The sequence below is a fragment of the Cervus elaphus genome, chromosome 5 (genome assembly GCF_910594005.1).
Source record: "Cervus elaphus chromosome 5, mCerEla1.1, whole genome shotgun sequence".
NCBI lineage: Eukaryota > Metazoa > Chordata > Mammalia > Artiodactyla > Cervidae > Cervus > Cervus elaphus.
Window position 1 is genome coordinate 80,458,177 of NC_057819.1, and position 66,425 is coordinate 80,524,601.

General features: G+C 46.6%; 1 protein-coding gene and 1 pseudogene across 2 annotated transcripts; one reads left to right on the plus strand and one right to left on the minus strand.

The window, feature by feature from the left end:
* Positions 1–24,785: 24,785 nt before the first annotated feature.
* Positions 24,786–56,632, minus strand: C5H17orf67 (chromosome 5 C17orf67 homolog). Of its 2 annotated transcripts, none has more exons than XM_043900866.1 (4): positions 56,504–56,632; positions 55,479–55,579; positions 28,174–28,311; positions 24,786–25,216 (listed from the first exon to the last, which is right to left on the minus strand). In XM_043900866.1, the coding sequence occupies exons 1-3, from the start codon at positions 56,556–56,558 to the stop codon at positions 28,195–28,197; spliced, it is 273 nt and encodes a 90-aa protein (XP_043756801.1). In that variant the 5' UTR covers positions 56,559–56,632; the 3' UTR covers positions 24,786–25,216; positions 28,174–28,194. The 2 variants fall into 2 exon arrangements, with proteins under 2 accessions (XP_043756801.1, XP_043756802.1); XM_043900867.1 differs by lacking the exons at positions 55,479–55,579; positions 56,504–56,632 and adding exons at positions 48,317–48,363; positions 49,428–49,564 and having other exon boundaries at positions 24,786–25,213.
* Positions 35,581–41,008, plus strand: LOC122695660 (annotated as a pseudogene).
* Positions 56,633–66,425: the final 9,793 nt, after the last annotated feature.

Sequence of the window (66,425 nt, forward strand, 5' to 3'; positions counted from 1 at the left end):
GGACGAGAAGCCAGAGCGGGCGTGGTGAGTTAGAGGCGACAAAAGTGGGTCCGCAGGGCGGGAGCGTCAAGTGTACGGGGCTGAAGCTGACTCTGGGGACAGAGGCGGGAAGGTGGGCCAGGAGGGGCCGGGGGCCTGCTGAGGACCGTGGGCTTGAATCTCAGCTTGCAGAGCTGCTGCTGAGAGATCTGAAGCCAGGAGGTGATAAGCTGGCAAGAGAATTCCGAGAACTTATAGGGGCTGAGACATATGGGGTCACTCAGTCCTAATCCGGAGGCTGTGGGAACCTCAAGCTCAAAGTCACTACAAGGCAGCAGTCTGCCTTCCAGCCCACTGGGGAGTGGGTATGAGACCAGACAGAGCCACTCCTGGGGACGAGCCTTGTGATAGAAACGGGCAACAGGGCCCCTGGGAGGCTGCTCTTGTGTCCCCAGGGGTGTGGGAAGGCCACACCTACTCTGTTCTCTAACAGCTCCTCTTGAGGATCTGTCATCAGACCAAAAACAAAGTCTGCAAGATTCGTGGGCTGTCCAGACCTGGCAGAAGGATTCAAACCAATTTTCAAATGTCCTCAGGTCCGCAAAACTTCAGAAGCGCTTTTTTCCCATGTTTTCTGCGCCTCTGCACACCCCACAGCCGCTTCACTCTAAAAGCCACATGGATTTTAAGGGAAACAGGATCATCGTGGTCCTGGCGCCTTCACACTTGAGTCCACAAACTGTCTTGTAAGAGAAAGAGCACTTCCCAGGCACCTTAGTGGGCTCCCTGAGCAGCTTGTTTTGAATCAGGAAATTGGATCTTGCCAGGACTTTATGTTCAAGTTCAATATTAGTGTCAGAACCCACAAAATGTGAGTGAGTTCTAAATTTGGAAAACCATGTCCTTCCACCTCTCCCCCAAAGCATTCCTTCAGCTGCTGGCAAATCCTCTCCTCACTGTGGCTGCCCAGGGTTGGTTCTGAATGACGCACTCGGGATGCGAACACTCGAGATGCTCCCGCAGCTGATCGATAGAGCAATACCCGCTCAGAAAGACCGCCCAGAGGGAATCCGACATCTGACCGGCTTCTGTCTCGGCAGAGCTGCTGGATGGAGTCTTGGTTCTGTTCAGGACATCTGCCCTGACTTGAACTTTGACTCCCTAGCCGCGTCCTTCCTGAACTGTTTACACTGTGAACATAACGCCTAAAAAGATTTATTAAAAAAAAAAAAAAAGAGCTGAGTGTCATTTTTAGAAAGGCAAGACACCCAACACATCCTACTCTGAGTAGATTTCTTTGACGGCTTGTGATGTTGCCTGAATGGTAAATACACCCTCAGACTCCAAGTAAATAGTCCAAGGCATGTAACTTGGGGATAAAAGAGGAAATTTTATACAAGGTGGCCACAGACGCCTTGTCATTTCCCAGAAAATTAGAGGGTCTTCCAGCGCCCTGTAAATTTATCACACGAGTATTCTTCCACGACTTCAGGAACAGATGGGGCCTGTTTTGATAATGTTTCCCAATCCCCATAGATAACACGGAGGGGAGGGGATGGGGGGTGGCTGGGACTGGCTGCCGTTGCCCCCGGAACCAGGGGAAGCTAGCGCTCGGGCCAGCAGGCAGCGGCCCATGGTCTGGGCCTCTGGTCACTTGAAAGACACTTTGTTAGCACCGCGGGCATTTCGCTTCTGAAGGGAGGTAGGAAGGAATCCGGGGGAAAGTTCATCCCTGTATCTGGCAGCCCTTCCCTGAAGCGGCGAGCTAGTAAAGGATGGGCAGAAAGACACTCAACTGCAGAGGAGGGGCTGGGATCCAGAAGAGGCTGCAAGGGGTCTCGAAACACTCTTCTCTGCCTCGAGAGAGGGTCACAGGGATCCTGCAAGCAGAGCGAAACTTCCCAGCTACTGACCAACCAATTTCCCTCCTCTCAGTGGAGAAATACAATCACCTTCCAGGCGGCGAGTGTGGGCTCACTTTAAAAAGTGGTTTCTACCACTAATAATAATAGCTAATATTGACCGAGGGATTCCCAGGTGCCAGGCGCTGGGCTGATCACTTGGCCCGGGGTTCACGCATCCAGGCCTCTCCACTCTGCATGTGAGAGAAGGAAGAGGAGGTGCAGAGAGGTCAAGAGGTCAAGGCCCTGCCCAGCGTCTGCCACAGGGCAGGGCAGGGCTGGGGAAGCGTCCCAGGAGATGCCAGCGGATGCCCCGAAAGTCGCTGGGCTCTCCACGCCCCGGGTTCCTCACCTGTTGTGTGCAGCTGATAACAATAAGATGCAAGTGTTTTCCTTTCTCTTTTTTTTTGTCCTTTCTCTCTCTCTCTTTTTTAAACCAGGCTTGTATGCTTTAGCCCACAATTTCTTTCAGGGTTCTCATCTCCAGATCTTATCACTCATTTGTCCATTCAACATACGGACTGAGTGCTTACCAGTTATGTTACCAGCATCCAGACTTTCGATCCAAACTTTTGTCATTAGCCATGCACGCGTGCCAAGTCACTTCAGTTGTGTCCGACTCTTTGGGACCCTAAGAACTATAGCCCACCAGGCTCCTCTGTCCATAGATGCTCCCAGCAAGAATACTGGAGTTGGTTGCCAAGCCCTCCCCACTGCCTTTTCACACTGAGCTTTTCCGTCATTACCGTGCCTTTAACAAGCATCTCTTTACGCTGCCGTTTTACCAAAACTAACTGTATCTGTCTTGTGCTTTACTCTTCACAGAATCCTGTCCCCAAGACTTACTTGTATGAGATCTTTATGATGACCTAGCCGAGAAATGAGAAACAGATATGATATTTTTATTATTATTATCCTATTAAAGCACAGCCCAGGCATTCCAAGTGAATGCTGGAACCAAGATTCAAGCTCAGCTCTCACGAAGCCTACACCTAAACCCTTTCCGCATAAACGTGACCCACCCTCTGGGCCCCATCGCCCTTTCCTGGGCTGCTTTGGCAAAGGACAGTAGCACAGAGCACCATGGAGCTTGGCAGTTATTCACGTGGCCTCTTGAGCCAGACAGCCTGGGTTCTAAATCCTGCCCCTGCCACGAGTACTAATTGATGACCTTGGGCAATGCCTCTATCTCCTCATGGGTTAAAGGGGGATAATAATACCTTGCCTCATAGGATTGGTGTGAGGATCAATGATTAATATTATTTTTATATTATATAATTAATACATATTATATTATGTTATATAATATATATTATATGTTATAGACTATAATATAATATTAACATATATTCTATATGACTTATATATATATTATAATCGATGGCGTTGGTGGTGGTTGAGTCACTAAGTTATGTCCAACTCTTGCAAGCCCATGGACTGTAGCTCACCAGGCTCCTCTGTCCATGGGATTTCCCAAACAAGAATACTGGAGTTTCCTTCCTGCCATTTCCTTCTCCAATTATAATTGATATGTTATATAATGTTAATGTTTATTATACTGCACATTAATTTAATCTAGAGTACTGGTTAATATAGTATATTAATAGAAAGCTCTTAGGACAATGTCTCCCACTTAACAAATGCCATCTAACTGTTCATTGTTTTAATGTTACTATAGAGGCATCTGAAAGCAAACAGGCTAGGAAGGGAACAGCAGAATAGAGCAAAGAGCTCTAGCTGGGAATCCAGTTCAGTTCAGTCGCTCAGTCGTGTCCAACTCTTTGTGACCCCTGGACTGCAGCACGCCAGGCTTCCCTGTCCATCACCAACTCCTGGAGCTTGCTCAAACTCAAGTCCATTGAGTCAGTGATGCCATCCAACCATCTCACCCTCTGTCGTCCCCTTTTCTTCCTGCCTTTAGTCTTTCCCAGCATCAGAGTCTTTTCCAATGCGTCAGTTATTCTCATAAGTTGGCCAAAGTATTGGAGCTTCAGCTTCAGCATCAGTCCTTCCAATGAATATTCAGGGTTGATTTCCCTCAGGATTAGGGGATCCAGGAGGGGGAAACCTGACCAGATCTGACAGTCAGGAGATGTGGTTCTGCTCTCCAATCTGCCACTTACAACCCCTGCTGCTGGGAACAAACCTGTCAGTCTCCTCCTTTCCAGTTTCATCTGTCTGGGGAGGGAGTTAAACTTCTTTGGGTTGGGGAGGTTTGACAAAGACCCCCAGACTCCCTCATTGGACCCCAAACCTCTGGAGACTCTAATGAGTGCACCAGCCACTGCCCCCACTTTGATTAAGACCAGTGAGAGAAGATGATCTGTTTGTTTCACTTAAAACCAGGCTGACCAACTCATCTCAGTTTCCCCGGGACTTCTCCGTTCTAAAACTGAAAGTACCACATCCAAGAAACACAATCCCAGGAAAATCAGGACAGCTCATCACACTAATTAGGTCAGCCTCTTAAAAAAAAAAAAATCCTATAATCTCATCCATCATTCTCGAAATCTTGCCACATAGGTAGGTTATCACCTTCAGATATTTTGTCGTAACTTTGTTCCAGCTGTGGTGGTTTAATCACTCAATCATGTCCAACTCTCTGCGACCCCGTGGACTGTAGCCCATCAGGCTCCCCTGTCCGTGGGATTCTCCAGGCAAAAATACTGGAGTGGGTAGTCATTTTCTTCTCCAGGGGATCTTCCCCACCCAGGAAATGAACCCAGGTCTCCTGCATTGCAGGTGGATTCTTTACCAACTGAGCTATGAGGGAAGCAACCTGAAATGTCCTCAAATATCCTGGAAATAAGAATAGCTTCTAAACTTATCTTCTGCAGCCTATAGGGCATGGCAAGCAAGAGGAGCACACGTGTTTGGGGCTGGACCCCAAGGAGGAAGAGATTTGCAGGAGTAAGAAACTCCAAGTCCCTGACGGAAGCAGGACAGACCCCACGAATGCACTAGGAGAGCCCTGGCCCCGGGGACTTCACCATGAGGCCTCACTGGAAGGCAGAAAGACGCCAGGGCCTAGCCTCCTGTCTTTCCCCTGGGCCTTTGCAGGGGTTCTGTCCTTGGGCAGAGGGGAGGGTCTAGAGCTAGAGAAATTAGAGTGAAGGGTTTTGATTCACTCCAGGGCCAAGAGCAATGTGCAGATGAGAATCCTGTCTCCAGCATTAATTAGCCCAGCAGATGGGCCCAGAGCCTGTTTTTCCCTCTGACCTAAGCCGCAGCTTATACCCCAGTAGGCCCCCTGCAAACCGAGGTTTTGCAGCAATACAGGAAACCCAGGTTCAATTTCTGGATGGGAAGATCCCCTGGAGAAGGCAATGACTACCCACTCCAGCATTCTTGCCTGGGAAATCCCATGGACAGAGGTGCCTGATGAGCTATGAGGGAAGCCCAAAAAAGGACACATGGCCGAAACCCAGGATCAAACCAGGGACCTCTAGATCTTCAGTCTAAGGCTCTCCCAACTGAGCTGTTTTGGCCACTCCAACTGTGAAATTACTCAAATACACGTATTCTCTGGTGGTCCGGTGGTTGAGAATCTGCCTTTCAATGCAGGGGATGTGGGTTCAGTCCCTGGTCGGGGAACTAAGATCTCACATCTTAGTGGGGTGTAAGCATGCCTGCTGCAACTAAAGAACCTTCACGCCACAACCAGGGAAATCCACATGCTACAATGAAGAGCCCAGGCAGCCACACACACACACACACACACACACACACACACACACACACACACACACACACACACACATTCTTTTACATTGTTACTGCAGCAATCAGGATAAGCCAGCTTAGCTGAAAGTTAGTTGCTCAATCAGGTCCAATTCTTTGCAACCCCATGGACTGTAGTCCACCAGGTTGCTCTGCTCATGGGATTCTCCAGGCAAGAATACTGGAGTGGGTTGCCATTTCCTTCTCCAGGGGATCTTCCCCACCCAGGGATCAAACCTCCTGCATTGCCAGCAGATTCTTTACCGTCTGAACCACCAGGGAGGCCCTGAGGTGACAAATAACCCCACCACGTAGAGAACTGGAAATCCACAGGAATAGCACTAGACTGTGAACATAAACCAGCATTGTGGGCCATAAAAAGTGGGAAAGGGGGATAAAAATCAATGAAAATAAAGCAAATAACACTAACCAGTGGGGTGACTGAAGGTTCTGTCTGGCCCCACATGCCTGCTCACTTTTTGGTAAAAGGAAAGATTAGTAAGTAATTAAAACATCCTGTGATTTTCTTCTTTTCATAAGCAGGCTTGAAAAGAAATGGATCACTCTCTGATTTTATCTTATTTAATAAGATCCCCTGGAGAAGGAAACAGCAACCCCATTCTTGCCTGGAAACGCCCACGGACAGAGGAGCCTGGTGGGCTACAGTCCATGGGGTCGTGAAGAGTTGGACACTACTGAGCAACTTAGCACATACCACGTCGTGTCCATCTACTATCTAAAAGTCATCTCCCACACTACCAGCGGAGGACGTCAAATACACTGGGAATGACAGAGTAAGAGAAAGCCCAGGACTGGATCGTGCGTTAAATGGTCAGCTCTTCCAGAGGTACCCTTACCCCCAGAGCAGCTTTTACCACTCATTAGTCCCAAGTGACAGGCCACCAGCTGAGAGGGGGACCCCTCTCCAGCCTCTCCTTGATCTGGAATCCCGCCTTGCCTAGGGCGAAGTACCACAAGAGACAGACAGAACAAGCACCCAAGAGAGGTCTTTGTTCCAACAAGATCAGGTGGGAAGAATTTCAGCAAAGCAAAGCAGTGGCAAAGGACTTGTGACTTTAAGATCCCAACAAAGTTTAGGCGGGTCCCCGAGAAGATTAAGAAACGACAGTAAATTCTCACCATGTGGTTGAAAGGGCCTATGTTACAGCTATTTCTTCCAAAGGAACACACGCATGCTGTCACTTCAGCTGCTGTCTGACTCTTTGTGACCATATGGACCATAGCCCACCAGGCGCCTCTGTCACGGGATTCCTGGCAAGGATGGGAAGTGAAGTGGGTCCTCCTCCAGAGGATTGTCCTGACCCGGGGATCAAACCCATGTCTCCTATATTGCATGCCAAGTCTTTACCCCTGAGCCAACAGGGAAGCCCTCCAAAGCAACGGTAGTACCAAAAATGGTTTGCCAGCTAAGACTGGTTACCCAGACACATCTCAGACGGAGCTACAGGGGAGCCCCGCCTCACTGTCTGTAGCCTCCCCCACTTCCCTGAGCACCGCTCACTTTCCCCATTCCAGCCCTGACCCACTCACTTGTCTGGGCGACCTCATCCATTCCATGGCTTTAAACCCCACCTACGTGGCCAATGACTCCCAGTCTGTATCACTATCTGCTTGCACTCCAGACTCCAGACCCTACCAGCTCCTCCCCACCTGGATGTCTCAACAGAACCTCACATTCAACGTGTCCAAGTAGAACAGGCAATCTGTTCTGCCCCAAACCTATTTCTCTTCCACCATCCACTCCTTTGCTCAAACTCAAAACCCAGGAGTCCGCTGTGATCCCTCTTTCTCCCCAAACCCAGCCCTATCGATTTTACCACCTAAATGTTTGTAGAAGGGATCTTTTCCATCCCCACCCCTCCCACGCTCCCACAGGCACCCACGTCTCTCCCCCATCCAACTATGGAGTCTTCTAATTGGTCTCTCAGGGTCACCTTTGCTTCTCTCTAGTCCTTCCATCCGCAACGCAGTGACAAGCATCAATTTTAATGTAAATCTTTTTAGCTTATTTTCCTTGCTTAAACCCTTCAGCTGCACCCTATAGCCCTTGCCACTGAAACCATGGGTTAAATTCATTTCTCCTGCCTTCACTGAGATTGTTTTAAGACTTGCAATGCTCTCCAAGCACATGTAGCCTTGTTCTAGTTCAGTCGCTCAGTCGTGTCTGACTCTTCATGGCCCCATGGGCTGCAGCATGCCAGGCCTCCCTGTCCTTCTCTATCTCCTGGAGTTTGCTCAAACTCCTGTCCATTGAGTCCGTGATGCCATCCAACCATCTCATCCTCTGTCGTCCTGCCCCCACCCTCACTCTTTCCCAGCATCAGGGTCTTTTCCAATGAGTCAGCTCTTTGCATCAGGTGGTCAAAGTATTGGAGCTTCAGCAATAACATGTAGCCTAAGCAGTATCATGTTTGCTCAAGTTACTTTCCAGGAACTTGGAGTCAGCTGCGTCTAATTCAAGCCGAGCTGGTTAAGACTGGGCAGGACCTCCCACCCTTCAACTAGGCGTGTGTGAGCATCAGTTCAGTGACCTTTTGACACCAGGGGCCTGGAAGGTCCCCCTTTAGCACATGCAGAAGCCTGTGAGCTAGTCACACCCGCTCCTAACCATGGTCACTGCAGCACCTTTCCCCCTGCTCCCCCACACCTCATGACGCCCCACTTCTCCGTTTGTTATCCCACAAATACCCTGGGTCTCTTGTCTTCAGGAAGGCAGACTGGAGATCTGTTCTCTCATCCCCTTGCTTGGCTGCCTTGCAAATAAACTCTCCCTTTGCTACAAACCTCTGCAGCCCAGCATTTGGCAAGCCAGCCAGAAGGTAAGACCAGACAGACATTCTGCCCGTGTTTTGTTGGCCCCTTGCCTGTATCAAAAGCAGCTGCCTGGTCCGTCTGTTCCAGGGACCATCCCCTAGATTTCCTGGCAAGGGGCCACTGACCTTCAGTGCTTAGCTTTGCTTTGTAGCAAAGAGATGGTTTGGGGGTTTGGGGGTCTCGAGGTTTGGAAGATGTTCTTTGGGAGAGTAATTTTGTTAAAGAAATGCACCTATGTCTAGATTGTTTTCTCAATCTTCACCAAAATGTGGGTCAGGGTCCAGCCGCCAGGCTATTGGCAGACAACATCAAAGGTTACTGCTACTGAGGCAATCCATATCTGGGTTAAAGGCCCAGGGTTCTATAGAACCAGGGCTCTAGTTCTTGGTTTTGCTGTTTGGTTCTCGTTTGTCTGTGTCTGACTGTCTTAACTGTTAAGGATTGGCTATTGGAGATTGAGCTTCTTGGTGACTATAAGCAAGAACTCTTAGAAAGATTTTGTTGCTGCTACCACCTAGAAGCAAAGCCCCTTCAGTTTCAAGGAGAAATGCTAATCCAGTTTCCTCTTGCAGCTCTCTAGGCTGTATTCTCCAAGTTGAATGACTTTTGATTACGAATCCATGGTAAAGAAAAAGATGGCATTAATCTTCTGGAACACTGCATGGTCACAACATCCTTTAGACTCAGGAACAAGGTGGCCTAAAAATGGCCCCTTAAATTACAGTATAACTCTGCAACTAGATTTGTTTTGTAAATGGGAAGAAAAATGGGATGAAACCTCATATAGACAGTCGTGTTATTGTATCAAAATAAACCTGTGCAAAGAAGATGTAACCTTATAGTCCAACAGGAAAAGAAAGCAAATAAATTGGTTTCACTTGATTCTAAGGAAACTTGTCTGAACTGATGTTGATTCAGCTGAACACTCCAACGGCTCCTCCTCCCCCTCAGGAAGGTATTGCTGCTGTTTCATGGCCAGTGTCTGAGCCACAGCCTCAGGCCTGGCTGTCGAGAAATAAGAATGGTCTCCCCCCCTCATACCCTCTAGGGCACTGCATGTGACCAGGGAGCTACCAGACTCAGATGGGGCAAGATCCATCAAGGCAAGTCCCCACTGGGTGAAGGGGTGTAAATGTTGAGACTAGGCAGCTGATGGGGATGAAAAAGGGGAGTGGACCCAGATTAACTTCCAAGTAATTTAATTGGAAGAGCAACATGACAACTTATAGAGATGATTCAAAGAAAATGGGAAAGCTTTTTTATTTTTGGGGGGTAGGGGGGGCAGCCCACAACCCAACCTGGACAGATAATCAAAACTCACTAAATACCCTCTTCACTTCAGAAGAACATAGAATGGTGCTGGATGAAGCTAGGGAGGAGGCTGATGGCTTCACAGGGAAACCCTTGGCAATATGGTATAGGCTGCAGCAAGCATAGAGGTACCAGCAGCGGATCCTGATTGGGATGGGAGTAATGGGCTACAAGCTGAGCACTATAGACATTGCATTTCTTGCAGGATTATGACAAGGGGCACCAAAACAAAGAAGCCTTAATAAAGTTCAGGACGTAAAAGAGAAGTCAAATGAAGATCCTTTGGAATTTCAGCAAAGGGTCTTTAAAGCCCATAGGCAGTACATAGAGAGCTGCAGTCCCAGAGAATTTAAAGGTAGTTAATATGACTTATCAGTCAGAGTGACCCCCAACATACAGAAGAAACGGTAAGAGATAGAAGTGTTGTCTATCACATGGACCCTACTCTGTTCTTTTTCTGAGGTTCTGAAGGTTCAGTTTCCATTCAGGCTCATGCAGCCAAAAATAAAACGGAAGCTAAGATGAGAGCAGCACAAGCTTTATGCAATGCCCAGAGATGGGAAAGCAAGAGCTTGGTTCACAAATCAGCTTCTCACCTTAAGCAAGAGGGATTTGCTTTCAGGGAGTAAGAACAGTGGGAGAGGCGGGAGGCTAATTGTGGTAGGCAGGCGCATTGTTCCCTGAGAGAGAGGCAGGGCTTCCCCCAAAGTGGGGTGCCACCCCTTTTTCATCTGTGGCTGCCAGTCATGCCACCAGGAGGGGTGTCATGTTTTATGCTAATGTAGTAAAATCAGCAGAGAGTAAGACTCGGGGTCTGTTGGAGGTCAGATTTATGGCCACCTTGGTTTCAGCTCGTTCCATATAGCTTCTGCTTTTCCCTTCCTATAGCTGGCTTTCTTTGTGTCCAAACTATATGATCTAAAGGTATATGTTAGTTCCTGTTCGAGGGAGGGAGCTGATGGGTTTTGAGCAAGGGTCTGGGGGTAACTCTGGTGAATGAGGGGCTTAAAGGATGCCCATGACTTAGCTTGCTGAAACTGCCTTTACAGCTTTTAATAGCAGAGACCAGGTTCAGGGGACAACAGAGAATTAGACAGGCCACTCTGCTGGCAGCTGCCCTAACACAGGGGAAAGAAGGGCCAAGCTGAGGGCTTTCACAAGGAACGCAGCAAAAGGGTTGCCTTTGCACCTGGACAAACGGACACAAAGTACAAACCAGGGCAGGCTTGTATACTGCAGTCTCCTCTGTTCCAGTCTTGCAAAAAGAAAAAATGCCCGCAACCATTCCAGAAGAATATACTGCGGGAGGAAGCCCTTAAAGGAGGAAACAATGAACCTCTGGGCTAAAACCTTGGAAGATTAAAAATCCAGAAGACCAGATCCATCCTTGCTGGACTGGACCTTATGAGAAACACAACGGAATATGGAAAGCATGCTGCAGGAGAAAAACTGTGACCAAGCTCATTTGAACCTTGTCTTTTCTGAGTCAGCAAGGGAACCGCTAACAGATCTCAAGTTCTAACGGAAGCAAGCTATGAGAAAGAAATTTGGGTGATCATCTTTGTCTGTGGCTTGGCAGTGGTGATGTTGGTAAGGTAAAACCCTTCTAAAGGAAATCTGAATCCCTTGTCACACTACCAGAATGACTGTCCTCTCTTGTTTAAGCCTTCTCCACCCTCAAGCCCTTGTTGGGTCTAAGCCGCTTATCCTCAGGAAATAGCTGGAGCAATCGTTGCCTCTCTTCCTCAATGTTGAGGAATAATCAGGGAGGGCCGAAACTGTGGCTTCCATCCATCTCACCTGTCTTCACTCATCAAAGTTGTTTGAAGACTTGTATGTCCTCCAAGAAGAACATAACCTAAACAATAAGATGTTTGCCCAACTTTTTTCCAGGAACTTGGAGCCTGCTGTGTCTAATTCAAGCTGAGCTGGTTAAGACTAGATAGGACCACCAACCCTTCAGCTGAGCATGTGTGTGTCCACTCAGGGATCTTTTGACATCAGGGACCCAAAAACTCCACCCTCAGAACACACAGGGGCCTGTGGCCTAGATACACCAGAACCACATTATTCCACCTTCTTCCAATCACCACTTGCCATGTCTGAGACTGCCCTGCTTCTTTATTCATTATCCTATAAATACCCTGAGCCCCTTGCCTTCAGGGTGGCGGGTTTAAGGTCTGTTCTCTCATCTCCTCACTTGACTGCCTTGTGAATAAATGCTCTTTGCTGCAAGTCTCGCCATTTTGGCTCATCGTGCATGGGGCAGAAGGAACCTGGTTGGGTAGCAATGAAGCCTCACGTCCTTAACACGGCTACCAAGGCCGCATGTGCCCTGCCTTCTGACCCGTGCAGGCTCACCTCTGTGCGTGCCCCCTGCCCTGGGAGCCTCTTCACTCCAGCCCCACGTGCTTCGCCCACCTTCTCCTCGGTGTCAGGGTCTTGAACGAGCTGGCACAGTGCCCAGGGATACGGCCAGTACTCTGAATACTTGGAGACGAGTGATAACCGTGAGAGTTACCCGGGCGCCCCACCCTCATGCCTCTCAATGCCCTTTCTGAAGAAAACTCAACAGCACGCGTTCCGATTTTAGAGAGCACAGACTCTGGTGACACCCCTGGGAAGCCTGACAAAAATGCGGCTGTGGGGGGTTCACCCAGCCCTCAGGAAGGACTGAGGATGGGGTCAGGCTGCACCACACACAGGAAGAGCCTGAGCCGGTGCCACCAGCGCGGGGTGTCCTGAGCCTTTGGTCTTGGGTTTCTCTTCCTAGAGTATTTATATCCATCCGGAGAAGCTGGCTGGTTTCATTAATTGTGAGCGTTTGTCCACCCAAGGCAACCATACGCTGAATATGTTGAATACCAGACCTTATATGGGCATCCCTTGTTGATTTATATATGAATACACGACGTGAACGGGGGCTCGGGCAGAAAGCCAAATGTTCACCCTCCCCTGTGATCTCAAAGGCACGAGTTTGTTGGCGTATTGTTTGTTTTTAATGGAATGACTCTCCTTTCAAAGAAAAAAGATCATGGTGAGGCCCACAGACGTTTAATGACCACCATAAGGACAGGTGTGCAGTTCAGGAGGGGCCGCAAATAACGCAGATTTGGTGTCCGGGTCTCAAATGAGAACCACTAACGCATAGCAGGTGTGAGTGCCCAGCATCCGCTAAAGAGCCCGCCTGCCAAGAGAGGCAAGTTCGATCCCTGGGTGTGAAAGATCCCCTGGAGAAGAATCTGGCAACTCACTCCAGTATTCTTGCCTGCAAAATCTCGTGGACAGAGGAGCCTGGCAGGCTACAGTCCACAGGGTTGCAAAGAGTCAGACCATGACGGAGCAACTGAACACACACACATCCTCAACACAACTGTACCCCCTCATTCAATCCCCACAGCCTGTGTACAGGTAGGTGCTCCTATTATGCCCTTTTTTTTTTTTTTGCAAATGAGCAAACCAAGGCCCAGAGAGATTATGTGGTGGGCCCTGTTAGTAAGTGGCAGGGTTGAAGTCTGAATCCAGGCAGCCTGGCCCCACAGTCCAGAAGAGTTGGGCCCCATGGGGATCCATTCAGTCCAAACCAAAGCCCAACCCAGGATACTGCTTTTGGAGGGCTCCGCCCCCTGCCCTGATTGGGTCTCTTCTCTCTTGAGGGCTATGGAGAAGCTGCAAGCAGGGCCCCAGCCCGGAGGAGCAAGTGTGTCTACAGTTGAACAAATCAGCTAGTGCGACGTGCCATGCTGTGGAACCAGGGGCCAGGGACTGGTCCATACAAGGAGGCAGAGGTCCTGAAGCCCTGATGCCCAATTACCTCTCTGCTCAGAGGCTGCCATGTTCCACAGCTGTGGACAACTCGGTTTCCTCTTGCAAGGCTCAATTTCCAAATCCATAAAATGGAAATGCTGAGGATAACAGATGTGCTAGTTCCTTTCTCCCAGGGATGGCTCAAGGAGTGTATGAGAGAAAGTGTGCAAAACATTTAGGACAGAGAATGTCTTCAGTACATATTGGTTCTATGATCTCTAGCACGCGGTTCAGGACATCGCCAGTTCTTCACTCACAAACATGGATCGAGCACCTAGGAGAATGTACCAGACATCCGCGCCAGGTGCCAGGACTACCAGGGCGGAGAGAGCAGAGAGGTCTTCAAAGAGCACCTTGGTCAGAGAGGCTGTGATGTTGGGTGCACACGAGGGCCAGCGCGGGTGGGGACGCGAGTCCCGTGGAAGCCTCGGGTCCTTGCAGAGAAATCAAGACGGTGCAGAGAAGGAGGGTGAGGAGGGTGCAGCAAGGGGGCTGAGGGTGTCCCCTGTGGGTGCAGAAGCACCAGTAAGGGCCCAGCTTCAGGGCATCGGACAGCTTGGGGATCAGTGGGCTTGAGGAGGGGGGTCACCATCACACAGGGACTGGGCTTCCAGGCAGGCAGCTCTGAAGTGGTGAAGTGTCCATCTACCTCCTGAAGTCTCCTTTATCTCCAGACTCAACCCGAGACAAAGGAATAGCTAAACATTGAAGCTGGAGTCTGAGTGTGGGATTTTTTTTTTTTTTTTTCTGTTCGGTGCCCAGTTATTTGCCTGTTCGCCAGCCCTGGGATAAGACAGAATTTATGTCTCACCAGAGAGGCACCAAAAAGTGAAGGAGACAGAGACACATACAGAGAGAGAGATTATGCAGGGTTTTTTTTTTTTTTTTTTTGCTTCAAAGTGTCTCCTCACTAGAATGCTGCCACACTGTCTCCGGGGAGCGGTTGGCCCTCCAGAAAATATGACACTTTATTTCCTGCCCTTGTTTGCTAACACACCCCATTACCATCCATCTCAGTTTCATGTAGCTGCCAGCCGGCATTAACGCCCTCCTCCTCGCAGAGGAAGAAAACAGAAAAGGGAGAATTCAGCAGATTTTGCCCCGTGGCACCCTCGCCGGCACCAAGATAACCAGAGCAGAAACCACAATTGGATTCTTAATTCCTTCAGCCCAGGAATGCGAAGGCCGGGTCGGTTTAACCACCTCCTGCGTTTTCCAGCAAAGAGAGTCGGCTTGTTATTTCGGTTGTCTGGGCTCCCTTCTTTGCTACGGAGAAAGATACATTAATTAATTAATTTTTTTTTCTTCTTCTTTTTTAACGTTGGGGCAGGAGATGTTGCAAACTGTCAGGAACTGTCAGTGGGCGCCGGCCCGAGCAGGTAAAGCGGCCAGCGGCGGGGACATACTGACCCCCAGTGGCCGGCCGGGCCCTCGCAGCCGGGTGCCCCCGCCCCCCAGCCTCGCCCCGGGCTGGGAGAGACTGCTCCTTCCCCGCAGCCTGTGAGATGCAGGGAGGCCTCGCGGTGTCCCCCACGGCTGCCCCGGCGCAGACACAGACAGCCGCACCCAGGGAGACACGCAGACACGCACACGCGCTGCCCCCATCCTCCTCTTCTCCGATTTCGCGGCGCATCCATCTCCCGAGAAGCTTCCCCGTGTGGGCTCCGGGCTTACAGATAAGGCCTGTTGCTGCTGCTCCCGGCGGCGTGCATGGCTGTGAGAAAGGCCGCCGGGGGCCCAGCAGGACCCAGGGCTGAAAGGCAGGAGAGGACCGGCCCTGTGGAGGGCTCCCGTGAACCAGGCCCTGGGCACACATTTTCCCCACCGGAGCCACAGTCACCCCAACGGACAGATTAGGAAACTAAAGCTCGGGCTGTGTGGCTTGCCCACATGACAGTTCTCTTTACTGATTTTATTTAATAAGCAAATATTTACATAATACCTGTCAAGCAGTCATCTAGTGCTGTATCTATCTCCCAGTTAACTAGACTGCATCTTTACTGCAATCCTGTGAAGTACTATTACCTCCATTTCACAGATGAGGAAACTGAGGCCTAGAGAGGTTAAATCAGTGAGTGGTGGATCTGGTGTTCAGTCCCGCGGTGTGGCTTCACTGCCCTCTGGCCGCTGCGAGGCAGCCTGCACCCTGGATACTTGTAAGGAGGAGACCAGAGCTCCAAATCCCAGCTCTTTCCCTGAGGTCTTTTATCCCCTGAGGAGAAATCGCTGCCGCGGCACAGGAAGGAGCTCACAGTCCTTCTCAAGAAACATCGTGGAGAAGGCAGCACTGAATCTCCTGGAAGTCGCGGACCATGCCCTTCACCTTCAGAGCCCCAGACCCGCACAGGGCGGGAGGGTGCTCAACAGCAGCTCAGCCGGACTGGGCCTTGAGAGAAGGTTCATGAACCTCGAAGGAAGTTTCAGTGAAGGCGGGAGGGAGGTTACAAGGACTGCAAGAATCACCATGCTGAGGCAGAAAAGCACAGGTCATATTTCCCAGGACTGTCCCCGTGAAAAGGTATTTTCAAACCCACCCATGCTCTTCTGGGCCAATACAAGGGGACAACGTGTGTGTGCGTGTTTGTGTATATGTGTGTTAGTCGCTCAGTTGTGTCCAACTCTGCGACCCCATAGACTTTAGCCCGCCAGGCTCCTCTGTCCATGGAATTCTCTGGGCAAGAATACTGGGTGGGTTGCCATTCCCTTCCCCAGGGGATCTTCCCGAGCAGGGATCAAACCCATGGCTCCTGCATCTGCAGGTGGGCTCTTTATCGCTTCGCCACCTGGGAAGCCCTAAGCTTGACTGTAATTGAGCGCCCCCTACTGCACGTGCCTGTAATTAATATTTTCTAAAGTGTGCCCCCCTCCCACCTCTGAATTTATCTCATCTGAGCGTCACAGCAAGCCCGTAAGATAAACATAATCAGCTCCACATTAAGCAAGAGAAACAGAGGCGCTTCCCAACGGGCTGAGCTGTCCCGGTTTCCCAGCTAATACACAGAGGCCTGGCCTCCCGGTTTCCTGCCTTCCGGAGCCCAGGTCCCCGCGTGCTCTCAGTATCAGGCAGGCCCCTCCGGCGGGGAACGCCCAGCCCCCACGCTGGCAGCCCTGGCGGTCTCCCGCGGAGTCCTTGGAGCTGGCCGCCTGGTTCCCGTCTTGCCCCACCGCTCCCTCGGCCTGAAACGTTCTTCCTGTACATGCATCTTCCCTTGGCTGGCTTCTTCCTGTCATTCCGGTGTCAGCTCAAGTGTCACCTCCTCCGAAAAGCCTTCCTTGTCCACCCAACCGAAAATAGCCTTCCAGTCACTGGCTGTTGCATCACTGTTTCGTCTTCTTCCCAGCAGCGATTCATCTCTGGTAATTCCATGTCCAGTTACTATTGTTAGTCTCATCTCGTGTATAATGCAGGCTATCAGTTACACGGCACAAAGCCGCGTGTGCCAGCAGAGCTTCAAGAGCTCTGCACCCAGTAGCTCATGTCATCTCACACTCTCCTTTCGTGTAGGCTCCGTTATTATCCCCGTTTTACAGAAGAGGAAGCTGAGACAGGGCAGGCTTGGTAACTTGTTAAGATTCCACCTTTAGTGAGCACTGCTCTTAGCTGCTACAAAGACATCAGTCTTCAACAGCAAAAACATAAGGAAATTCCCTGGTGGTTCAGTGCTCAGGACCTTCCTGCTTTCACGGCTGTGTCCTGGGGTTTGATCCCTGATAGGGGAGCTGAGCTTCTGCAAGCCACCTGGGACAACCAGAGGCAACAACAACAGCAGAAAGAAAAGCAATTGAATTTTTAAATGAATAAAGGACTTAAATAGAAATTTCTCCAAAAAATATATACAAATGGCCCATAAGCATGTGAATAGGTGCTTCATTAGTTGTTAGGAAAATGCAAATCAAACCATAAGATAGTTCTGCACAGGTACTGGGAAGGCTATAATCAAGTCAGTGCTCTGTGATGACCTGGATGGGTGCGATGGGGGGTGGGAGTGGGCGAGAAATTCAAGAGGGAAGGGACATATGTATAGATAAAGCTGATTCACCTCCTTGCATAGCAGAAAGTAACATAACAGTGTAAAGTAGCTCTATCCACTAAAAAGTAAAACTCAATTAAAAATGTTTTAAATGGGGAAAAAACAGAAGGTAAGTGATGGCAAGGATGTGGAGAAATTGAAACCCTCATACGCTGTTAATGGTGTAGTGTAAATGGTGCAGCCACTATAGAAAACAGTTTGCTGGTGATTCCTCAAAAATTGAATCATAGAATTGCCATACAACCCTGCAACTCTACATCTAAGTATATACCAAAAGAAATGGAAAACAGGGACTCAAACAAAAAATATACGTGCATGTTCATAGCAGCACTATTTGCAATAGCTGAAAAGTGGAAACGCCCAGATGATTCATCAGCTGATGAATGGATGAACAAAATGCGGTCTGTCCATCCAGTGGAATATTATTCAGCCATAAAAAGGAATCAAGGGCTGACATAAGCACCAGCATGGATGACTTGTAAAAACATATACTCGGTGAAAAACACCAGCCACAAAAAGCCACATATTGCATCATTCCGTTTACATGAAATGTCGAGAATAGGTAAACCCATGGAGTCAGAGACCAGACTGGTGGTTGCTAAGGGGTGGTGAGAGGAGCAAACAGGTAGTGACTGCCTAATGGTCATAGAGTCTCATTTTGGGGTAAGAAAATGTTCCAGAACTGGATAGTGATAATGGTTGCACAACATCGTCAATGTACTACATGCCACTAAACTGTATACTTTATAATGGTTAAAGCGGTGGCTTATGTATGTCTGAATTCTAAACTTTTTTTTTAAAGTTCAGACTTGTCTGTCTTGTTCATTTATGGATTTCCGGGGCTTAGAATGTTAGGAAGCACACAGTAGGTGCTCAAAACATGTTTGTTGGAGAAATGAATAGAAAGGACCAGAGCCCAGGCCTCCCAGCTCTCAGTCTTGAGCTCTTTCCACAACATCAGGAAGCTCTAACTCAGTGGTTCTTAAGCTCTGAGTCATCCAGTTACCTGGACAGCTCACTGAAACACAGACTACAGGGCTTAAGCCCAGGACCCGAGAGTCCGCTTGTCTGACAAGTTCTTTACTGGCCCAAGGGCCACGCTTTGAAGCCACTGCTCTCTGCTGCCCACTAAACCACCAAAGAGAAGAGGAACTTTGATGTGACCAGGAGAGAGGAAAGCCAGGGCTGATGCTTAATTAAAAGAAAAATAGATTTAAACCACAAATGCAGCTGCACAGAAAAACATCAGTTTTAATCAGTCAGTAAGTCTCTGGGGCAAAGACTTGTTTTCTATCAGCTGAGTTGACAGGTTTGGTGGGGAGTTTAACTGGACTGGAGGAGACTTCCTACCTCCCTCCTCGACGAAGACACATCTCTTGCTCCTCAGAAATGAAGCCACACTGGCCTTCAGGAAGCTCCTAGAACAAAGTGGTTCCTTCCTTGGGGCCTTTGCACTTTCTGCTGCTTCTGCCTGCAACGACTCTGGCCCTCCCCCTTCCCTCCCTTTCATCCCCACCTCCATCTCCTTTGTCTGACTGATTACTTTACAATCCTTCCTTCCCTATAAGAAGGTTTCCCTGACAAGCTGCGTTAGATCAGGATCTTTAAGGAATTAAAAAGCTATTAATTATTATCACATTGATATTATTAAAAATAGTATGATCATTTCAATTCATGAAAAAGTGCATTCAAAAAAGTAAACACCCCTTTATAATTTTTTTTTCAAACTAAGAACAGAAGAGAAATAGCCCCCAAATAGCCTTCTACCAAACGGCTATAGCGATCATATTACTCCCTTTGAACACAGATAGGAGGCAAGAAGACCTCTGTTCAGCACTGTTGTAGAAGTCCTAGATGTAGTGATAAGACAGGAAAAACTAACAAGAGTTATACCTCTTGTAACAGAAGAAGCAGTATTGTCCTGAACAATAAGATTTTCTACACAGAAAATGCAAGGGAACCTACAGTATTCGAGGGACACTTGTTCCTTCATGTTGATGGTTCTTCGTGGTGATAACTCCATTAGAACAGCACCCCTGGGCTCTCTTTGCTCCCTCACCCATCACTGAAGAACAACTTATCAAGTTTGGAGAAAGAGCTGGGCCTGCAGAGACCAGCACCCTCCTTTCTACCCTCTTGGGGAACCAGCCTGCCCATAGGAACCTCTCATCCTCTCCTCCCACACCCTGTGATGTCTACAATGGCAAGACCAGCCGTTTTCCAGCTCTGCCTGCAACTGGGTACATTTAATTGTGGGATAGGATATTAAAGAGCCTACTGTAGCCACAAACCTAATCCATATCTCCGGAACAATTTTGTGAAGAATTAAGGTGATAATTTGTACCTCTGATTATCCAACTCCAGCAGACTCCTAACTTCTTAATTTGTTCTAAACTTGGTAGAGGAGCAAAGGTCATACATAGTAACCCTCTCAAAACCTGAAACTATTAGAATTAATAAGAGATATCAAAAAGGTGTCTGGAAACAGTATATAAAAATCAATATTACTCCTATATACAGCAGAATAACCAACTAGAAAATGTAATTTTTTTTTTTTTTTTGTCTGTGCTGCATGGCAGCTGGCAGGATCTTGGTTCACCCACCAGGGATCAAAGCCACCCCCTTGGAAGTGAAAGTGCGGAGTCCTAACCATTGGACCACCGGGGAATTCCTGAGAAAATGTAATTTTAAGAAAATTCCAGTTATAATTTTAAAAGTCCTGCAAGGTGCCTAGGAATAACGCAGACAAAAAGTATGTATAATCTTTACAAAGAAAATTATAAAGTTGTAATGATGAATGCTAGAAAGTGGCCTAAATAAATGCTGAGATTGATCATGCTCACACACGTGAAGGTTCAATAATATAAAGATAGCAACTTGTTCTCAAATAGGAGGGCAGCCTTTCTGTACCCTGTATTCCCCCAACCACTCTCTACCTCTTCCCTAAATAAGAAGTTTTAATACATAAATAGCATTAGTCGCTCAGTCCTGTCTGACTCTGCAACCCCGTGGACTGTAGCCCACCAGGCCCCTCTGTCCATGGAATTCTCCAGGCAAGAACACTGGAGTGAGCTGCCAATCTCCTCTTCAGGGGATCTTCCCAGCCCAGGGTTTGAACCCAGGTCTCCTGCATTGCAGGCAAATTCTTTACCGTCTGAGCCACCAGGGAAGCCCCAATACATAAATAGAAAGAATTTATCTTGATTAATAAAACAACATCCAATAATTTTTTTTAAATAGTAATGACTACTTTTATGGAGTGCTACTGGATAAAGGAAAGGGCTTCCCAGGTGGCGCAGTGGTAAAGAACCCATCTGCCAAGCAGGAGATGCAGGTTCAATCCCTGAGTCAGGAAGATCTCCTACAGGAGGAAATGGCAACCCACTCAAGTATTCTTGCCTGGACAGTTCCGTAGACAGAGGAGCCTGATGGGCTATGGTCCACAGGCTTGCAAAGAGTCAGACATGACTGAGCAACTGGGCACTCACTCAAGGGAATAATCACAATAACATTTGAACTAGATGCTATTATTATTATTATTCCCATTTTATGGATCAGTTGAGACCCAGAGAAGTTATTCAACTGGCTCCAAGCCTGTTTTCTTTCTTTTTGCAAGTATTTTATTTTTATTTGTTTATTCCTTTTGGCTGTGTTGGGTTTTTGTGGCTGCGCTGGGGCCTTCGCTGGTTGTGGAGAGCGGGGACTACTCTCTAGTCATGGCGTGCAGGCTTCATATTGAGGTGGCTTCTCTTGTTGCAGCAGAGCATGGGGTCTAGGCACTTGGGCGTCAATAGTTGTGGCTCATGAGCTTAGTTGCCCCAAGGCACGTGGGATCTTCCTGGACCAGGGATCTAACCTGTGTCCCCTACACTGCAAGGCAGATCCTTAGCCCCTGGACCACCAGGGAAGCCCCAAGTCCGTTTGCTGAACCCTCTGTCTGTGAGGCAGGGGAGCTGACTTTGGAGGGAGCTCACTGAGAACCCAGAGCCCGAGCCCCTTCGTCTGTGGCCTCAGGGACTGTGTGCCCCAATGAGCCTCCAGGGAGGAGGTTGAAAATCAGGGTCCGTCTGACCAAGGAAGAATTCCCCCTGATCATAAGAGGAGTGTCTGCCCCTGAGATCTGAGCCTCGTCTAGGGTTCCTAGCAACTCAAAGAGCCCCCTCTTTCTCTGATGGGACAGGAGACCTCGGCTCCCCCAGGGTCTGCTTTGCTGTGAATTCTGCTTCATGCCTTCTCATCTTTGGGACTCATCAGGGAAATCATCTTGCATTCTGTGCCCCACACACATGTGCGGCTCCTACTTCTTAGCAAACACCCCGAGACCCAGGCGTGGTGGTGGCCTGCGCAGGACAGCTCTGTCTGCCGCCGCGCCCCATCCAAGACCCTGAGTTAAGTATCAGACCCGCGGAACGGGTCTGGTGCTCAGTGACACCCCTGCTAGATGGGGTGCAGTGGGGTCCCAGTAAAGACACATCCTGAGCACTCAAGAAGCTCAGATGGAACAATGAGGTGACTACTTAAGGCAGGCGAATTTCAGGTTAAGGGCAGAGGACGAGTGTTTGGGGGGCTCAGAGTAATGCGGGGCTTCCTAGGATCAGATTCTAGCTCTGCAGGGACTTGAACAAATAGCCTATAGTAGGCAGAATAATGCCTTCCCTCCAAGATGTCCACATCTCATTCCCTGGAACCTGTAAGTATGTTAGCTTGAGTGGTGACAGGGAATCAAGGTTGCTAATCAACTGACCTTAAGATAGGGAGGTTGTCCAGGCTTATGTGAGTGAGTCCAGTGTAATCACAAAGGTACTTAAAAGTGGATGAGTGAGGCAGGAGGACCACTCAGAACAATATGGTTAGAGAAGAGCTCCTTATTCCTGGCCTTGAAGATGGAGGAAAAAAGACACAAGATGAGAGATGCAGGCAGACTCCAGAGCTGGAAAAGCTGGAAAAGGCAAGGAGACAGATTCACCCCTGGAGGCTCCAGAGAGACTGACACTCTGACTTCAACCTCATGACACTCATGTTAGACTTCTGACCCGCAGAATGTAAGAAAATAAATTTGTGTTAAAGGTTCTGGTCTTCTTTTATAGAGAGATAGAAAATTAATACACCACCTAAATTCTGTAAACCTCAGTTTTCTCATCTATAAAGTGGGAATAATCACTACAGTCACTTCCCAGAGTAGGTGTTGTCAACTGAAGAAAAAAGTACCACCTAAAGGTTTCAAGTGAAGTTTTATTCAGGGACCTTACTGAGGACTATAGCCCGAGACACGGCCTCCCAGATTTGGGGAGAAGCCACAACATACAGGACTTTTTGCTGGGGGGCGGGGTGGAAACAAGGAATTCCCAGTGGTTAGGACTCAACGCTTTCATTCCCATGGCCCAGGTTCAATCCCTACTTGGGGAACTAAGATCCTGCAAGCCACATGGAGCCGCCAGAAAATAATAGAAGACTTGTAGGCAAACATCAAAAAATTACTGCTAATCACAAAAAAAGCAGACATCTCAGTGAATTTACTCAATGAATTAATGAATTACTCAATAAATGAATGAATTTACTGCTTTTCTATCTACGCGTGCTAAGTCGCTTCAGTCATCTCTGACTCTTGAGAACCCCGTAGGCTGTAGCCTGCCAGGCTTCTCTGTCCATGGGATTTTCCAGGCAAGACTCTGGTCTCTTACATCTCCTGGATTGGTAGGCAGATTCTTTACCACTAGCGCCACCTTGCCATCTATGGAAGTGGCAACTCTGGACACGTTGAAATTATTCCTTCGATAGGCATCTCCACTATCTAGGGCCAGGATCCTGTTTTTCTCTGTCCTGAATTCCCTTCAGGACACATGGTCAGGGGTAGCTGCAGTGGTTGATGGCTTGATGGTGGGCAACATTCATTGTTTACTGAAACGCAGGCAATGTATTTTGTCTACAGTGTGATGATCAGTTGAAGTAATGTATATAAAAATCTCTGTGCGGGGTTCAGCCCATCGTGGGCTTCCCAGGTGGCAGAGTTGGTAAAGAAGCCACCTGCCAGTGCAGGAAACACAAGAGGTGTGGGTTTGATCCCTGGGTAAGGAAGATCCTCTCGAGTAGGAAATGGAAACCCACTCCAGTACTCTTGCATGGGAAATCCCATGGACCAAGGAGCCTGGTGGGCTGCAGTCCTTGGGGTCACAGAGTTGAACTCAACTGAGCATGCACATGCCCAGCCCATTGTTGTTCAGTCGCTCAGTCGTGTCTGACTCTTTGCCACCCCATGGACGACAGCATGCCAGACTTCCCTGTCCTTCACTATCTCCCACAGTTTGCTCAAGTTCATGTCCATTGAGTCAATGATGCCATCCAACCATCTCATCCTCTGTCACCCCTTCTCCTGCCCTCAATCTTTCCCAGCATCAGGGTCTTTTCCAATGAGTTGACTCTTCGCATCAGGAGGCCAAAGTATTGGAGTTTCAGCTTCAGCATCAGTCCTTCCAATGAATATTCAGGGTTGATTTCTTTTAGGATGGACTGGTTGGATCTCCTTGCTGTCCAAGGGACTCTCAAGAGTCTTCTCCAGCACCACAGTTTGAAAGCATCAATTCTTCGGCACTCAGCCTTCTTTATGGCCCAGCTCTCACATCTGCACATGACTACTGTGACTAGGCAGACCTTTAGTGGGTATAAAATAAATATAGTATCATTGTTGAGAAGCTCAGTAGCTGTCTCCTGGACAAGCCCTCCTGGGCTCCCTTGGCACAGACCCGCCTCTGTAACCCAGGGTGGACGAGCATCTCTCCTTATCCTTTTTGAGGATGCCACATTCTCCGTAGGACCACCCAGCCCACTTTCCCTTGCCTTCCCAGTTTCTACTTTTGTTGGTCTTCATTAGTCCAATCTCTGGTTCTGGGGGTTGTGAGCAGGTAAGGGGCACTGACATACGGAAGCTGTGACCCACTTTCCACAAGAAATGTCCCCTTGACTACAAGACCAGGGTGTGGACCTAGTACTAACTTATGGCCATATTCCCACAGCTGGTCTTGGACAAATAATCTCTTTACCAAAAAAGATGACCTTTGTGGAAAACTGCTGGGTGTTTGTGTTTTCATCCATCCAACTATTCTAAGAAGAGTGAATTTTCTGATGCTGGAGTCACAAAGATAAACAAGGGAGAAATTTTCTGCTTCTCTTCTTCTAGGAAACGAAAACAGACACCAATGGAAAGTAGGTTTAACACCAGTATTTATTACAGCAGAAAAGGAGAGAGGAAAAAAAGCAATGACCAAAACCCCCACAGCCTGAGTGGTGTGTTTCACTGGGCTGAACAAGGCTTTCCCACTAACCTCTCTCCTGTTCTAGAGGTCCCAGCTCCACCAGCCCCAGGAACGATTCCCCTTCTACTTACCCTTCAAACTGGTAGGAAGGGACCATTGAAGGGGAGGGAGGGAGGATCTACAGTTTAAGGGATTGGTTTTAATGAGCTGTTCAGGTTAGTAAAGTGAAGCAGCATAAATATTTGCCGTTAGTCCCCAACACAATCTTGCTGTGCCCACAATTCACAAGCCCTGGAGATCTCCACTCCACAACTGGAAAAGAAATGAAAGGAGGCTCATCTTGTTTCAATAGTATCCAGGCCTTTGCTCATCAAAGCACCTGCTGGAAAAGAACAAGAAGATAATGTTATGATGATGATGATGTTGCTAAAGAATGTGGTACGTATATACAATGGAATATTACTCAGCCACTAAAAAGAATAAAATAATGTCATTTTCAGCAACATGGATCAACCTAGAGATTGTCATACTAAGTGAACTAAGTCAGACAGAGGAAGACAAATATCATATGCTATCTCTTACGTGAAGAATCTAAAAGGAAATTATACAAATGAACTTGTTTACAAAACAGAAATAAAGTCACAGATTTAGAGAAGGAAATTACGGTTACCAGGGGGGAAAGATCTAGGGAAAGAATAGTCAGGGGGTTTTGGCTCCACAGGTACACACTGCTGCATTTAAAATGGATAACCAACAAGGACCTATTGTATAGCACAGGGAACTTTGCTCAACATTACTGAGTGGCCTGGATGGGAGGGGAGTTTGGGGGAGAAAGGATACATGTATATATATGGCTGAGACCCTTTGCTATCCACCTGAAACTATCACAACAGTGTTAATTGGCTGTACTCCAACATAAAATTAAAAGGTTTTTTTAAAAAAATTTTTTAAAGAAAATAATGTCAATGTGATGATGTGTTGATAAAGAAGAAAAAGTGGGGAGGAGGAGAGCAAGGGAAACAGCTACCAAATTGTCATTTCCTGAACACTTCCTAGCATGTGCCGGGGCAGTACTGTTTTCCACGCCCTGACTTTTTTAATGCTCTGAATAGCCATATGAGGGGCAACCCTTACGTGTTACAAATGAGGAAGCTGAGAGAAAAGTGAGGAATATTTTTTTCTGAAGTGGAGTCACAGTCAGAATGCTATACCCACCACCTCCCCCCCTCCCCAGCCGCTTCCTGGTCTTCTGAAGCGAGGCCCCCACGGAATCCTCTGTTTTGCAGGAGCCAGCCCACCACCACCAGAGGCGAGGCTGCTGCCCTGAGGCTCGCCAACCTGGAAGTCTCTCCTCTCACCTGGCCTGCACCAAGGTGACAACGGGCCCTGCTCGTGGAGTCAGTCACGACATGCCTGGCTCTGTACACATCATCACTACCCCAACTCAGAGACTCAGAGAGGGTAGGGGACTTGTCCAGGGTCACAGAGCAGAAACCCAAGAGAGCCAAACCCAAGCCCACTAGGTTCCAGGGTCTGAGGGCTTATGTACTCCACAAGCAAGGGCTTCTGATGCTGGAGGACAAAGGTCTTAGGTGTCAGGGGAGGAACAAGTGCTGGCAGAGGAAGGAACCAGCTCAGAGCCTGGAGGGACTAAAGCTGGATGTTAGCAGAGCCCCTAGACCTCAAACACAGAACTCCTGTTCCATTCCTAGGAGAGGCTCCTCTCACTGTTCAGGAGGACCATGCCCCATCTACCCCCGGAACACACACACACAGGTCCCAGCAATACAGCGTGCAGAAAGCGTGCAGGATCTGGGACTGTCAGAAGACAGCCATATCAGCCACGGGCTGGCATGCGTTAGTCGCTTAATCACACTCAGCTAAATCCCCTATAAAACAGGATTAAGGACTTCCCTGGTGGTCCAGGGGATAAGACCCGCCTGCCAGTGCAGGGGACACGGGTTCAACAAACGGCCGGGAAGATTTCACACGCTGCGGACCCCGTAAGCCCATGTGCCACAACCACCGAACCCATGCTCTAGAGCCCAGAAGCCACAACTACTCAGCCTGAGTACCGCCACTCCTGAAGCCCGTGTGCCTAGCGCCTGTGCTCCGCAACAAGAGAAGCCTCTGCAATGAGAAGCCCGCCCACTGGAACGAAGGGTAGACCCTGCTCATTGCAACTAGAGAAAGCCTGAGTGTCGCAGTGAAGACCCAGCACAACCAAAACTAAAAAAGGAAAAAAAAAAAAAAAAAAAGGACTAAAACTCACGCCCTGCAATGACCCAAGGATGTTCAGAGGACCAAATGAGAGGTTTTGTGTAACAGCACCCTGAAAATTACAAAGAGCAGTCCTCTGAAGGGGGTGTTCACGTGTCTACTCACAATGGCACCGAATGAACAAGAAGGGAACAAGACGTCTGTTAATCACAGCTGATCGAGTGTCAAGTTGTGTATTCTGTCCTGCTTACTCCATCCACATGACAGAGGAGAAATGAAACTCACCCAGCTTCACCTCTGAAGGGGTTTTGCTGTGTTATCTGGCAAGAATTGGAAGGGAGCGAGGACATGGACACAGATGGACAGTGAGGGAACCAGCAAGCAGCCCCTCGCAGGAACAGAGGTGCAGTGCTCGGGTGTCCCAAGAAGGCTGAGCCGTCCAGCTCAGGGGCACTGAAACGGCAGAGCCGAAGGAGGAGGGCAGACTGGGCTGGCTGGGCAGGGACCCAGGCTGGAAGGTGCGGAGGCAGTAAAGAAGGCGCTGGCAGTCTAGTGGTTAGGATTTGGTGTTCCCACCCCTGGGACCTGGGTGTGATCCTTGGTCAGAGAACTAAGATCGAGCAAAAAAAAAAGTTTCTGATCCTGGTGACAGTGGTGACCCTTGTGATGTCACCCGTCAAGCCCATGGATGTTGACGCCCCCCTGGAAAGACCCAAGTCTCAACAAGCCACACTTCTCCAGTTTTGTATTCCAGAGGGACTCTTTGTGGGTGGCAAATGAGGTCTCCTACCTCCCCTACTTGGGATCTCGTTCCTACCCTATTTGGGACCTCACCCCTCCCCTGTTTGGGGTCTCACCCCTCCCCTGTTTGGGGTCTCACCCCGCCCCTGTTTGGGGTCTCCTGGTGGCTCAGCAGGAGTCAGGCCCCCTGCGTGTCCCCAGTGAGCCTCTCCACCTGGTCCCCACCCACCTCTCACGCCTCGCCCCTCCCACTCTCCAACCCGGAACTAACTGACTTGCTGGTTCCTGCAGCATCATGTTCTCAAAGGCCCCCGGAGTCCTGCCTGCATTGCCCACTGCTGTCTCCCTGAAACAGAAAGCCTGGGAGAGGGAACATACCAGAGGCTGGTCCCGAGCCTCTTAGATGGGATGGACCAGGTTCCTGTCGCAGTGGGGTTTGCAGTGTGGGTTCAGCCAGTGCTCCAGGAACTGCTCCTCGGCACGGTGTTCCAGGAGGAGCAGATGGTGCATGTACTCCTGTAAAACAAAAACACATTTCAGAGAGAAGCTTTTATCCACAGTGACGGCCGAGCCGCCCCTGTGCGGGGTACAACTATGCTTCGGAGATAACGGCAGCACAGCCAGGGAGGAGAAAGCACCAGCAACCGTAAGTGCTGAAAGGGGGTGTGTCCGTGGGGGCTCATAGACACTGATGATGGAGAGTTACATGGAACAACCACTTTGGAAAACAACCTGTTGCCTAGAATCCTGAAATGCCACTCTTTTTTATACCCTAGAGCAACGATTCTCAAATTTCATCAGGCATCAGAAGCCCCCTAGAGGGCTTGTTAAAACCTACAGTTTGGGACCTCTGTAGTGGTCCAGTGGCTATGACTCCACGCTCCCAGTGCAGGGGTCTCCATCCCTGGTCAGGGAACTAGGTCACATGTGCTACCCCTGAAACATATCCCACATGCTGCTACTAAAGCCAAAATAAATAAATAAAAACAAAATTTTAAAAACCTACAGATTTCTGGGCCCCACCTGCAGAGTTTCTGACTCAGTGAGTCTGGGATGACAGTGAAGTTGCTCAGTCATGTCCGACTCTTTGCGACCCCATGGACTGTAGCCCACCATGCTCCTCAGTCCACGGAATTTTCCAGGCAAGAGTACTGGAGTGGGTTGCCATTTCCTTCTCCAAGGGATCTTCCCAACTCAGGGATCAAACCCGGGTCTCCCACACTGCAGGCAGACACTTTACCGTCTGAGCCACCAGGGAAGCATTTCTAACAAGTATACAGTTGTGACTGTCACTGGTCACTTTGAGAACAAGAAAAGATAAGAATGTTTACAGTAGCAATATATTTGTAGTAGCAAAATACTGGAAATGTGGGAACATTTCAAATATCCATTGATAGGAGGATGGATAAATAAATTATGGTAGGGTCACAAAGTAGAATATTACACAGGAGTGAAAATGTAATTATAATAACATACAAAAACATAGATGAGTCTTAGAAATAGCATGAGTGAAAAGAGCAATTCCAAGAAGACAATGTTTATAGTGTGACATCATTTTAATCAAGCTGAAAACATGCATAACTTAATAATATACTAGTTATGGCAGCACACATTTGTGATAGAATCATCTTTTTCAAAAGGTAAAAGATAACTATAAGAAAGTTGGAGTTGATATACTATTATCAAACAAAATAAGTTTTAAAGCCAAAAAAAAAAAAATGTTACTGGGGATCTAGGGGCATTTTGTGAAAACAGCCTGGCAATTTCTTAACACAGTGTTAGTATACAAGCAAGCAATGGGAAAAATGAAAGGATATGTTCACACAGAAGTGTGTCCACAGATTTTCACAGCAGCATTATTCATTACAGTCAAAAAGTAGAAACAACCCAAATGTCCATCAACCAATGAATGGATAAATAAAATATAACATATCCGCATACAATGGAAATACTATATGGCCATTTAAAGGAATGACGCATGCTGCAACCTGGATGCACCTCAGAAATACTCTGTTAAGTTTAAAAAGCCAGTCACAAAGGACCACACATAGTGTGGTTTCATCTCCATGAAATGTGACTGGCTCTGCGTGTTGGCTGGTTGTTCGATGCTACCCGTCTCTGTGACCAGCATCACCCCACGTGGCTGGTGAGGCAGAGCTTCATCGTGCTCCTGAATCTCCTCCTCTGCCCTACCCTCCAACCCCACCAGCCAGTCAAGCCCCAGGTCTAGGAGGTGCTCCCAGATCCCGCCCCCATCGCCTTTGCGCAGCCGCAGTCCCCGGCCCTCCTGCGCGGTCCCCGCCCCTCTGGGAAGCTCTCCCTGCCTCCTGCCTCACCCCCTTCCCCTCCGCTCAACTCCAGGGGGAGGGACTGGGGAGGGGGCGGGGACTCTGCTTTTCGCTTCTTTGTTTTTTCTTTCTCCTTTCTTTTTGATAGACATTTTTTCAGAGAAGTTTTAGTTTCACAGCAAAATGAAGCAAAAAATACAGTGATTTCCCATATACCCCACAGATGCACAACCTCCCCTATTATCAAAATCCTGCCCCAGAGAGGTGCATCTGTTACAAGAGATGAACCTACATCAACACCGCATCATCACCCAGTGTTAATGCTGGGGTCACTCTTGGTGTTGTACATTCTGTGGGTTTAGACAGATGCATAATGACACATATCCATCATTAGACTATCATACAGAATACTTTCATTGCCCTATAATTCTTTCATGTTCTGCCTGTTCATCCCTCCCTCCTCTCTAACCCCTGGCAAAAATTTATCTTTCTACTGTCTCATAGGTTTACCTTAGAAGTAGAAAAACATCTACTTCTGCTTCTTTAACTACACTAAAGCCTTTGACTATGTGGATCATAAATAACAAACTGTGTAAAATTCTTAAAGAGATGGGATTATCAGGCTACCTTACCTGCCTCCTGAGAAATCTGTGTGCAGGTCAAGAAGCAACAGTTAGAACCAGACATGAAACAACTGACTGGTTCAAAATTGGGAAAGGAGTAGGTCAAGGCCGTATATTGTCACCCTGCTTATTTAACTTATATGCAGAGTATATCATGAGAAACGCTGAGCTGGATAAACACAAGCTGGAATCAAGATTGCCAGGAGAAATATCAATAACCTCAGATATGCAGATGACACCACCCTTATGGCAGAAAGTGAAGAGGAACTAAAGAGGCTCTTGATGAAAGTGAAAGAGGAGAGTGAAAACGTTGGCTTAAAACTCAACATTCAGAAAACTAAGATCATGGGGTTGGGTCCCATCACTTCATGGCAGATAGATGGGGAAACAATGGAAACAGTGACAAACTTTTTTCTCTTGGGCTTCAAAATCACTGCAGATGGTGACTTCAGCCATGAAATTAAAAGACACTTGCTCCCTGGAAGAAATGCTATGACCAATCTAGACAGAATATTCAAAAGCAGAGAATTACTTTGCCAACAAAAGGCCATATAGTCAAAGCTATGATTTTTCCAGTAGTTGTGTATGGATGTGAGAGGTGGACCATAAAGAAAGCTGAGTGCCAAAGAATTGATGCTTTGGAACTGTGGTGTTGGAGAAGACTCTTGAAGTCCATTGGACAGCATTGAGATCAAAGTAATCAATCCTAAAGGAAATCAATACTGAATATTCATTAGAAGGACTGATACTTAAGCTGAAGCTCCAATACTTTGACCACCTGATGCGAAGAGTTGACTTATTGGAAAAGACCCTGATGCTGGGAAAGATTAAAGGCAGGAGGAGAAGGGGACGACCGAGGATGAGATGGTTGGATGGCATCACTGACTCGATGGACATGAGTTTGAGCAAGCTGCAGAAGATGGTGAAGGACTGGGAAGCCTGGTGTGCTGTAGTCCATGGGTTTGCAAAGAGTCAGACATGACTGAGCAACTGAGCAACAACAACCACTTTAATGGCAGAAAACAAAGAGGAGCTAAAGAGCCTTTTGATGAAGGTGGAAGAGGAAGTGAAAAAGTTGGCTTAAAGCTCAACATTCAAAAACCTAGGATCATGGTATCCAGTCCCATCATTTCATGGCAAACAGACGGGGCAAAAATGGAAACAGTGACAGACTTTATTTTCTTGGGCTCTAAAATCACTGCAGATGGTGACTGCAGCCATGAAATTAAAAGACACTCACTCCTTGGAAGAGAAGCTATGACAAACCTAGACAGCATATTCAAAAGCAGAGACATTACTTTGCCAAAGGTCCATCTAATCAAGGCTATGGTTTTTCCAATAGTCATGTATTGATGTGAGAGTTGGACAATAAAGAAAGCTGAGCACTGAAGAATTGATGCTTTTGAACTGTGGTGTTGGAGAAGATGCTTGAGAGTCCCTTGGACTGCAAGGAGATCAAACCAGTCAATCTGAAATGAAATCAACCCTGAATATTCATTGAAAGGACTGATACTGAAGCTGAAGGTCCAATATTTTGGCCACCTGATGGGAAGAGCTGACTCATTAGAGAAGACCCTGATGCTGGGAAAGACTGAAGGCAGAAGGAGAAGGGGATGATGAGGATGTCATTGCCAACTCGATGGACATGAGTTTGAGCAAATTCTGGGAGATAGTGAAGGGCAGAAGTTTGAGCAAATTCTGGGAGATAGTGAAGGACAGGGAAGTCTGGTATGCTACTGTTAATGGGGTCCCAAAGAGTCAGACACAAGTTAGCAACTAAATAACAACAACATTTACCTTTTCCAGAATATCTTATCATTGGAGTAATACTGTGTGTAACCTTTCCAGATTAGCATTTTTTACTTAGAAATATGCGTTTAAGTTTCCTCCATATTTTTTCATGGTTTAATAGCCCATTTCTTTTTAGAGCTCAATAATATTTCATTTTCTACATATACCACAATTTATCCATTTACCTACTGAAGGGCATCTTGGTTGCTTTCAAGTGTTGACAATTATGAATAAAGCTGTGATAAACATCTATGTACATGTCTTTGTATTGAACATAAGTTTTCAACTCATTTGAGTAAATACCAAGAAGCATGATTTCTGGGTCATATGTTAAGAGGATGCTTAGTTATGTAAGAAACCACTAGATTGTCTTTGAAAGTGGCTGCACCACTTTGCATTCCCACCAGTAGTGAACGAGAGTCCCTGTTGTCCTACATCCTCGCCAGCATTTAATCACATCAGTGTTCTGGGTTTTGGCCATTCCAAGAGGCATACAGTGGTATCTCACTGTTTAATCTGCATTTCCCTGATGCCATATGATACGAGCATCTTTTCCGATGCTTGTTTTTCAATCCATGTTCTTTGGTGAAGTATCTGTTCAGGTCTTTTGCCAAGGTAGGTTTTTAAAATCTGAATAATGAAAATGGCTTTATTGTTTTTTATCACAGGTGACACATATTACTGTTTTGAAATTATGTAAAAATTAAAAGTTATAAAGAAGAGAGTGAGAAATCCCTGCTGTTGGTTTGGTTTGGTTTTGTCTATCTCTTCATTCTGTTGCAAAGTGACTTTTTAAAAAATGTATATGCAATTGCTTCCTCTCTTAAAATACTTGAATGGCTTCCACTGGGCTAAGCAAATTCCTTGAGGTGGTTTGCAGGGTTGCTGGTGATCCTTCCTCACCCTCTTCCTGAGCCTCTTCTATCACCATCACCCCACGCAAGCTTTGTGCTCCATCTTCCCCTGGGTGGGCTGTGCTTGCTCTGCTCTCTGATTTTAGGCTATTCTCTCTGCCCAGAACACCCTGTGCCTTCTCTCTTTCCTCAGTTTAGTTCAGTCTCTCAGTCGTATCTGACTCTCTGTGACCCCATGGACTGCAGCACGCCAGGCCTCCCTGTCCATCACCTACTCCCAGAGTTTATTCAAACTCACGTCTGCCACGTTGGTGATGCCATCCAACCATCTCATCCTCTGTCGTCCTCTTCTCCTCCTGCCTTCAGTATTTCCCAGCATCAGGGTCTTTTCCAATGAGTCAACTCTTTGCATCAGGTGGCCAAAGTATTGGAGTTTCAGCGTCAGCATCAGTCCTTCCAATGAATATTCAGGACTGATTTCCTTTAGGATGGACTGGTTGGATCTCCAAGAGTCTTCTCCAACACCACAGTTCAAAAGCAATAATTCTTCGGCGCTCAGCTTTCTTTATAGTCCAACTCTCTATCTCATCCAGATCTGATTTTTCATCCCTCAGCTTAGATGTTACTTCCTCCAGGCAGCTTCTTAGGTTCTCTGTGGCACCGCAGCTCTCTGGACAGCTTAGCAGTGACCTCTCCCGGAGAGTGGGGATTTAATTGGCCTCATCAGACTTTTTAGTGGAGGTGCTGTGTATGTTGGCTCATGTGTTGGCACATGGACTTGATGTTTCCTTTTGAAAGAGATAGAACTGACTTTCAATTTGATGGATATATGTTGTCGACACTGCCCTGAAATAAGGCTTGGTGCTGAAATTATGGGATGGGAATCACTGCAAAGTATGCATAGAATAGTCCATATGAGCACATATAGATAGCCCAAAGCCACAGGCAATTAAATCAGAGAAGTGGCATTTCACCTTATACACATAGGTGGTAATATCTGTAGAAGATAATTTTGGCAGGTACAGATCTAAAAATCCTAAATCATTAAAACCCTCCAATGGCATTGATAAAGCTTTAACAGACCGTCCCGTTTAGAACTCTTGAGTTTTTAAGTTTCAAGAACATCTTCTAGGAAGTCTACATCCTATTTTAGATATAATTTTTTTTAATTTAATGACTGTGCAAAGGAATGAATTATGAGGTGTCCAATTTTCCTGAAATGTTTTTTCTTTCCCCCAGGACTCAGGCAGTTTGAAATTGTTTTGATTATGTTATTGCTTTCATTTAAATCATCAAGATGTACTCTGTGTCCTGGGTGAGGAGTCTCTAGGACAAGCGGGGAGGGGGTGGTTGCTGGGAGGTCTCCTTGTGGGACCCAACAAGGACTCCCCAGCAGCTTGCTGGACACGTTTGTGAGTTTGGGGCTCAGCCCTGCCCTGTCTTGCCCTGTCTGCGGAGTCTTTGGCCGGAGGAATAGTCACTGGGAGGAACAGGACGGCAGCGTGGAGTCTTGTAAATGAGGAACAAGGACTTTTCAGCACACAGCTTTACTTATTCAGCTGTTCTGTATGACAGCTCCCTGAAGGAAATCCACATTGCTGTCCGCTCGCCTGCCTGTTGGCCAGGCATGTGGTGGAGGGGCTAAAAGGGTCAGCCTGGGTCTGGACCGCGGGCTAGTTCCAATCAAGACCTTACCACGACTGCTGCTTTCCGTATCAGTCGCTAAGTTGTGTCCAACTCTTCTGCAAACCCATGGACTGTAGCCCACCAGGTTCTTCTGTCCTTGGGATTTCCCAGGCAAGAATACTAGAGTGAGTTGCCATTTCCTTCTCCAGGGGATCTTCCAGACCCAGGAATCAAACCTGCATTTCCCGTATTAGCGGGCAGATTCTTTACCATTCAGCCACCACATGTCCAGCCTCGATTTGTCCATCTGCAATATGAGGTTGCACTAGCACTTACTTCACTGCGTTTCCAGGATTAAACAAAATGATACGAATGAAGCTCTGTGCCAAATACGTCATCTGCATTTTCCTTTCTAAACCCATTCTCAAGACTTCCCGGGCCGATAAGGGGTTAACACTCTTGATTCCAATGCAGGGGGTGCAGTGTCCATCCGTGATCAGAGAACTAAGATCTCTCATGTTGCACGGTGCGACCATAAATAAATAAATAAACCCACTCTCCCCCTTCCTTCTCCTGGCCCTTGGCACTAACAGGCTGACCTAGATGAACTGCAACACAGACGCTTCTGTCCTGCAGCCCCCAGTTGGGTTTGGAGGAGGAGGTGCCAACAGAGGGCTGGAGGCAGGAGGCGAGAGGTGGGGTCCATACGGACTCCCCTGGTACCTCCCCTCCCCGAGGACTCCCGGCAGGTCGTCTGCATCGCTCCCCTGACGACCCAGCTTCTAGAGGTCTGCCCCTCTGGGTCTGGGAACCACACTCTTCCCTTCCACCCTCCTGCCTCGGGAGCCTCAGCTCTGCAGCCTTTATCATTTCCTGTCAGTTCCCCTTCATCCTGCCACACCTTTGTAAAAAGCCCTTGACTAAGCCCTCCTCAGTTAATTTTGGTTGCTATTTGATATGGAAGACCTGAGCATGCCCTGAAGTTGTGGATAGAGCATCTCTCCCAGGAACTGGTCCACAGGAAACTTTCAATAAATGTTTGTTGAATAAAAGGCTAAAGCCGTGGTCCTCAGAGCATGATGTGTGCTCCCCTAGGGGGTCCACGATGGCAAAACGACTTTTTGAACAATATTAAGGCATTTGCCTTCTCACTGTGCACGCACATGTGTGCTCAGCCACTCCGTCATGTCCAACTCTTTGTGACCTCATGGACTGTAGCCCACCAGGCTCCTCTGTCCATGGCATTTTCCAAATAAGAATACTGAAGTGGGTTGCCATTTCCTACTCCAGGGGATCTTTCCGACCCAGGGATCCAACCCACGTCTCCCTCATCTCCTGCATTGGCAGGCGAATTCTTTACCACTGAGCCACTTGGGAAACCCCTCACTGTGGGTGAAACTGACGCCTCTGCAGACAAAGGCACCAGCTATCCTGGTGGTCACAGTGTCCTTCACCACACACTCACAGCTAAAATAAATAATAAAAGTAAAGCATTCTTAGCATGCCAGTTTCACAGAAACACGCCCTGGTGAAGCCGTGGAAAGTGACCAACAGGAAGTACGCAAGCAGCACTTCCGCCACCCAACAAAGTGCAACCATTTTCTCAAGGGAAGGCACTGGGGGGACTGGAGGTGTCAAGGGTTGAACTAGGTGTGTTTCATGTGCCTGTTTGGCAGGCGTCTTTCCAAAAACGAATGCACTGAGCTTGTCACTTCCAGGAAAACAACTGACAGCGCTTGTTACTAAATGGTGAAATCTGAGCTTTCAAGGGGAAATTAGAACTAACTTTGGGAAACTTACATTTGCAACCATGAATCTGAGAGCTTCCAGAAAGACTTTTCCAATGAGATTGGTGGTGATACAAAAGAATGTCACCACTGAAAAACAGCATTTTTGCACCTCTTATAATTATATGCTCATTGGCATCCTTACTCATTTAATCCTTGTCCCTCTCAGCCAAACACCTATCTGGCTTTTTGATGAGTGACCAAGACATACCTAGTATATGACTTCTTGACACATAGTGGGACCTCAGTAAAACACACAGGAGAAATGTACAAACAAGGGAATGAGTAAGTGAAATGACTGTTCTTTCTCCATAATCTCACTAACTGCTCTTTGGGAGGTTCCTGGGTATCTGTGTCAATCTGCCCATTATAATGGCCCAGGCCAAATGAACATAAAAAGCATCCAAGAGTGAAATATATATATATATATATTTCACACTCCTAAATAGAGGCTGAAATCATTGTTGAAGAAAAACAATACAGACACACACATAGAGAGAGAAAGAAACAAGCTCTGGTTTCCATGACATTTCACTATTTATTTAAAATGTTAGGGAAATGAATACGCCACAAAGGCCTAAAAGCAATCATTAGTCAAAGATGAAAAGCCAAACTGAAAATCTGCTGAAAACCACAAATTCAACAATTGTGTTGGCTAGGTTAGAAATGGCCCAGCATTAATGATAATCTCAAATGTTCCTGGATCAAGAAAGAAGGGGTAGATGGAAAATAAGTTTTCATTTTTTTTTTTTTAATTTCTTTCTTCACGGGGAAAAAAATTAAAGCAAACAAAACCACTATCTGTTTTCCATGTCCAATGCCAATTGTAATGGTTTAAGCAAATAATTTCTCAGTAATTAGAGCAGAAATTGGAAGAGGTCCTTTATAATAGCACAGGAGAGGTGTGATAATGAAATTAAAAACCCACTGGAACTTGAGCTTAGCTGAGAATCATAAACTAGACAGTTAATCTATCAAGGTGGGATCTTTTTCCAAGAAGGCAAACTTCTTCCCATGACATTTGCATGGAATTAAAGATCCACTGACATCTGGATGAAGTATTTTGCTCATTAGTAAAAGCAAGGTAATCATACAGTCAGAACTTAACTACTCAGGGCCACCAGAAAGCTCAGTCCTAAAAGAAGGCAAATCATTTATGTGCACAATTTGCCTCTCGGTCGCTCTGCACTGGTTTTTGAGATCACAGGGTGCGAAAGGGTAACGGAGTCACTACATACATCGGTCAAGGCGCCAAATAAGAAAGCATATTTTACAAAGACTATTTACAATAAAGCTAATATGATTTATACTTGCCCAACAAGAACATTCCTTAAAGGAACACAGGCCAAAATGGAAAGCATATTCCCAGGGCACACAAGTGCTTACGAATACAATCAAAAAGGACATAATTTTAGCTCAGATGTCATCTTTTTAGAGAATTTCCATGGTTCACCCCAGCAGTTGGCAATAATTTCTTCCCTAAAATTTGGAATGACTAAGAGAAATTTAATGAATTTAAGCAAGGCCATGGGGAAGATGTCTTTGAAATAACCTCCAGGTTCTGTGGTAGAGTTACGTCCTGCAACATTTCTCCCCTGGAGAGAAGCAGAGAGAGGAAAGGAAATAAGTATCATGAGCATTTAGTAAATGTCAAACTCTGCTTGGTGCTGGGGGCCCAGAAGTGAAACAAATAGTCCATCTGCTCAAGCAGTTTAGAGCAGTCTAGTAAGAAAGAGAGGTTGGTTGTTTTTTGTTTTTTTAAGTCAGAAATAGCAAGTTTATGCTGTGAGTGCTAGGCCAGAGGGATGCTTTAATTCATGGTGGGAGGATGGGGACATCAGGAAATCCTCTTTAAAAAGGCATCATTTCAGGTGAATCTCTGCAAATGAGTAGAGTTAATCAGGTAGGCAAAAGCAGAAGAAACAAGTACACAAGATAACCTGCTCCTCCTCCTAGGTTTCCAGGGCCATTGAATAGCACCCACGCGTCCACACAGACACCCGCAAGTCAGTTTTGATCCCTCATCTTCCCTGACTGCATCCACTCCTCCTGCCCCAGAAATGGCCAACTGACCTACAATTTAAGATACCATAATCATGTTCCCCTCGTGTTTTACCTTAAAACCTCCACTAAAACACTCTTGGAGGACAAGAACATGAATTATCTTTTAAAACTTTTAGAAAGCAATGTGGAAATATATACTAAAAGCTTTAAAAATATTCATATACTTGGACCCAGTCATTTATTTTCTGGCAATATGTCCTTAGCAACTAATTCAAAATGTTAAAAATAGTATACGAACAAACTTTTAGACTGTTGTTTGTCATAGAAAAAACAGTGGAAGAAGGAGCCCTCCTACACTGTAGGTGGCCGTGTAAACCGGTATCACCAGTATGGAGAACAATATAGAGGTTCCTTGAAAAACTAAAATAGAGCTACCACCATATGACCCAGCAATCCCACTCCTGAGCATATGTCTGGAGAAAACCATAATTATAAAAGATATATGCACCCTGAGGTTCATTTATAATAACCAAGACATGGAAGCAACCTAAATGTTCGACAGATGGACGGATAAAGAAGAGGTAGTACATGTGTATGATGCAGTATTACTCAGCCATAAAAAGGAATGAAATAACGCCATTTGCAGCAACATGGATGGGCCTAGAGATTAGCATACTAAGTGAAGTAAGTCAGACAGAGGCATACATCATATGATACGGCTTACATGTAGAATCTAAAAAGATAATACAAGTGAACTTATTTACAAAACAGAAATTGATTCACAGACTTTGAAAGCACGCTTATGATTACCAAAGGGGAAAAGTCAGGGAGGGATAAATTAGGAGTTTTGGATTAGCATATCCTTGCTACTATGTGTAAAATAGATAATCAACAAGGACCTACTGTGTGGCACAAGGAACTCTACTCAATATTCTGTAATAACCTCTATGAGAAAATAAACTGAAAACAAATGGATATATGTATAACTGAATCACTTTGCTGTATACCTGAAACTAATACAACATTGTAAATAGACTATATTCCAATATAAAATAAAAATTAAATTTAAGGCACACTCCTTCTTTTCGTTACAGCTGATGAACCTGAAAGCCATGTTACTACAATTGAAACTTTTATTATTTACAGGATTATTACTAAGACATCTCATGGAGAATTTGACTCAGTGAATTCGAAGTTAGGAGACACTATCAAGGTTTTCTTTGAAGTTAGGAGACACTATCAAGGTTTTCTTTGATTGAAAGAAAAACTTGAAGAAGCACAACCCACTCTGATTATTCCACCATTGCCAGAAAAGTTTATAGTGAAAGGAATGGTGGAATGCTTTAACGGTGACATCACTGAGATACGCAGGAAGGCATTGCACAAATTTTTGAACTGAGTTGCTGATCATCCAACTCTAACATTTAATGAGGACTTTAAAGTTTTTCCTATTGCACAACTTGGGAACTCTCTTCTCACAAGAAGCAAAGGCCTAGATTACTCAGCAGGATGGGGCAGACAGAGCGGCTGCATTATCAATGAGAGGAGTTAAAAGTCACCCCGAGGAATCCATGGAAATGAATAACTTTGTTGAAATATTCAGCCAGAAAATAAATTTGATAGATTAAAATATCTCAGAGAATTTGCAAGAAAGAAAGGGAATATTTTGATGAAATGAAAGAATATGACCCAATTCATATTCTGTGGTCAGCATCAGAAGGAGATCTGGCTGATACTCTAAAAGGTGTTGCCAGCTGCATTGACAAATGCTGTACAGCCTCTGAAAACAGATGTCTGGCCTCTCAGAGGCCCTGCTTCCTGTGTATATGAATATGTGCTTTATAGTGAAATGTTAATGGGTGTCATGAAGAGACCAGATACAGGCAGAACTGGATTCCAAAGTTGAAGCTTTGACCTCCAAAAAGGCAGATACTGATCTGTTTACAGAAGAGACTGGAAAACTGGAAGATAAAGTGAAGTACACTAATAAAACCCTGAAAGCAGATTGGGAAAGATGGAAACAAAACAATGCAAAATGCTATCAAGTCAGCGTTTACCACCAGGGCTGAGGAGAACATTCTCTATGATGAACAGTGAAAGTGAATTACCATTGATCTCCAGATGGTGTCTCGATGTCCTGATGGTGTCTTTCCATTACTTAGTGCCTTGCTACATGGGAATCCTTCCTTACATCACGGATAGATATCCACTTGGAAGAAGCTTCTAAAGATAAATTGTAATTGCATTGACGACTTCTAAGCTACCTTTGGGAAACAGTGTCTGTTAAACAAAGTTATTCTTTCTAGATGGCCTGGGTCCTTTCTAAAGTGGATGAAAAGTGTTTCACACTATCTGGAAAACCAACAATTTAAAACTCAGGTGTTTCAGATCATTGATATGAATTTGGATATATATCCAATTTGGATGGGTTTCCTTGATAGCTCAGTTGGTAAAGAATCCGCCTGCAATGCAGGAAACCTCGGTTCGATTGCTGGGTCGGGAAGATCCCCTAGAGAAGGGATAGGTTACCCACTCCAGTATTCTTGGGCTTCCTTTGTGGTTCAGCTGGTGAAGAATCTGCCTGCAATGTGGGAGATCTGGGTTCAATCCCTGGGTTGGGAAGACCCCCTGGAGAAGGGAAAGGCAACCCACTTCAGTATTCTGGCCTAGAGAATTCCATGGACAGTCCATGGGACCACAGATGACTGAGTGACTTTCACTTCCACTTCCAACTTGGCTATATTTATTTATATATATATATATATAATATATATATTATATATATATATACATACATACATATTTATATATACATATAAATATTTAGCTTAGTTTTAAATATGTTCTTAAATTTGTATGCCAATAATTATACATAAAGAAGTCTTCTCTTAAATATTTGTCTGTGGAATATGTCATTTTAAATATATTGTAAAGACTCAGTTTTAATAAAAAATTTAATATGAAAAATTAGACTTAAAAAGATAGTGGAAATGATCAAACAAAAGAGGGTAATTTACTATCATTATGGTTATAAAGAGTTATAATAATATGAAGAAATGTGTATATTATAATATTAAGAGAAAAACCAGGATACAAAATTGTAGATAAGAATATGACTATACTTTTTAAAAATACACACAAAAACAACAAAAAGAAATACATCCCCCAAAATGGCAATGCTACCTTTGAGGAGAGAGAATAAGACTACATCTGGTTTTTTACTCTTCTTTTGATTCTTTCTTGGTTTCCAAGTTTGCTGTAATAAATACAAATGGCTTAAATTTTATTTGTAATTATACAAGTAACACATGAACATATTGTTATTGTTTAAAATTCAAATATAAAATATAAAGTTCCCTAGATTACATCCTACCAGCTTAGCCTCCTTAATGAGATGACACAGTTAAAAGTCAGCTGATCAAAATTCTAGAGCTTTTTCTAGAAATTTACATCCATATAGATGAAGCTATGTAAATATATAGTATTATTTTGTGATTGAGAACTATAAGGGTAGGACCAACTCAGGGGAGATAGAGAAAGTGACATTGAGAATGAAGAGGAGGGTACCAGGCAGAAATAATGGAAAACAGCCCTGCCAGCAAAGGGAATCATTTGTGAAAAGATGTTGAGACCAAGGAGAGGAAAGCCTCTTTGAAAAACACTGAGAAGTTCCAGGCTGCTTGGAGCATAAATGGATTTGAAAGAACAGCAGGAAATGGGACAAAATGGTGCCTTGCATCTGATCTGTCTCCCAGGCCAAGATATTTGGCTTTTACCCTGTAAGTAGTAAGGCGCCAAAGAGGTTTTTGTTTTGATATATTTTTAAAAGTATTTATTTATTCAACTGCTGCTTTGTAAAAAACAAGAAGAATGAGAGCCAGTGTCACAACTGTCAGGCGCTGTGCTTTGCATGTCTTCTCTCACAATAAATCTCTGAGACAAGTTTGCTCATCACACCTTTATATCTAAAAATAAGACTGAGACAGAGTTTAAGCAACCTGGCCAGGATGTGATAACCAAAAAGTGGTGAGCTGGGATTCAGACTTGGCACTCTGCAGCCCTACCCTTAACCCCTCTCCTTTGCTGTTTTTGGTGAAAACTATGCAAAGGAGAAAAGGAAAGATATACCCATTTGAATGCAGAGTTCCAAAGAATAGCAAGGAGAAATAAGAAAGCCTTCCTTAGCGATCAATGCAAAGAAATAGAGGAAAACAATAGAATGGGAAAGACTAGAGATCTTTTCAAGAAAATTAGAGACACCAAGGGAACAGTTCATGCAAAGATGTGCTCAATAAAGGACAGAAATGGTATGGACCTAACAGAAGCAGAAGATATTAAGAGGTGGCAAGAATACACAGAAGAACGATACAAAAAAGATCTTCATAAACCAGATAACCATGATGGTGTGATCACTCACCTAGAGCCAGACATCCTGGAATGTGAAGTCAAGTGGGCCTTAGGAAGCATCACTACAAACGAAGCTAGTGGAAGCAATGGAATTCCAGCTGAACTATTTCAAATCCTAAAAGATGATGCTGTGAAAGTGCTGCACTCAATATGCCAGCAAATCTGGAAAACTCAGCCGTGGCCACAGGACTGCAAAAGGTCAGTTTTCATTTCAATCCCAAAGAAAGGCAATGCCAAAGAATGTTCAAACTACCACTCAATTGCACTCATCTCACACGCTAGCAAAATAATGCTCAAAATTTTCCAAGCCAAGCTTCAACAATACATGAATTGTGAACTTCCAGATCGTCAAGCTGGATTTAGAAAAATCAAGGAACCAGAGATCAAATTGCCAACATCCGCTGGATCATCAAAGAAGCAAGAGAGTTCCAGAAAAACATCTGTATCTGCTTTATTGACTATGCCAAAGCCTTTGATTTTGTGGATCACAACAAACTGTGGAAATCCCTTAAAGAGATGGGAATACCAGACTACCTTACCTGCCTCCTAAGAAATTTGTATGCAGGTCAAGAAGCAACAATTAGAACTGGACATAGAACAACAGACTGGTTCCAAATTGGGAAAGGAGTACATCAAGGCTGCATATTGTCACCCTGCTTATTTAACTTATATGCAGACTACATCATGAGAAATGCTGGGCTGGATGGAGCACAAGCTGGAATCAAGATTGCTGGGAGAAATATCAATAACCTCATATATACAGATGACACCACCCTTATGGCAGAAAGCGAAGAAGAACTAAAGAGCCTCTTGATGAAAGTGAAAGAGGAGAGTGAAAAAGTTGGCTTAAAACTCAACATTCAAAAAACGAAGATCATGGCATCTGGTCCCATCACTTCACGGCAAATAGATGGGGAAGCAATGGAAACAGTGACAGACTATTTTCTTGGGCTCCAAAATCACTGCAGTTGGTGTCTGCAGCCATGAAATTAAAAGACGCTTGCTCCTTGGAAGAAAAGCGATGACCAACCTAGACAGCATATTAAAAAGCAGAGACATTACTTTGCCGACAAAGGTCTGTATAGTCAAAGCTATGGTTTTTCCAGGAGTCATGTATTGATGTGAGAGTTGGACTGTAAAGAAAGCTGAGCACTGAAGAATTGATGATTTTGAACTGTGGTGTTGGAGAAGACTCTTGAGAGTCCCTTGGACTGCAAGAAGGTCCAACCAGTCCATCCTAAAGAAAATCAGTCCTGGGTGTTCATTGGAAGGACTGATGTTGAAGCTGAAACTCCTATACTTTGGCCACCTGATGCGAAGAACTAACTCATTGGAAAAGACCCTGATGCTGGGAAAGACTGAAGGCAGGAGGAGAAGGGGACGACAAAGGATGAGATGGTTGGATGGCATCACCAACTCGATGGACATGAGTTTGAGTAAACTCCAGGAGTTGATGATGGACAGGGAGGCCTGGTGTGCTGCAGTCCATGGGGTCACAAAGAGTCAGACACGACTGAGCGACTGACCTGAACTGAACTGATGCATATGTTTATTAAAAATAAAAAACTGAGTGTCCTGGGTTGAATAGAGTCCTCCAAAATTGAATGTCCACCTGAATCCTGTGAATGTGACCTTACTTGAAAATGAGGTCATACTGGACTAGGGTAGGCCCTAAATCCAATGACAAGGAGCCTTAGAAGAAAGAAATCTGGGCATGAGGACACAGAGGGAAGAAGGCCGTGTAAAGGCAGATGCAGAGATCGGAGTAATGCAGCTGCTAGCCAAGAAATGCCAGGAATGGCCAGCCAGCACCAGCAGCTGGGGAGAAGACAGCACAGGCTCTCCCTGCAAGCTCCCAGAAGGAACCAACCTTGCCATTGACTTCAAACTTCTAGCCTTGATCTCAAACTTCTAGCCTCCCAAACTGTGAAAGAATAAATTTCTATTGTTTCACACAATCCAGTATGTGGTATTTTGTCATGGTAGCCTTAAGAAACTAATATAAACTAGTATACTAAAGTAGGGGGCTTCCCAGGGGGCCCTAGTGATAAAGAACCCGCCTGCCAATGCAGGAGACGTAAGAGACTCAGGTTCCATCCCTGGGTTGGGAAGACCCCCTGGAGGAGGGCATGGCCACCCACTCCAGTACTCTTGCCTGGAGAATCTCACGGACAGAGGAGCCTGGCGGGCTGCAGTCCATGGGGTCGCAAAGGGTTAGACACGACTGAAGCGACTTAGCACGCACATGCTCATAAATACTAAGCAGTAGAAAAAGCATGAAAATAAAAGTATTAATTTGCCCCAAATTTTATTATGGAGAAAATCATATCATTACTGTTAGGTAACTTGTCTCCATAAACACATACAGAGAAAAGAGTATAAAGTTGTCAGTCAGTCAATTCAGTCGCTCAGTTGTGTCTGACTCTTTGCAACCCCATGGACTGCAGCACGCCAGGCCTCCCTGTCCATCACCAACTTCTGGAGTTTACTCAAACTCATATCCATCGAGTGGGTGATGCCATCCAACCACCTCATCCTCTGTTGTCCCCTTTTCCTTCTGCCTTCAATCTTTCCCAGCATCAGGGTCTTTTTCTTTTTTTTTATTTTATTTTATTTTTTTTTTTAATTTTTTTATTAGTTGGAGGCTAATTACTTCAAAACATTTCAGTGGGTTTTGTCATACATTGACATGAATCAGCCATAGATTTACACTTATTCCCCATCCCGATCCCCCCTCCCATCTCCCTCTCCACCCGATTCCTCTGGGTCTTCCCAGTGCACCAGGCCGGAGCACTTGTCTCATGCATCCCACCTGGGCTGGTGATCTGTTTCACCATAGATAGTATACATGTTGTTTTTTTGAAACATCCCACCCTCACCTTCTCCCACAGAGTTCAAAAGTCTGTTCTTATAAACTTTTTGTATATAAAAAAAAAAAAAAAAAAAAAAGTCTGTTCTGTATTTCTGTGTCTCTTTTTCTGTTTTGCATATAGGGTTATCGTTACCATCTTTCTAAATTCCATATATATGTGTTAGTATGCTGTAATGTTCTTTATCTTTCTGGCTTACTTCACTCTGTATAAGGGGCTCCAGTTTCATCCATCTCATTAGGACTGGTTCAAATGAATTCTTTTTGACCAGGGTCTTTTTCAATAAGTAAGCATATACAGATAAAAAAGTATGTGGTTGACCTTCCTTTTAAAACCTTATTTATTCCCATTTTAAATGTTGTTCATGCAAAGTCTCATAAGAACAGGTGTTGCCAAGAATACAAGGAACTAGGTATTTTTATACACACTACTGATGGGAGTTGGTAAGGCAATTTGGCAGTACCCATTTCAATTGCAAGTACATAAACCCTCTGACTCAGAAGTTTCATTTCTTATCACTGAAGTTGGCAAAACATACCTCTGTACAAGGATATCATGATCAGAAATAACTATAATGCCCATTGTTCCAGGAAGAGTTAAATAAAATAAGTAAGTTGTAATATGTCTTAGTCCATTCATGCTCTATAACCTGAAATACCACAGACTGGGCAGCTCACCAACCACAGAAATTGACTTCTTCCTGCCCAGGAGGTGGGAGATCACAGATCAGGGTGGAAGCAGGGGCGGACGTGGGCTGCCTGGCAGGCCACAGACATCTCCTCGCATCCTCACATGGCAGACGTGTCTGGGGAGATTTCCTGGGGCCTCTTTCATAAGGATACTAATCCCATTTACAGTCCATGAGAGCAGAGCCTTTATGACCTGAGTACCACCCAAAGGCCCTATCCCCGGATACCGTCACTTGGGAGTTCAGATTCCAGTATATGAATGGAGGGGAGGGGAGGGCACAAACACTCAGACCATAGCATAATACATTTATCCTACACTTCAATTTAAAATGAACTAGAACAAGAAGTTTTACTGAGTGAAAAAAAAAAAGCAAGTCACGAAATAAAGGCAAGCCTGCTTTCCCCCTAGCCTGCACTACAGCAGTGGAGGGGCAGACAAGCCTGATGTGTCCAAAGCACGGGATGAGGCCAGCGTGACTGCAGGTGTGGGGCAGGGAGAGCGATGAGACTCAGGCGGAGGTCGAGGCGGGAACAGAGGGAGGCGACAGACCTCTAGGGCCTCGCAGGCCATTGTCGGGCCATGGCAGTTTTTGGAGCAAGGCAGGAAGTCACTGGAAGGATTTAAGCTGGGGGAAAATGGGGTCTGGCTTACGTGTTTAAGAACTGACTCTCACCGCTCTGCTGAGAACAGAAGCCAAGGGGTCCAGAAAGGATGTTGCTCGGTCCACTCTAAGGGCTCGGGCGGTGGCCGGGGAGGTGAGAAGTGGTCAGACGCTGGATTTCAGGCTCACACAACTAGGAGGAGGTGGCCGCCCCCCTTACCCCAAGGGGGAAGGCAAGGGCAGGGAGTGGTTAGGTCTGAGCTGCAGGCTAGATGTTCCAGTGCAAACAGCCCAGCGGACAGTTGTGTGAGGGAGCTCGTGGAGAGAGCCCAGGCTGGACTTAGGAGTGTGCGGCCATCGGCACAGAGGTGATGCTTCAACTAGGGGCCTATAAGAGGCAGAGAGCTGGAATGCTCTGACGTTTAAAGAACTGTCGAGGGCTAAGAACCCGGCAAAGGAGACTGTGGCTCAGCAGGAGAAACCACAGAGGAGAGAGAGAAGCCAGGGGCCAGGTGTCCTGGAAAACAGGAATCCACTCGAGCAGAGAGCCCAGAGGGAAGCAAGAGGGATCCTTATGTCAAAACAAAACAAGCGCTGGCTTGATCCCAGCCCGCAGGACACTGGGAGTAGAAGCTAAGGGCCGCCCCTCCAGGACAGCACTTCTCGCACTTAGACGTGCCCCTGGGGCCCCCAGCCTGCAGCTCAGGCCCACCTTCACATGTGGGGAGGAGCCTGAGGCTCTGCGTGTCTGGTGGGCTCCCAAGTGAAGCCCACCAGCCGGGCTGGGGACCACTCTTGGAGTTCTGAGGGTTCAGCCCCCAAACCCTGACCATCAGCAGAAGTGCAGTCGTGACTGCTGACACACTCCAGGGAAAACTCAGGACTATCTTTCTTCTCCAGCTTCTCCCCTCGCACCCCGAGCCCAGCCCTTCCTTCCACACAGCCGTGTCTCCCTCAGCTTCTCAGGCTGTTTCCCCTACCTGAGGATCTGGAGACTTCCAGCATGATGTCTTCATACACTTCAGTCCTAAATCATAGAGCAGAGTAAGTGAACTCAGCGAACACCCAGATGTCCCCAGGGCGGGGGGGGAGGTTTGTCCCCACGTGAATCCTAGCCCTCCAGGAGGGCCTGTCGCCTTCCTGTGACATCTAGAACCCAATTCCCCTGCTTCTCTGAAGATCTGGGGGTCTCATTTCCCCCATCACTCCAGCTTCCAGATCCGAGTGCCTGCCTTCCCCTTCCTTCAGCCGCCTTCACCCTGCACGGCACACACCTGCCCTCTGCCACTCCCCCAGGTTCAAACTCAACTCCAAGGCCCTGCCATAAAATGAACGTGTTGGCTATTTCCTGCCACAGGAACTCTGTCAGAGGCGGGCCTCTCTGATCTCCCCTCCACCCCACCCCGACCCCTCTCCCCATCCCCGCCTCTGGGACTTTCACACCCTTCCTTCCTGGCTGCCTCCAGACACTCAGAACACTTCCGGCTTCCTTCCCAGAGCCGGGTCTCTTCCTCTCTCCCTCGGTCCTCATCTTCTTCCATCAAGGGTGCCTGAAAGGGGTTCCCACTCCTCTGAGGCGGAAGCCAGGCCTCCCCACAAGGAGGGCGCACCAGTGATCTTTTCAAAGACGTTATTCTGTCCTTCCCACCACACAGTCAGGAAAGAGTGGTTGTTGCCTTGAGTTGGCAGGATACAGGCTGTCAAAGCTGCCCAGCCCCCGAGATGTGTGGGTAAAGCTTGTCTGAACCTGCTTCCAAAACACCTATCATCCCACAGAAGCCAACACCTGCCAATATTTAAGCCAAGTGTCAAGAATACAAACATTGCTTCATAGACACTCCCGAGGAGAGACGACTGCAAATCTTCCTATTTGCTTTCATTCTGAATTCTTGATCCCTCCCCAAAGCACCATACGTTTCCTCTCACCAGTGGCCTCTCTTCTCTCTGAAAGGGTTTTCTTGTGCACAGTCCCTCAGACAGAAGAAGCAAAATGAAATAACCCGCTGGCCATCTCTCGGTAATTTTGAGCACATGAGTCTCCAGGCTCAGCTCCCGAGGACAGACCCACGCTGCTCATCTGTCCTGGCTCACCTGTCCATCTCCAGGTTACCGTGGCAAGGAGGTGCCATAACATGTCCAAAAACGTAATATCCCACGTCCTGTGGATAATGAGACCTGAAGGCCAGAGTTCAAGAGGCTGTGTCCTGAGCCTCTAAGTGGCTCCTGCACGCCAGCTCTAACCCCGCCCCGCTTCAACCCCCTTGTGGCTCCCACCGAGTCCAGAATGAAAGACCACTCCGCTAAGACAGCCCGCGCCTCCCAACCTGGCCCCAAGAGGCTGTCTGTGCTCAACGCCTATCATCCCGTGTGTCCTAGACACTCAAGGTCAAAAGAGAGGAAACTGGAATCCAGACTGTCTGAAAAACATTATCCTGCGATGCCCTTTCCAAAACACACACACACACACACACACACACACACCCTCATGCACACACACACTCACATACATACACTTCCTCATTACACAGTCATACACAAACCCTCACATACACACACGTATAGTTATACACACACACATACCTTCACACATACCTATTATCTTATACACACAGTCACACACAAACCCTCACACACACACATGTATAGTTATACACACACACATACCTCCACACATACATATTATCTTAAACACAGACAGTCATACACAAACCCTCACACACACACACGTATAGTTATACACACACACACCTCTTCACACATACATATTATCTTATACACACAGTCACACACAAACCCTCACACACACACATGTATAGTTATACACACACACATACCTTCACACATACCTATTATCTTATACACACAGTCACACACAAACCCTCACATACACACACGTATAGTTACACACACACACATACCTCCACACATACATATTATCTTATACACACAGTCACACACAAACCCTCACATACACACACGTATAGTTACACACATACCTCCACACATACATATTATCTTATACACACAGTCATACCCAAACCCTCACACACACGTATAGTCATACACACACACATGCCTTCATATATACACACCCTCACATATATATATATATATATATATATATACCCTATACACACAGTCATACACAAACCCTCACACACACATACCTTCACATATACACACCCTTCATACATTTATATCCTATACACACAGTCATACACAAACTCTCGCACACATACACACGTATAGTCATACACACACACATATCTTCACACATACACACCCTCAAGTACATATATACCCTAAACACATACAATCGTACACAAACTCTCTCTCACACACACACAATAGCTGCCACCCTGAACACACAGAAGTGTCTCCATCCTTAACAAAGGAACATGTAAGTAGATGGTTTGCACAAAGAAAGAAGGAGGGTAGAAAGTGGTTTCGGCAAAAAGTAAAGAGCCACGAGGTGTGGTTTATGTGGCCAGAGGTGCATCTCATGGCCTCCTGGTGACCTGCTGACAAACAGAGGTCACTGCACCCAGGGCCCACATTTGACAGCGATGCAGGCTAAGACGGTGGTGACATCCACCAGTTGCTCAGCTGAAAGAGGTGAATCGAAACGGTAAGGCAACTAACTGTATAGCACAAGGAACTATATTCAATATTCTGTGATAAACCATAATGGAAAATGATATGAAAAGAAGAATATATATATATGCATGTATATACAACTGACTGACTTTGCTTCACAGCACGAATTAACATTGTAAACCAACTATACTTCAATTAAAAAATACTGTAATTTTTTAAAAAGGGGGTGAGGTGCCTCTTTTTACACAACAGGTGGTTGGTATTGTTCATCTTGCCCTCAGTAAATCCCTTGAAAGGAAAAGTCAACAGCGGGACACAAGGGGGTACAAAGTCAGGCAGCAAGTGCAGGAGGCCAGGCACACAGCAGCAGGGCCAGCTCAGGGGGGGCCTGGTGTTTGAGGGAGACCCCGACATAAGCCCCTCCAGGGGCTCCAAATAACCCCTCTGGCCCTTGCCAAGTCCAGGTCTGGCAGTGGGCTCTTCCTGTAAGTCACTGCCTGGCACCAAGAACCTGGTCGCCCTGACACTTTCTCCAGATTCTAGATTAGGAAGCCTGGGATGAACATTTTAGCCAGACTCTGGGCCACACTCTGCATTTTACAGAGAAAACTGCTATTCCAGGAAAAGGAAAGGACTCACCCCCAGTCGAAAGGCCATAGTCCAGAACCAGTCTGCACAGAATACAGCCTGGAATCACACTGGAGGGCGCTCTCGTCCAACCTCGCCCACCCACACACTGTCTGCAAACTCCACTTCCTTCAAGCCTCAGCTCAGTGGTGCCTCTTCCAGGAAGCCTTCCCAGCCTCCTTCCTCTTTCAGGTTAGAGCTCGAGGCCCTCTTCTCAGACCCCGTGTGCCAGATAACCTCATTAGATAACTGGAGTCAGGCTGGAAGACTCTGGCTCATCCTTATCCATACTATGGACACACGCTTCTCAAATGAAAGAAGAACATCTAGTCTACAGCCTCAGGTCCAGTGCTGGGCAGGGCACCGCGGATGTAGAGTGTAACTCGGAGCCCACCTTGGTCAGCATGGAGGGCCCTCTGCTCAACCACTCAACCCTCTCACACACACTCTCTCTCTCTTACCTGCATCTAAACAACTAAGCCACCTACTCTCCAGACCACAGTTCAACACTCAACTGCTTTCTAAACGTGCTCCACACTGTTACCCATGGCAGGCCTCCCCGGAGAAGGCCCAGGATGGTGGTTCTGGGCTTCAGCTGCACGTTGATGCCATCTGGGGGCCTCTACCCACTCCCCCTCTCCGATGCCAATGTCACACCTCGGGCCACCTGAGGGGTCCCAGGCGTCATATTTTTAACCTCCCCATTTGATTCCAGCACGTAGCCAAGATGAAGAAACACGCTCCTAAGGGAAAAAAAAATGTGATTCCGGAAACTGTGTTGGTTCAGCCAGGACCGTGCGTGGGTGGAAGTAATTGTGAGTGAGTGCTAGAGACACTCAGAGAGACACACACAGTGAAAGAGGAAGAGGTTGTTTAGCACTGTAGCCGGGCTTCCTCACTCTCGGCTCTACTACAGTTCAGGCCAGACGAGTTTTGTTGTGGGAGCTTCTCTGTGCATTGGAGGATATTCAGCAGCAGCCTTGGCCTTAACCTGTTAGATGCCAATAGTAAACCCTCCCCCCAGCAGCTGAGACAACCCAAGAAGTCTGCAGACGTCGGCAAATGTCCCCGAGGTAGGGGAGCAAAATCACTCCTGCGTGAGAACTACTGGTGTAAACTAACTACCAAATGCTTTATTGCATATTTATGTATTTATGTACATATTTCAACCATAGGTCACGATAGGCACTTTTCTAAATTTGACTGAGTGGCTAAGGATTCTAGACACAGGTCAGTGTCTTGGTGAGGGACACACAGGACTGCACCACATGCGAAATGTGTAGGAAATGGTGGGTGAGTCGAGACAGAATCACAGAAACTAGATCAGGCAGGTTCAAGAAGTTAAGATGAGTCACTGGTGCATGCGTGCGTGCTAAGTCACTGCAGTCATGTCCAGCTCTTTGCAATCCTGTGGACTATAGCCCGACAGGCTCCTCTGTCCAAGGAATTCTCCAGGCAAGGATACTGCAGAGGGTCGCCATGCCCTCCTCCAGGGCATCTTCCCGACCCAGGGATCGACGCAAGTCTTTTCTATTTCTTGCATTGGCAGGCAAGTTTTTTTACCACTAGCGCCCCCTGGGAAGCCCGAGCCAGTGGTCAAACCTATGAAAGAATATCAAATTAACAAAACCCCAGAGCCAGATATACCAGAAAACAGCAAAGCTGGAGGCAAGTGGAGGGTTGTCACAGATGAAGGCTGGTGATGATCAGGAGCTGGGAAGAGGGAAACTGTCAGAGAAGGAGCTCTGGGACCTTCTGGGCATGGAGGGACCACAACAAGCCGTGTCTGAGGGCAGAGTCGAGCATGGTGGGCAGCTGGCACAGGCGGAGGAAGGAAGCTGGAGGCAGGAAGCGGAGCCTTACCGCCCTGGCCACCTGCTGCCTAAACCGCCTCCAATCCCCGCAGGGCCGCCCTTCCACAGTCAGAGCTCAGGGCAGACGCTGGCGGAGAAAATGCTCGGCCCACTCTGGGGCCGAGCACAGCCTGTCTCCTGGGCACCTGCAGGGGCCTTGAACCAGCCCTGTGACGGGCCTCCCCCAGCCTCCGGGGCCCACGAGGAAGAGCCTCCAGAATGGCCCCTCCAGACAACACCCCACAAACACAAAGAACCAACTGGGGCCCCCCAGGGACCCTGGAGCCAGACACCCTGCCCCCCATCGGCTCTGTCACCCTCCACCCCGCCCCTTCCCAAGCCCTGTCCCCTGGGCTCCCGTGGCCCCCTGCCTGGGTTCCCCCCCTCCCCTCACATTCCTCCTGAGCCTCTAGGGGTCTGCTGCTTATGCCCACCTCTGAGCGCCTGGGGACTCAGACTTCAGTCCTGGGCCTCTTCTGAACGCTGTCTGTTTAAAGCCTGAGTCTGCACTCCCCCACTTGAATCATCCTCTGACTGTCCTCTGCTGAAGGCCAAAGTCCAGCATCCCCGCACCGTCCCTGCTCCCGCGTCTGCCCCCCGCCAGCCCCATCCCCCTGCACTCAGAGACTCCAGCCACCTCTGGCTTCTGCCAGAAAGAACAAAGCCACGTCCCCCCTTCACAGTCTGGAGCCCCCGCCTGGTTTCTAAGCGACTCTCGGAAATAGGCTTTGCTGGCTCCTCTGTGTCTGCCACCGGCGGGGAGCAGAAACCCGGAGGACCATCTGCAGCCTTGCTGCACCCCGTCCCTGGTGCTTCGTACTCAGAGGAGTCTTCCTGCTTGCTGAGTACTCTTCTAAGTGCCTTAGTATGAATTACCTTCTTCTCTTCTCACAAAGGAGTTGCTTTACGCTATTATTTATAACAATGATATGATAGTAATATGAGTAGTACTATTTGTTACCCTTTTTTTACAGTCAAGAATATTGAAGTCAAGAGTACTGAGAAACGTGAGGGACCGTCTTCAAAGTGAAGTCGCTCGGTCGTGTCCGACTCTTTGCGACTGCATGGACTGTAGGCTACCACGCTCCTCCATCCACAGGATTTTCCAGGCAAGAGTACTGGAGTGGGTTGTCATTTCCTTCTCCAGAGGATCTTCCCGACCTAGGGATCGAACCCAGGTCTCCCGCATTGCTGGCAGATGCTTTACTGTCTGAGCCACCAGGGAAGACTTGTTTAGTTGCTGAGTCGTGTCCAATTCTTTGCGACTGTAGCCCACCAGGCTCCTCCAGGCAAGAATACTGGAGTGGGTTGCCATTTCCTTCTCCAGGGGATCTTCCCGAACCAGGGATGGAACCAACGTCTCCTGCCTTGACAGGCAGATTCTTTACCACTGAGGCACCTGGGAAGCTCTTACGTTTACCTGAGTGGGATAAAAAGACCAGGAATGTCAGCTCTTCTGTCATGGGAAGGCAAGACAAGCCACGGTGGCAGGGTCTTGTAGCACCCAGCACAAGTCACAAAATGAAGGCAGGAAGCGGGGCTCCTGGTTCAGAAAAACTAGGTGGACACCACGGACCTACCAGGCAGAGCCAAGGCCCCAGCCTTGGGGCTCAGAGGCATAGGGTGAGGGCAGAAGCTGGTGGCAGCAGGACAGAGATCCTGCCTTGCCCAGACAGAGCATCGTCACTGGTTGGGGTTGCTGGGCCAGCCTGCCCGGGGCCCAGGGCAAGAGGGAGAAGATGGGATTGACACCAGCCTCGGGGCACAGCTCCCGAACGTCCCGTTCAGAGGAGCCGCCCAACAGCCCACTCAGGATCCTGGACCCTCAGCGGGGGCTGCACTGTTTCCATTTAAAGCCTGCGTGAACAGCAGGGGAATGGGGCTGGCGACACTGGAAGAGAAAGGCGTGAGGAGAAGGTGATCACCCTGCACCTGAGACTCTATAGAGTCTCCATCTAACGCCCTCCCTGGGCTGGGAGGACCGCCTCATTTGGTTTCACAGTGAACAAGCACTCCAACCACCTCCCTCTCCCTCCAGACAGCCCAGAGCCTGCCTGGAACTCACCCGCATGGGCTCATCGGGGAACCCGGGTTTGCTCAGCCTGTCCTGGCGCCGGGATCTCAGGAACTGCTTGGCCTGCTTTTCCTTCAGAATCGGAGAGGCCCCTGAAAAAGTCAGAAAGGGACCTCGGGGACTCTCAGGCACCCCCATCCACACGCCATCTCTCCGTCCAAGGCCAGGCATTTGCAAGTCCAATTTGGGTCGGCACACAAAAGTTCTTTCACAGGGACCTGTCTCAGAGGGCTGGGCTTTCTTTCCCAAAGGCTCAGAGAGGAATTTTTAATTGTTCCTAAGATGGCTAAGGCTGCGTAACTAAAACTTATTTACCTACTGCGATGACCCAGTCCTCTAAAAGTGGCCATTACTTTAATGGATATGTTTCTTTAAACACGTTTTCTTCAGGTCTCTGGCCAGTGTGTTTCTTATCCCTCAGGGTTGCTTTGGGGAGATTCTTTCAAAGCCTCAACACACTAAATCAAGTTTAAATGTTACTGGAAGGTTCTCTCATGACAAGAAGATTCTGTTAAACTTGGTAAGCATGCATGATCTCTCAAAACAGATATTATAATATTATAATTAAAGTAAATCAAGTTTTGATAATCACACACAAACTCTAAAAGGTATTATTATAATAAAAGTATATCAAGGGAATTTCCTGGTGGTTCAGTGGTTAGGACTCCCACTTTTACTGCAGGGAATGCCAGGTTCCATCCCTGGTCAGGGGGGCTAAGATCCCACAAGCCAGGCAGCACAGCCAAAAAAAAAGTGAAAAAAATGTATGTCAAATTTTAAGATTGATCAGCATTTTTGAGAATTAGTATTCAAATGCATTTAAAGATTAAAAAAATAATTTATCCCTTGTGATAGCAATTCTGGGAGCCTACTCTTAAGGGAAAAAAAAAGAAGCATTGAATTATTATGTATTACATATTATTTGAAATTCTGAAAAAATACTTTAAAAATATAAAATAGCTTTATTCCAGTTTATCTTGTCAGCATAGACATAGATTTCAGGAGTTAATGCTCACCTGAGAAGAAAATCAGCAAGGTGAGAGACAGCGCAAGCACAAAGAACCTCTTCATCCTGCCGGGTCGCTCTCTGCCTGTCGCAGAATGAATCCCCCCACAGAGAGCCAGCCTACTTGAAGGAAGCGACATCCGGCCCAAATACTGTGCTTTGACTCACAGCGCTCACAGCATGATGCGAAACTCATCTGACTCGAAGTTTTTACTATGATCACCAAAATATTTTCTTCTGAATTCCTATAAATTTTCATCCTGAGGAAGGAAATTATCCCTCTGTCATATGACTTTCAGAGCTTGAATTTGATAAAGCAGCATGCAACAACCATTTCATTTAAACAGATACATAGACTTCTTGGAGTAGCTTGTGTTTATCTGTAGCTTCTGTTTATGCTCCTATTGTTTCACTGAGGTTGCATCATCTCTTCCATTTGCATATTTTATGACATTTTCCCAAAGCCCATTCACCAATCTAATTTGACCTCCCCAATAATTTCAGAGGTGGGCATGGAAATTAGCCAGGAGCCTGATGAGGGGAAAATTTTTTTCAGCTGACCTTGGAGCCAGATAGACCAGGGTTCACGCCTGGGGTTTATGTCTTTCTAGCAACGTAACCTTCCATCAATCACTTATCCTCTCTCTTTTTTTAAAAAGAAAGTTTTGTTATTTGTAGCTGTGCTGGGTTTTCCTTTCTCCGTTCGGGCTTTCTTTAGTTGCAGTGCGTGGGCTTCTCATTGCAGTGACTGTAGTGGCTTCTCTTGCTGCAGAGCATGCTCTCTAGGTGAGAGAGCTTCAGTAGCTGCCATTCGTGGGCCGGGCTCAGTAGTTGTGTTTGTTGGGGGGGGGGGGGGGGGGGTCCGGCAGGGAGAGGAGGGGGTCTCATTGCTCTGCAGGATGTGGGATCTTCCATGTCCCCTGCATTGGCAGGCAGATTCTTACCCACTGGACCACCAGGGAAGCTCCCACTTACCCTTTCTGAACTTCAGTTTCTTCTCCTGAACAAAAGAAATAACAATACCTACCACGTAGGGTCGGAGAAGGCAATGGCATCTCACTCCAGTACTCTTGTCTGGAAAATCCCATGGATGGAGGAGCCTGGTAGGCTGCAGTCCATGGGGTCGCAAAGAGTCGGACACAACTGAGTAACTTCACTTTCACTTTTCACTTTCATGCATTGGAGAAGGAAATGGCAACCCACTCCAGTGTTCTTGCCTAGAGAATCCCAGGGACGGGGGAGCCTGGTAGGCTGCCATCTATGTGGTCACACAGAGTCAGACACAACTGAAGCGACTTAGCAGCAGCAGCAGCAACCACGTAGGGTGTAGGCTATGGAATGAGCTGCATAGCTCATCTTCATTTTATAGAAAAGGAAGTGAGGTTCAGAGAGGTGAAATAATGTCCAAGTTCACACGTTATGCAGAAGTCCAGCCAAATTCTTCTGTCTCTAAAGCCCAGCACTCTTCCCGTTATGCCCCCATATTGCTCTGGCAATATTCTATCAGTCCTACTATAAGCAGCCTCACTCCACACTGAAGTGTATTTTTTTAAAGATAATAAAATCTCAATAAGCTAGTCTTTTTAAATCCAAAATCACCAAATATATATTACATAAAATTTTAAATATATTATGAAATACATGTGTGGATGGTAGATGGCAATGACTGGGATAAAATTCTCAATTCAGAGAAGGGATCTGATGTTTGTGTGGTTACTTTGCCCACTCAAAAGAAAACAGCCTCCTATCGGTAGTGGTCCAAGTTTATGCTAATGTTGTGTAACTGATATTAAACCAAAGTGTTCTGCCCATTCTGTTGGTATAAAGGTAGTCTGAACACAGTATAAACAAGGGGGAAGAAACCATGCATTGTTAGCAAAGTCGCCTCATATGTTAATTTGCTCAATATTATATGTTTGGTTTTATGTACTCTGTTACTATTACCATCCTTCTGTTTTCACACAGTTTTCAATAACTGTAATTATTGAGAAATTTTAGGAGCACTATTTTTGTCACACTAAACACCTTGGTTTTTTATGTGCATTGTCAAGCCTTTTATTCTTTTTATTCTTTGTGGTTAGAACAAACATTAGCTGCATTGTTATACCAAATAAACATCTTCTGTGGGCCAAAAAAAAAAGTTTATATCTAGCTAGAAATTTCTATGTATCCAATGTAAATTTACTATAAAAGTACTTTTTAATTTGGCAACTATTGTCTTTATCAGCACTGTCCAATAAAATCATAATGTGACTCATAGGTGCAAGCTACTAATACATAATCTACATTTTTCTAGTAGCCACATTTTTATAGTAAAAAAAAGATAATTTTTAATTATACTTATTTAACATGAAATATCCAAAATATTATTATTTCAACAGGTAATCAAGATAAAGTAATAGTGAGATATTTCACATTCTTTTTTTTTTCTTGTACCACATCTTTAACACCTGCACATTTCAAGTGCTCAGTAGCCACATGGGCCTGCTTTCTTCCATCTCTCTTGCCACCACCAGCATGGGCCTAGATTCTTCAATCTCTCTTGCCACCACCAGAATCTAAGCTACTGTTACCTCTCACCCAGCTGCCTGTACCAGTCTCCCAAGAGGTCTCCCAGCTTCCCTCCCTGTTTGCTTCAAACCATTCTGCATGTAGCAATAATGATAGTCTTCTTAAAACAGAAACACAAAATATAAATCGGGCCTTGTCACTTCCCTGCTTAATAATCCTTCTTTATCTCCCCACTGTGCTCAGAACAGAATGAGAATCCCTATGATGCACTACAGGACGCTGTGTTATCAGGGACTGTGATCCTTTCCAAACCCACTCCACGCACACCCCTCCAGCGCGTGCCAATCTAGCCACACTTCGTTACTTTCAACTTAACAAGCTCTCTCCCACCCAGGACCTTTGCACGTGCTCTTCTTCCCTGTTCTTGGATTTTTCTCAATCTTCAGGTATCAGTTTGTAATTTCTCTTCCACAAACAAGCCTGTCCAACCTGCATAGTGAAGGTTCCCTGCCCCGACCACCATGACTGTCCACCTCAAGGCACTCCCTGTAAACGGGTAAATGTCGTCTTTGCTTACTTTTTAAAATCTGTCTCCTCCACTGGATTGTAAACTCTACGTAAGCTTGTATTGCTTTTATAATTTTAAAAAAAATAGAAAGAAAAGGGAACCTTGAGTGGACAGAAGTGCTACTGGAGAAAGGCTGTATCCCACCGTGGGATACTGCTTCACGGCCTCAGGTGATAAGGCCCCCTGGTGTGATACTGGCAGGTCATTCAAATGCCTTTCAGGTGGGGCTCTGGGGATATCATCTCACAAAAGGGAACAATGGCAAAACTGATAGAGCAAGATAATCTTGTGAGTGTCATTCTGGTGGGGAGAATCTCCTTCTATTTGCCTATGACCATTTCCAGGGAGACTGGGAGCATCAGTTAGGTGTCACCGGGGCTCACGGCAGAAGGCGCAGTTCCCCAAAAATCCACAAGGTGGCAGAGTAGAGAGAAGAACCTGGGACAACCAAGGTCAGGGGAAATGACACTCAAGGTTCATTGTTCCTAAGTTGCCAACAACACCAGAGAAGCCGTGGGAGGTGGAGAGAGATGGCGCTGCAGAGCCTCGGACTGTTTCCTACCTTTTTAACTGATCTGAAGGCCCTCAGCAGATACTAAGGCGTGACAACATTTAAGAATGGTTTCTCCAGTGGTCATCTCTGGATGTGAGAGTTGGACCGTAAAGAAGGCTGAGCGCCGAAGAATTGATGCTTTTGAACTGTGGTGTTGGAGAAGACTCTTGAGAGTCCCTGGGACTGCAGGAGATCCAACCAGTCCATCCTAAAGGAGATCAGTCCTGGGTGTTCACTGGAAGGACTGATGCTGAAGCTGAAACTCCAATACTTTGGCCACCTGATGTGAAGTGCTGACTCATTGGAAAAGGCCCTGGTGCTGGGAATGACTGAAGGCGGAGGAGAAGGGAGTGACAGAGGATGAGGTGGTTGGATGGCATCACCGACTCAATGGACATGAGTTTGGGTGGACTCCGGGAGTTGGTGATGGACAGGGAAGCCTGGCGTGCTGCAGTCCATGGGGTTGCAAAGAGTCGGACACGACTGAGCGACTGAACTGACTGAAGAATATATAAAGGAAGAATAGGAAAAGGAAACGGTTAGTCACTCAGTCGTGTCTGACTCTTTGCAACCGCATGGACTGTAACCAGCCAGGCTCCTCTGTCCATGGGATTCTCTAGGCAAGAATACTGGAGTGGGTTGCCATCTCCTCCTCCAGGAGATCTTCTCAACCCAGGGATTGAACCTGGGTCTCCCACATTGCAGGCAGATTCCTTACCATCTGAACCACCAGGGAACCCCTAAAGAAAGAATACTGCCACCCATATTCACAGCACCCTGACATAACTGACATTTTCATTTGTATCAGTTTCCTTTCTCTTTTTTTTTTTTTAATAAATTTTTATTTACTTATTTTTGTTGCTCTGTGGGCTTTCTCTAGTTGTGATGCGAGGGCTTCTCATTGTGACGGCCTCTCTTTTTTCAGAGCACAGGCTCTAAGGTGCATGGGCTTCAGTAGTAGGGGTTTCTGGGCTCCAGAGCACAAGCTGAATAGTTGTGGCGCGTAGGCCTAGTTACTCCGTGGCACGTGGGATCTTCCTGGACCAGGGATTGAGCTAACCTATGTCTCCTGCGTTGGCAGGCCGACTCCCCCACTGAGTCATCAGGAAAGCCCTCCCATCTCTTTTAAAAAGAAATTCTTCAAAGTTTAAGGATCGATGATAAAGCCAACATCATCAAGCTCTCAACATAATCACACCGAATACTCTTTCAATAGGATAAGACCGTGATTTCAAATGCTGTGAGTTAAAGAAACTTCAGAAACAAAAGAACAAATTTTCTTTTTTTTAACAGAAAGCTGCTAAACCAGTCCCAAGAGAATTATAATGTGTCCACGTTCTTTAGGCCCAGAGCCAATTAAATAAATACTAACATTTCCTTACGTAGTTGTTTTCTTTTTCTTTCTTTTCTGTTTTTCTCTTTTTTCTCTCTTTCCCACTAGACTACAAACTCTATATTTTCACCATGTACATATAATTCTTGTACACTATTAATAAAGTACCTCCATAAACTGCACGTGTACCCAGCCACATGTTAATTTACAGGCACAGTGCGTGAGCAGATGTAGGTAGACGGAATTATTAGCATCAGTTCTTCACCATCGCCACTGCACATCTGTGCTGTTTACCATATGACTCTGCAGTCCTGTCCCGTTTCAGGCCCAGCCAAGTGACGGGCTCTGGACAGTGGGAGGGTAGCAGACATGGCGCAGACAGAGGCAGGAAATGTGTTTGTGTAGTTCGGTGTGCCCTCTTGCATTTTGCAGTCATTGTTACAAAAAGAGCTTTCCCCAGACAGCTGCCACCCTTCAAGCTTGGTGTCAGAATTAACTCACATGGAAAGTGTCTGCCCCGATGTGCAGCCGACAGCAGAGCCGCCCAGCCCAGCCCAGCCTCGCTCAGCAGCCGTCCAGCTACCACCGCCTGGAGCAGAGCCTCCCAGCAATCTGCAGGCTCTGAGACTGTGCTGTGCTGAGTTACTCAGCTGTGTCCGACTCTTTGTGACCCATGGACTGCAGCCCGCCAGGCTCCTCCGTCCATGGCATTCTCTGGGCAAGAATACTCGAGTGGGTTGCCATGTCCTCCTCCAGGGGATCGTCCCAACCCAGGGATCGAACCCAGATCTCCTCATTGCAGGCGGATTCTTTCCGGTCTGAGCCACCAGGGAATGATTGTTACTTCAAGTCACGGAATTAGGGAGTGGGCTTCCCAGGTGGCGCTAGTAGTAAAGAACTCACCTACCAAAGCAGGAGACATAAGAGGTGCGGGTTTGATGCCTGAGTCAGGAAGTTGGCATAAGCGAGCTGGGAGCAATTTGTTACGTAGCATTACTCTGACAACAGATAACTGATGCTGTTGTTGTTCGGTCGCTAAGTCGTGTCCGACCCTTTTCAACCCCATGGACTGTAGCACACCAGGCTCCTCTGTCCTTCACTGCCTTCTGAAGTTTGCTCAAATTCATGTGCATTGCCTGAGTGATGCTCCCTAACCTATCTTATCCTCTGCTGCCCTCTGCTCCTGCCTTCAATCTTTCCCAGCATCAGGGTCTTTTCCAGTGAGTCGGCTCTTCACATCAGGTGGCCAAAGTACTGGAGTTTCAGCTTCAGCATCAGTCCTTCCAATGAATATGCAGGGTTGATTTCATTTTGGATTGACTGGTTTGATCTTGCTGTCCAAGGGACCCTCACGAATGTTCTCCAGCACCACAACCCGAAAGCATCAATTCTTTGGTGCTCAGCCTTCTTTACAGTCCAACTCTCAGCTCCATACATGACTACTGGAAAAATCATAGGTTTGACTGTATGCACCTTTGTCAGAAAAGTGATGTCTCTGAAAGTCTCTGATTTTTAACACGCTGTCTAGGTTTGTCATAGCTATCCTTCTAAGAAGCAATATCTTTTAATCTTGTGGCTGCAGTCACTGTCTGTAGAGATTTTAGAGCCCAAGAAAATAAAATTGGTCAGGGATGTAATGGGATGGTCAGCATGAGCAAATCTGGTTGCTTTGGGGTTCAAGTTAATAATTGGGGGTTGCCAGGGCTTCATTCAAAAAATGAATGAATACCTACTGTGTGGGCCGAGAGCTACAATGGTCCAGACTGTGAGCTGTGGAGTCATCCATAGACCTGAGCTTGAACCCTGGCTCCAAAACACTGCCTGTGTTACACTGAAGCTGTGTAACCCTGGGCACATTCCTTACTATCCAAGTCACTGTCTGCTCATTATCTTAAAACAGGAATAATAATTATAATAAAACTTACCTCCTAACATGTTTTGAGACTTTAAAGAGAAAGAATGTGTAAAGTACTTGACAGATGAAACTAATACCTGGAAACTACTGTTATACTGTTGTTACTGTTATTCCTCTCCTCTGTGAAGTCACTTATTTATGTTTGTATAACTTCCTCATTCTCAGACACATGGCAGAAAGGCTGTAAAGAAATTTAAGGACCAAATGATACTGAGATTAACCAAATACGTATTAAGCTCATTTTATATATTGTTGAAATAAAAGTACATCTTTCCTTAGAAAAGATCTGGTGCCTTTTAAGTGTGAGGTGCTTTCCCCATCTCTCACCTCTCCCCTGCTGTCTCTGCAGCCCACGTCCTAGGTTTCTCTTCTCACAACCTCAGTACTGCTGCAGAAACGCGTGCCTTCCTCTGTGAAGCAGCAATACAGTGGCCTTGGACGGGCCCTGTCCAAGCGGGCTGTAATATCTGCTCTGGGCCAGGACATCGACTTCAACTTACATCTGCCCAGCAGGTAAGGACGGCCAAGGTCTCACCAGGTCCCTGGCTGCCGGTGCCAGCTCCTCTCCAGCCTAACTAAACAGGAACGACCGCAGCCCTGGCAAAGGCATAGGAATGTAAGACAATACAAATAAACACACGAGGAATGGAGTGTGGACTGACTAACTCGTGAAACCACCTCTAAGGACACTGTCATATTTCATTCAGGAAAAGGGCAAGGCCTGTAACTAGAACAGAAAAGCCCCAATCCTCCTGGAGAAAAAAATTACTGAAATATGTGCTGTTTTTCTCTGTGGGATTTCAGTTGGGATGACAAGCTTGAGGGATAAAGAGACACTCTAGCCATGGTTCTCAAATCTTAAGATGCCAAAGACTCACCAGGAGGGTCATCAGACGTCTGAGAAAGACTCTAATGTGGAAGATGAAGACAAAAGAAGCTACAGGAGAAAGCAACTTGGGGTAATCACAGACAATGCAAAAAGAGAAGGAAGCACTCATACACAGTATCCTTGGAGAGATGAGAGAAAAATTTTGCTCCCAGGAGGTGTGAATAGGATGCTGTAGGAAAGGAACATTCATTGAAAAAATCAACAAAAAAGTTCTTAGAAATTAAAAACTCAATAAAAAGATTCAAGTATAAAGCTATGGAAGTCTTTTAGAATATTAAAGAGAGGACTTTTATCCAAAGGAGTTGTGAATTTATGCCCACACAAAAACCTGCATTCAGATATCTCTAGGAGCTTCACTCATAACTGTCAAAGCCTAGAAGCTACCGAGATGCCCTTCAGTAGGTTACAGGGTAAATAAACTATAGGATCACATCCAAACAATTACTTAGCCCTAAATTTAAAGTGCTATTGCTTAGCACTAAAAAGGAATAAGCTATCAAACCATGAAAAGACACAGAGGAAACTTAAATGCACATTACCACATGAAAGAAGCCAACCTGAAAAGGCTACATATCCTAGGATTCCAACTATACTACATTCTGGAAAAGGCAAAACTATGGAAACAGGAAAAGGATCAGTGGTTACCAGGGGTGAGGAACCAGGGAGAAAGGAACAGGCAGAACCCAGAGGATTTGTAGGGCAGTGAAACTGTCCTGCGTTGGCACTATAATACATGTCATCATACATTTGTCCAAACCCAGAGTATACACAGCACCAATGGTGAACTCTACTGCAAACGGTGGACTTTGAGTGATGATGCGATGTTCAAGTAGGTTTATCGATTCTAATAAAAGCACCACTCTGCTGGGGAATGTTGATGATGAGGGAGGGTGTGCATGTGGGGCAACAGGGGATATAAGGGAATCTTCTGCACTTTCTGCTCCATTTTGCTGTGAATCTAAAACCAATCTAAAAAATAAAGTCTATTTACAAAAAAAGAGAGAGACAGAGAACAGTCTAGGAGGCCCAACATCCAGATTACAGAAGTTTCAAAAAGAACACAGACAGCAAAGAGGAGGAAATCAACAAAGTAGTTCCAGCACTGAGGGACACACACTTCTAGACTGAAAGGGCTGGGCAAATCACAAAACAGATGAAAACAGATGCACGCCAAGGCACATCTTTGAGAAATTTCAGAACACTGAAGAAAGAGAGAGGATTCTACAAGCTTCAGGAAAGCAAAAACAAGTCACATTCTAGGGATCAGGAAGAACATCACACATCTCTTAATGGTGTGGTTTAGTTGTGCAGTCGTGTCTGGTTCTTTGCGACTCCATGGACTGTAGCCCGCCAGGCTCCTCTGTCCATGGAATTCTCCAGGCAAGAATACTGGAGTGGGTAGCCATTCCTTTCTCCAGGGGATCTTCCCGACCCAGGGATTGAACCGGTGTATTCTGCCATGGCAGGCGGATTCTTTACCTCCTGAGACGCCAGGAAAGCCCATCAGCAACACTGACATCTCTACAGCAACAGTGAGAGAAAGCAGAAATGGAGCACTGTCTTCAGTGGTGTGAAGGAAAATTTCTCCAACTTGGAACTGTACATGCAGATAAACAATCAGGTATAGAAGGAGGAATAAAGACACTTGTAAACATGCAAGGACTCAAAAATATGCTTCCCATGTACCTTTGCTCTCAAAGCTACTGAAGGATGTGCTCCACAAAACCTAGAGAATCACCAAGAAAGGGGAAGTCACAGGACCCAGGAAACAGAAGATGCAAACAGGAATGGCGGTGAAGAGGATCCCAAGGCGACCTCTGTGTTCTGACACGGGGGACAGGCGGTGCAGGTCGGCATCATGATACGGAGACACGCTGAGGATAGGCAGCTGGGTGAGCCTGAGACAGACTATCTGTACCTTGTTTATCTTAATGTATGTGGCCTGGATCAGCTAAAGATACTCATTCCTCCCTGAGCAGCATTCTATCTGGACCTTCTTCTAAGACCTCGAAGGAAGTCTTACCGAGCTGAGAAGCAAACCTAGAGAGCATCCCCTTCCGCAGCCATATTTTTCCAGATATTCAAACTACAGCCCAGCCCAGCTGACCCCCACGGTGCTGAACAATCTTCCCAAGCCCACCGGCACTGGTTTCTCCAGGTGGG

Coding starts and splice junctions, on each gene's coding strand:
- C5H17orf67 (XM_043900866.1), bottom strand. CDS start 56,558: ATGAAGAGGTTCTTTGTGCTTGCGCTGTCTCTCACCTTGCTGATTTTC. Junction 55,580..56,503: donor CTTGCTGATTTTCTTCTCAG/GTGAGCATTAAC, acceptor TGACTTTTTCAG/GGGCCTCTCCGATTCTGAAG. Junction 28,312..55,478: donor TCCCCGATGAGCCCATGCGG/GTGAGTTCCAGG, acceptor TTTGTTTTACAG/GAGTACATGCACCATCTGCT.